Source organism: Dipteris shenzhenensis, chromosome 23, assembly GCF_047967505.1.
Source record: "Dipteris shenzhenensis isolate YYH24624 ecotype China chromosome 23, Dip_SZ_1.0, whole genome shotgun sequence".
NCBI classification, from domain to species: domain Eukaryota; kingdom Viridiplantae; phylum Streptophyta; class Polypodiopsida; order Gleicheniales; family Dipteridaceae; genus Dipteris; species Dipteris shenzhenensis.
In genome coordinates, this window is record NC_141618.1 from 4412645 (window position 1) to 4482134 (window position 69490).

The following is a 69490-nucleotide window of genomic DNA, read 5'->3' on the forward strand; positions in this document are numbered from 1 at the left end:
ATCGCGGGCACCTATTTATGGTAGGTAGCCTAGGGGGGAGTTTTCTCTTTATGAGCCCTCATTAAGCCACGTGTCAGAGTTTGAAACGTTGATCTTCAAAGATCTAAGGGTCTTAATCATGTTTTCCAAGGTCAAAAGCAGGCACGTTTTTCCACTTGCGCATTCATAGGATGGAGGCTTTTTGCTTCAAATTTATCCCATGCTTTGGAAGACTAAATGCTTATTCAAAACATTGGAAGCCAAAAGCTATTAAGATCTCTACTCCTACACCCATGTTTTGAACGGCTTTGCAATGAACGCAGCAAGATTTCAAGGCTCACAATTTTATTTGTTTTATTCGTCTTTTTCTTTGGAGACATTGCTGATGCAGTTGCCATTTTGCAAGGGTGCATCTACCACCACCATGGGGCTTTGGAATGTAGGTGGTCCACAAACAACAGGCAAGTCTGAGAGTTGCACATCTTGGTTGAAAGCGGTGGCACACACGTTGTAGGAGGGTTGGTTGTCGATGCAAGGATTTGCCACAACTTGCGATCAGCTATTGGTGGGTGCCTATCAGCCCTTTCGACCATCTCACCCCAAGTTTCTAGTGGCTTGCTTTGTGATTGGCTAGAATTCCCACCTTTAGAGCCATCTCGTTAAATGCAATCTCTAAACTTGGGCTAACATTACAGCTTTCTTCTAGTGAGATGTAAAGAGCAGCACAGTTAAAAGAAATCCAAATAGCAACTCAATTAAAAGCAACGCCTTTGTACTGTGAGGCAAGAGCTTGATGGATTTTTTTGTTGTGTTGTAGTGGTTAGCCAAGAAGAAGGGGCTCTATACTATCATGCGGGAGCACATATGCCTGATTTTCGATGGAGATTTGACAAAATATATAAGAGGCAAAATTGCACTTGCTAGTAATGTGGCCAGATTCTTTTGCTATTAATGATTGAGAGTGCAAACCAACATGAGGAGCCAAGATGCGTACTCTCTATTTTGATAATACAAATTTGCTCATTCGTATCTACGCAGATGAGAGCATAGAAGTCTTTCATGCCACAGCAGATTGCACTTCTCCGAAGGTAACTACCACATGAGATTGACAAAGATGAGGATTCTAGCTTAGATAATCTTAAAGCATACCCATCCAAGATTGTCTATCCCTCAATCCCATTGCTTGGAGCCCTTGTTTGTGGGCAGAAAGCTTTCACAATCTCGTGCGTCCAAAAAAAGGGCACAAGAAAATCTCATCATCATGCAAAGTAAAATTTTTTGCATATGATCGGATTCTCTGGCATCAACACTACTCACATACTATAACCGTGGAACAGACCTCCAAAAATTTAGCGCCCAAGGATCGATCATCACAAGGGGTGCTAATTGTGGAACTGATGGTGGTGGTGATGATTGCATTCATCCTTCGCGTTTTCAGGTGGTTCTGAAGTAGGCGTACACATTATACTGTCTTAACACAGCAGGTCCATTTGTGGGGTGTATATCCATGTTCTTGTTACTAATATAGGAGAGTACTCTATTAATTCTAAGAGAATGCAATTTCAGAGATTGAGGGATTACTGAAGAAGGTGTCTAGCATCCAATGAAGCACAAAGGCCAAGATGAGTATTGCCTAATATTGCTGGAGACCAAGACAAGAGGCATATTCTTATGAATCAGGGAAAATTGAAAACAACAAATCAAACCAAAATTGAAGTACTAACTACTACCGTAGATAGAGCACATTTCTAAGAGAATTCGATGTAGGTTTAAGCTGCCAGTGCTCCGTCTCTCGATTCAATTCAATGGCAAAGAACACCATCCAACTCTTTGACTCTCCCAACTCCATGTACTCATCAACCATGGCTATTAAGTACATTGAGCTTGGCTTGGCTTGCTGGTTTGCATGCCTCATGGTAGAGAAACATTCCCCCCAATCGCCCTACAGCCTTCGATTTCCCAATTAGCCTTCCTACTGCTTTTTGGCCTTCAAAACTGCATAGCAGTTGATTCCTATGAGGGATTCAAGTGTGCCCTGTATGTTTGGCCCTCTATTAACTTGGTCTGAAATTTGACGAGATGATCGACCAGGCTGCCAATTATGTACATGGACCACATAGACATCTACTTTTTTGGGAGTGTCTTTAAAAACAAAAATTGTGAAGGAGACATTCCACGATCATACAATTTGCCAGAGGAACAAAGTGAACCCAATAGAAGGATTTGGAAGGATTGGCTATGAAGTCTAGATATTTCGTGTAATGGCCGGATTTATCCCTGGGGTCCAATCACACACTAGGTATTGCTTCTCCAGTGATTTTATTATAAGAGTCATCACACTTATCATTGCACTGACAAATTCCTCCTCTGTATATCCACTGATGGGTTTCAGTTCAAACGACCACTCTACCATTGCACCCCCTTCAACATACTCGTACACGTGAAATCGACCTACATCGTCCTCAAACTGATGATTCCCTTCGATAACCGTGTAAGTGACTGAATGGATTGTTGAGGATTCATCTCAACATCATGTTTTATCATTTGTGCATAGCACTAACCCAAAAGAGTGCTAAAAAGGAAAGGGTTGAAAACCCTAACCCTAACCATAAAGGGGTTTCTATATATTCTTTATTTGCAACTAAATCTAGTGTACAGTTAGTCATTCGTGGTGTGCTCTATAGCTGTGCCTTCCCTCCCTCCTCATCTCCACTCTTCTCCTCTCCTCTCTCCATATTTATTCATGGTATCAGAGCTGTCCAAGCTCAACTTGCTGTGAAAATCACTGCGTGAATCAACTACAATTTGAACTATCGATGAAGATGGAACCATTATATATAATTAATCTATTACAAGGCTTGTGGCAAATGATGTCGGGAATAGCCAAGAGGCTTTACAAGGCTCAAAAATTGCATGTGAGCATAGGGTCTGACTCCAAGTATGAACTATTTGGAAATTTTTGGGCATGGCTTCGATTGGTTGCTTTGGAGTTCTCTCCTCTAAGGATAAACTATGCTACTCTGATCTAGATCTTGACCAACCGTTAAGCGATGAAAAAGTAGCAATTCCTTTTCTTTGGTTCGTTATAGGTACTAGGTCAAGTGCGTCGATGTAGAGATTTATGTGCATCCAAGAAGTGGATTTGATGTTGAGGCTAGAAAGTGTGTGATACTTGTGCCAAAATGTGTATCTAATGTGACGAGCGTGTAGAGCAAAAAAAAACGAGCATTTTTCATTTTGGAGCACCCTCAAATTCTTCCTAGATCAAGAGATACAACTTTTTCTAAGTGGAGGGGCCAAAAGAGTGCTAATGATGATGTGGGAGTTGTGTCCACATGAAAAATGTGCTAGCCAAGGGGTGTGCCTGTGGGCCACGATGTGATGTGGCACCTGTGTGCGCATGCAGTATGCAATAAGTGCTTAGCAAGAGGTAACTGTGCTTGTGTGGAGACAATGCCATGTGGCACTGATGAGGTGGCATTGCTGAATGGACCTCTTGATGTGTCAAGGTGACATGGCTAGTAGCCAAGGTAACATGGCACGATGACTAGAATGCTGACTCGACTGTTAACAAGGCAGGCAAGAGGCTGCCACATAGGAGATAAGATGTGATGATATAGTGATTGGCTATGGTTGTTGATGTGTGCCCGAGCATGATGATGTGAAACTTTCAGGTCATTGATGATGTGGACAGAGAAGATTAATTAATGATGTGGCACTGGGGTTGTCTTGCTAACATGGCCGATAAGACATGGGCTAGATAATGTGCCACATGTCACCAAATGTAGCTCAAGGGAAAGGGATTGTCCCTATGAGCGATTTTAATAGTACAAAAGGATTGGTGAAAGATGTACTCTGTGTTTCGAAGCTCAACAAGAACCTTTTGTCAGTTGGGGAAATAACGAAACACAAGTCATCTTTGATAGAAATCAAATACATGAGAGATAGACACATCCATTACTCAGTCACCTACAAAAAAGATTGATGAAGAAGAGCACAAATTGCCAGAGACACCCCTAGAAGAGCAACAACTTAGACAGTCTACTAGGGAAAATAGACCACCCGTAAGATTGACATATGCTTAGAAAGGCAAAGCAATTCACGTTGAAACTCCCAATTATGCTCTTATGACTACCATCATGGCCACACAAGAGCGAGTGTACTTCAAAGATGCAATTGACAAGCCAAAATGGCAAACTGCTATGAATGAAGAAATGAAAGGTTTGTACAAGAACAATACTTGGGAATTATGCAACCTTTCACTAGGAAAGAAGGCCATCGTAAACAAATGGGTTTACAAATTGAAGTACAATCCAGATGGAATCAAGACTATGATGAGACTTATGCTCCAGTAACAAAGATGGATTCCATACGGTTCTTAATATCACTAGTGACACTTAGTAGATGGAATGTGTACCAGTTAGATGTCAAGAATGCCTTTCTCAATGGTTACCTAGACGAGGAAATCTACATGCAGCAACTAGTAGGATATGTTGAACCAAGGAAAGAGCATTAGGTTTGTCATCCCAAGAAGAGTCTCTATGGCTTAAAGCAAGAACCCAAAAGTTGGTACATCAGAATTGACAAGTATTTTGTTAATCTGGGATACATGAAGTCCAATGCAGATCATACTCTCTACTACAAAGTTCAAGGGGAAGACATTACTATTGTACTTTTGTATGCAGATGATTTGATTGTGACAGGAAGCAATGATAGCTTCATCAGCAAGCTAAATCAATACTTATTTGCAAAGTTCAACATGAAAATCTTGGACTTATGCACTATTGTCTTGGAATTGAGTTTTGGAGAGACTCAGACAACACCTTCATGAGGCAACATAAATATGTGGACAATCTCCTGAAGAAGTTTCATATGGCAGATTGCAAGATTGTAGCCACTCCCATGGAATAGAGTTTGAAACTTACTAAAGATTTAAAAAAGCTAGAGTCAATGACATGTACTATTGGCAACTCATTGGATCACTTATATATCTGACTATCACAAGGCTAGATATTTGTTATGCAGTAAGTTCACCCAAGGTTGCATGGATACTATGATAGTGACTATGTAGAAGATCATGATACCAAGAGATCCATACAAGGATATGCATCTTTCCTTGGTAAAGGTGCTATATCATGGTTGCCAAATAAGCAACCAATTGTTTCTTTATCTTCAATAGAAGAAGACTATAGAGCACTCACAACATGTGCATGTGAGGCTATATGGCTCAGAAGACTATTGTCAAAAACAAACTACTTTGATAAATCAAAGCCAACAACAATATATTGTGATAATCAATCGGCTCAAGCATTGGCCAAGAATCTATATATCACTCAAAGACAAAGCATATTGATGTCAGAGAGCACTTCATTAGAGAAAGAGTTACTTGATGACATCACACTGCAACATTGTGATAGCAAAGAAAATGTTGCAGACATCTTTACCAAACCACATGGAAAAGAGCTTTTTGAGAAGCACCGACAAGCTCTTGGTTTGATGCAGAGAAAGGACATTCCCATTAAAGTGGCGAGATGGAATGTAATGCTCATTCCTTCTTCGATTCCCTAGAATCATCATCTTAAGGGAAGGCCTACTTCATGATGTTGACCTTGAGGGAAGGTGTTGAGGATTCATTTCAACATCATGTATTATCATATATGCATAGCACTAACCCAAAAGAGAGCTAAAAAGGAAAGGGTTGGAACCCTAACCCTAAAGGGGTTTGTATATATTCTTTATTTTCAACTAAATCTAGTATACAGTTAGTCATTTGTGGTGTGCTCTCTAGCTGTGCCCTCTCTCTCGATTTCCACTCTTCTCCTCTCCTCTCTCCATATTTACCAATGGTTTACTGAATCAAATGCATCCAACCTCTCCTTCACCCATAATTTCTCTTTGTTGGACTTCTGAACTGCACTACCTTGGCAGTATTAGACACAACCTGGTACGTTCTCTTTCCGTCGACCCAATCGCAAACTTCATTTGTGAATATCCATGTCTTGAGGCCACAAAAGTCTCCTGTTGTATTCCAAATTGCACCAATAGACACTTTGACAAGTACTTCTAGTGATCCATGCCACTTACAGTTCGAGGTTGGTTGTACCATATCACAATCGTCATCTAAAGCTGCTTTAAGTGTGCATAAATCTTTGCAGTCATGAGTTTGATCCACAGTGTACTGCACAATTTGAGAATGTTGGAATCATCCTGCTCAAGGACACACGCAGATTCTCTTAGGCTCACATTGGCAAGTTTTGGGCATATTGTCTCTAAGATCAAATAAATCACCACAAGAGGACGAGAATTTGAATTTTGCCTAGTGCGTTGCTCGTAGTGATTTTATCAGCATTCGACTATGATTACGACTATTGACATTCAGGTAATGCCAGTATCTTATCCATTCGCAAGACTTATCCTCGGCGCTAATATTCTCGACTTCATATTCTTGGCACCTAGGGAAGGGCCCGTTCCCTCGGATTATAACTCTTTGGAAAAGGAAGCGTGCTGCCTCCCTCGCCCATACTATTTGTGGTTATAATAATTATATATTATATATTACCATATATATATCATCCATTCAAAATTGCTTGTTTTAATCTGAATTATTACAACATTTCTCTCTTTTAATGCATGCTATCGATGTGAGGGAGCAAGGAAATCCAGGATGGATGCAAGATCGACACCTTTATTCATGTGGTTGTAGTCCATGTGACAATATTGTATAGACTTCAACAACGAGGATCAATTATTGTATTGCTTCATTCATGTATTTGTTGGACTTAAGCTTCCAAAATATGGACATCACGAAATTAGTAATAAATCACCACCCTTGCCATTTGCAGGGAGGATCGGGTCCTAACGAACCTTGTGTCGCGTCTCATGTCCACCATTTTACTAATTTAGTTATTTTTCTTAAAATTTGATAAAACACTAAGATTCAACTTCAATTTCGAGTTAGTAGTTATGTGCTTTACGATGGAAAGCATGCATGTTATCGATGTGAGGGAGCAAGGAAATCTAGGATGGATGCAAGATCGACACCTTTATTCATGTGGTTGTAGTCCATGTGACAATATTGTATAGACTGCAACAACGAGGATCAATTATTGTATTGCCTTATTCATATATTTGTTGGACTTAAGCTTCCAAAATATGGACATCACGAAATCAGTAATAAATCACCACCCTTGCCATTTGCATGGAGGATCTGGTCCTAATGGACCTTGTGTCGCGTCTCATGTCCACCATTTTACTAATTTAGTTGTTTTTCTTAAAATTTGATAAAACACTAAGATTCAGCTTCAATTTCGAGTTAGTAGTTACGTGCTCCACAGCGGAAAGCCGTCCAATCTATTTTTATTTAGTAAATCAATTATATAAATTTGCACTATGCTTTGTGTAAATGAGATGAGATGTTCATCTATCAACTGCTGTGACACAAAGCCCTCCTAAAACCCAGCCCTTTCCAATGCTTTTTCCTTTAGAAAATCCGAGGCTCTACAAGGTTCTACACCTATTCGTATGATGGACTTCGAGAGATCATGGAATCCCGAATATGCTCATTCTTCTCAAATTTCTGGGGCTGAATGTCAACTTTGGTTTGGATCATTGCATTGCTGATCGAAGGCTCCTTTCTGATCTCTCTCAGTTGGCAGAGTTTGTGAGCAAATGACAGGAGCTTGCAGATGAGGAGTTTTGTTTGGTTTATTTGAATTGGGCAGGAGCCAAAAGATGTTTGCCACTGCTTTGAGGCTGCTGGCAAGGGGAAGCACATCCAAGCTCACTTCCAAATCAGTGCCTAGGAGTAGAAGCAGCCTTGGTAGGACAGAGCCCATCGATCCTAAGGTGCCCCCAGAAGAAGCCTTTCGTCTTGCTGACATCCTACATGGCATCTTTCACAACAATGGTCCTCTCACTGTAGAACAGTGTTGGAGTCATGCTCAGGTGCGCCTTGTCTGACGTTTTTCCATGCTCCCAATTCTTGTCTGCATTTGTACGTCTGCGCGGCACCCCTGTTGTCGAAAGGCATTTTGCAGGGTATCATCATATCGTTGTTTCTTTCGTGTTCATGCGTAATGGTTAAGGGCCTGCATACGCAGTTTGTACCAAGGGCGCCATTGTCTACCCTGATCATTCAATCTACCTCCCTGGATGCTGTAATAAAGAGAAGATCATTCGTAGCACTAAGCTGATTTATAAACTATTCTTTCAAAAGAAAACTTGGCACACTGTCACGATTCTGAGAAGCTCAGGCTAACCAAGTTTTCCCGATACGAAGGTCTGCCCTATAGAACGATGAAAAATTTCAATGAATGTTTCGCCACAATATCCTTAAAGTGAGGTTAACTCATGAAGGTGCAATTAACTTTTGCAAGGTTTGTGTCAGTTCAAGAGGACAGATTGCTGTCTATCCTATTTATTTATAAAACTGACGAACATGCATGACTTGTTGTACTCTACATTTTTCTGGTATAGCTAGCAAACTCACCAATTCGCTTGAGTGTCGTGCGTGGTCCACAATACCTCATAGATGACTTAGGAAACTCATTGGCCTTTATGGTTTTGGAAGACTTTGTTTCTTTTAAATAGAATTCTTCTTTCGTCACACTCAAATTTCCTTCCATGTGGATCCATGTAGCTTTTAGCTCTATCTTGAGCTCTTTTGATATTATGTTAAGTATGTTTCAACATTTAATGCAAGTCTTTGGCAGCATTATCTTTTCCTTCTCAAGCTGCACTTTTTTCTTCTGAAGTCCTATAGACATTGGTGCTTTGGACTGAAATCCATCAACATGAAGGGACTATAGCAACGTGTTGAATGCTTAGAATTGTTATAGGCGAATTCTAGGAAGATACTCTTCCCAACACATACCCCCCACTTAGGGGCCGGGTGGGGGGAGCCTTTAGGGTCAAGTGTCAGGATTGGGGGCTGTTGATGAGGTTGGGGATGGAACAACGTAGGGCATTGGGAATCGGGGGCCATTGATGGGATGGCATGGGGCGTTGGGGTCAAGGACCATTAGTGGGATGGCACGGGGTGTTGGTGGGGTCGGCATCAGGACCAGGGCACGAGACACATGGATCGCGAGGGTGGGGCAAGACGAGGTGTCGGGTGGGGGGCACAGCGCGGGTGGTGCTCTATCAGTGTGGGAGAAAGGCGCTTGCATGAGCATCAAACTCTAGTAGATCCAATGGACTTTTGGCTGCAGACCAGGTTGGGCCAGATCTACTTCAATTATTCGTCGGTCGAGTTCTACTTCAGTTATCTTAGCAGACCCCATTGGTTGACTGGGATCCCTCATCATCATATAATAGGCAGGCGTTTTGGCTACTTTTACTCATGCGAACTGAAGCCTCTGAAGGTCATGCGAACACTGTAGAGTGGCATTTTTTTTTCCTGTAGATCGCAATCTGAGCACCTTTTTCTGGTTCCTTTTCTTTGCGGATTTTGCGATTTGTGGATGAATAATCTGAGTTCTATTCCTTCTCTACATGGCTGTAACATGCAATGGTAATCTAATCATGTAATTCACAGCAAGACCTCCTTCAAACCTTTAGTGAGGACTTAGCGTTGTAAACCATAGAGAGAGAAAGGAGATGAGATAGAGAGAGAGTAGAGTTGACAACTGATTGGGTCCCTGTACCCACTGAGGGCCCCCTCCCCCAATCAGGGGAGAATTTGCTTTATACTTGGAGAACTGAGAAATACAAAAAACACTCTTCGAGAGAGCACGGAAAACGCGTTTTTGAAGAGCCTACTGTGCACACGTAGAGCAGAAGACCTGAGAGGCAACACCGACCAATACCGAGACCTTTATGCTGTCCACACTGATGATGTAGGACGCTTATGCAAGGCAAGGGAGAGGCTTGCGCTGTCCACCGGAATGCAGGGTTACTGCGTGAGTGAGAGAGTGAAAGCTAGGAGTGATAGATCCTATAAGAGAGCTGAGAGATGACTGAAATATAGAGCTGAGAGTGAGCTGTGTAAAGCTGTAAACGATAACTGAAAAGAGCTGCTGAAACAGACCACAAACCTTATTCCGTTCGCTGTCCTAACTCCCCGTCTGATGCGCTGCGTAAACACGTTCCCAGAGGGCTGAACTGATGCCAAAGGCTGAGGCTGGTTAGAGGGCCACTGGGGGTGAGTGTCAGGCTGTTCAGAGGGGGCTGAGGAGGAACTGTAGGAGGCTGAAGTGCTGGGAGAACTGAATGAGGAAAGAGGGCCTGGAGGCCCCCTATTTATAGGGCTTTTGGGGCTGGTTGGCTGGTCCCTTGGCCCCATAAATGGCAGCCCTAGGGAGGGGTGCAGGGTAGCCTATAAAGGCAGCCCTTCCCCTGCCATTCTCTTCACTTGTTCCAGCCCTGAGGGGGCCCAAAAGGGCTCCTATCCTAGGCTGGACCCTACGTTTCTCCAGTGGGTACTAGTGAACAAGGACTGATCTTCCGACTTGACCTAAGACTAAGAGATTGACTTACGTAGCTTGTGTGTGACTGTACCTAGACAAGGGCTCACAAAGGGGTCACAGCATACGACAAAATTTCCTATTAGGGAACTATTACACACTTGTCGATTTAGCCAGTGTGTCACTTTGCACCCAAGTGCAGGGGTGCATGTGACAATGGTGTATTCTCTGTGTGAGTTCAGTGACTGTTTGCTGCTGTGATTGGGGGAGATCAAGTGAGTGTTCTGAGTTTATTCTGCATAGTAAGGGTTGCCCTAAGTCTAACATAGGGGTGGCCATAGTGGGTTACTTTTTGCTCAACCAAGATATGCATCAGCTGCCAAGAAAGAAACAATTTTCACTAGTGGACTTTGACCATCATGGTCACTACCTTGTCTGAATCACTGAATGCATGGAACTGAGAGTCACCCCCTTGGCATAAATAATCCTAGATGTTGGGTGCCCTGCAAATAATTGAAAATGTATTACTGCATACCAATTAGTGGCCTTCAAGCTGTGCACGTATGTTCTCGTGGCACCCCCAACTAAAATATCAAGACGCGTGTTGATTGGTAGATAAGGCATACAATATAGAGTGACATCAAATGGTTTAGTATCATCACTCTTAGAGAGTTTAAGCCCTGGTTCAACAGGAGTTGAAATTGGCTTACAATTTTGCATGTTGGACCTATGTAACAGTCCTTGTATATACTTGGACTGTTTCATGACAATCCCCTCTTGTGACGGCGTAAACTGAATTCCCATATTATACTACAATAGTCCCAAATCTGACTTTTCGAATGGATCTTTAAGATCTTTCTTGAATTCTGCAATTTTCTCTGGATTGATGCATGAGAGTAGTATGTTATCCACATAAAGGATGACTATTAACAAGTACCCTTTGTCCTTCTTGACGTATAGGGAACTTTTTGTTGGACTATTATTTAGACCTTGGTTGGTCAAATAAGTACGAGTCTTCTCATACCAAGCCCGTGGAGCTTGTTTGAGCCCATAAAACGCCTTATGCAGCTTGCATACTTTATTTTCTTGACCAAGCTTGTTGATACAATTGGGTTGACTCACATAGACTTCCTATGCAAGCCCCCATTCAGAAAGGCGGTTTGTCCAACTGATGGCACTTTCCATTTTGATAAGCATACACCTGATGGTGGTCATTTAGGTCATCATATTCTCTACCCTTCCACTCAATCCCATGTTTTGTTGTTGTGGATTGAATCCAACTTTGCCTTCATGGCTCTCATCCAATGCTCCCGATTCTCATCCAATGCTCATTGTCTTGGGCATCCTCAAAGTTCAGGTTCTTCTGCATCACAAAGGGTGCTCATCCAAGCTGAATCAGCATAGTGTGCTCCTTCTGAACCTCATGAATCAGACCTTGTTCTATTGGGGCAAGGACTGACTGCTAGCTGTCGTGCAAAGTTTGCATAAGCCATTGGGGGGCTGATCTGGCTTCCTGTACAGCTGTTCTCTGCTCTGTGACAATTTCTTCCACATCATCATGTGCTGTAGGCTGCTCATAAGGATCTGCCCTCCCAAATCCATAGGCGCCACATTGCTCCGTCCAGAGTTGATAAGACTATGGAGGGGTCAATGCATCAAGTCTTGCCCAAACAGAAATAGTCCGTACTAAATGGCATCTTACTGAATACCAAAATGGAAGAGTCTTACTGTATACCTAAATGGCATCTGGAAGAGTCGTACTATATACCAAAATGGCATCTAAAAAGAAAACAACAAGCTTTCCCAGATCTGAACAGAGGATATCGTTCATCATATGTTGAAAAGTTGGTGATGCATGCATAAGTCCACAGCGTATTACTAAGAACTCATAATGTCCAAATGCATGCAAAAAGAAGTTTTGTAGACATCACTTTCAAATATCCTTATCTAACGGTCGCTCAAATCGACCTTTGGAAAATACTTAGCTTCTCAGAAACAATTAATGTCTCGTCAAGACATGCTCCTCAATTTCTATAACAGATACCCAAAGTAGAATGGGATTATGATCAAATATGCGAGGCTTGTTAAAAGCGCGCGCACACACACACACACACGCACGGTTCTATTAACACAGATGGAAGACTATGTATGAAGCTTTTGCATCAAATCCCTAAAATGCGAGCGCATGAAGCATCACCACCTTTAATATAGCAGCGTGACTATTTGTAATCCTAACATAGAATGGCCATTGTTACATTAGTCTAAGATGGAGAATATTTAGGCTTAGATTTGAATTCCTAGTAAGTGCCTTTTCTTCTCTATTGGCTCTTTAATTGGGGTGAGCTCCTCCGATATCGAAGTCATCATCCCCTTTTATTTGAGTGTGTAAGAATCTTTATCTTTGCTGCCGTGTTTTTGCAAGAATCTAAGATGAGTCAGAAGTGAGTCAACTGGCTCCTTGGCATTGTTGCTCTGTATGAGTCCTCCTGCCAATCTTTACCACACTCAGTAGAGGCTCCTCATCAATGGAGAACCCTTCCCTGTCAACGAAGCCCTAGAGAAGATCCACTTGTAGGACTGCTGCCACTGACCACCAGTGAGAGGAGTGTTCCCAGGAAGCCCTCGTTGGAGTAGGAGCTTCCAAGGTTCCGCTCCTAGGGTGAGGCCTCTCACTGCCAGCTTGCCCAAAAGGGCTCTGCTCTGCATCTCTGGATCAATAATGCCTAGTCTACCTTGTGCCTAGGGCAAAATCAGTGTCTGCCAGGTCACCCTGGCTTTGGTGTTGCGCGTGCCATCTGATCCGGACAAGAGAAATTTTCGTACCAAGCGTCGTAGCTGCCCCATACAGTCTTGGTGGAAACACTAGCAAGAAGCAATGTACGAGGCTGTGGCAAGGAGTACCTGGTTAACCACTAATGCTCGGCCCGCGAGTGTGAGTTTAGCGGAGCTCCAGTACAAGAGCTTCCGCCCACTTTCTAGAACTGGGCTAAATTGCTGCTCCGCCGAAATGTTGATGCCTACCTGGCAGCCCAGATATCTTTGTCGTCTCCCCTCTCGGGATCCACCGAAAGCCAAAATCCGCTCCCCAATCTTGCACCTCCTGGATCTCCTTTGTGCTTGTGAAGAAACCAATAGATTTGGTCCAATTTATGCGAGCTCTTGAGGCCTCACAATAAATGGACAAGGCCCCTCTGACCCCCTTTAGACTAGTTGTGGAGCTGTCCACATAGAGCATTGTATCATTTTCAAACTCAGAGTCTAGGAGCTCCTCCTCCTTCCAGATCGAAAGCCTCATCTCTGTAAGGCCAAGTGCATGAGAATGCAAAAAATAGCCCAAGGCCTCTTCCACAAAGAGGAAAAGATAAGGGGCCAACGGGCAACCTTGCCTCACTAAACAGGAAAGAGGAAGGGTCTCGCCTATGTGGCCCCCAATGATCACCTGGCTTGAGCTGCCTGCATAAAGAGCTGAAACCCCTATGATCCATCTCTCCGAGAAGCTGAGTCTTTGCATAGTCCCCTTCAAGAAGGACCACTCTACACTATCACATGCCTTCTCGAAATCGAGAAGAAGGATGGCGAAAGGTTGCGCCTCCTTCCTGGCCTAGTCAACTACCTCCCAGAAAGTAAAGATATTATCCAGGATGCTACGCTCTTGGACAAATCTGGTCTGTGTCTCGTGAATGATATCTGGAAGGTGGGGTTTGAGAAGCAGACTCAAGACCTTAGCCAAGAGCTTGTAAGCTACATCAAGAAGGGTGATCGGTCTCCACTGGTGAATACATGATCTATCTCCTCCCTTTGGAATCAGGCATATCCAATCTTGCTCAAGGAGTGTGGAAGGGATCTGGAATCAAAGATCTCTTGTCAGGCTAACTGGAGGGAGGTGGAGATGTACTCCCAGAAGCATCGAAAAATGGTCGGGGTCAGCAGGTCGTCCTCCTCTCCCGGGCACTTCTGGCCTGGAAGAGCCTGTAAGGCCTCCCACAACTCCTCATCAGTGAAGGGCTCCTCCAGACGTCTGCTAAGACTTGCGAAACAACTGAGGGGACCTGCTCTCAAACTGCCTCTCTAGCCAGAAGAGTGGTGGACGAGGCCTCTTTGATTTAAAGGGCTGGCGATAGATCGCTGTAGTCATCTCGAGGATCTCATGGGGGTTTGTGTGCATATGCCCCTACGAGTCCTTGAAACGTTGTAGTTGGATCCTTGCAGACCATGGTCATGTGGTGTGGATCACCATGTTGGACCCATTTGGCCCGTGAAGAGTGGTATGAGTCTCTATGAGAACTCTGCTCTGCGGACCTCCAAGTCCTGCAGCTCCAAACGTGCATGCTCCAGACGGTCCCTGGGCCATTGGGACCCCAAGTCCTACTCCTTGAGTCTCTCGATAGACACAAGATCTAGGTGCAACGCTCTCTCCCACTCCTGAAGAGCAGTTCTCCGGCTCAGGGCCTGGCATTGGGGCTCCTGATTGCTCTGTTGAATCCTCTGAGCCACCCATGCCACCCACCCCTCGTCGGGTTTGTCCTGGGGCTGTCTCCAGAGCTCTACTATCAACTGTCGGACGTTGGGTACCTATTCAAAAAATGTGTGGCACACATAATGGATTCCATCCAAAATTTATAAGATAGCTTCTACCCTTTTCATACATGTGGCCATCTCCATCAGGGATCTATTTTCCCTCTCAACAACACCTCTCTCTCTCTCAACAAAGACACTAGGGCCCATGACAATCGTCGGGCTGGACCCCCCCCAAGGTTTTTTTAATTCATCAGAGAGAAATTGAGTACATAAGTTCAGCGTAGGAGCTGTACATACATAATCCAAATTTGTGAATGAATGAATCATTACATGAGCTCTCAGGCTCCCCTTCTTGGCAACAAGCCACTTGTCAATTTCTACACTACTTTCCTAATTACATGCCACTAAGGGCAACTCTGGAGTCTTCGAAGCACTTGGTCATGCGGACCGCCTCCCAGACTCTGATTAGGCTCTCGTAGCGCTTAGGAAAATAACTCTTCCTAGTACTTGCAACAATTAATTAAAGCGCACCACCATGGCACCCATTAATTGTTAGCGCTTTGCATGCAAATAACACATTGTGGACTAGTTCTAGTCACGGTGGGCATCCCCACTAAATACATGTGCACACATAACAAATATAATAAATAAATAAATAAATAAATATATATTTATTCTCTCGTTGACCGAAGTCGACGCTCTTGTCTTTTCTTGCTATTGGCAAAAAGTTGATTTTGAAGTTCTTGAAATACCAAAGCAGGATATCATCAAAGAAAGTACCCGTGAAATGCATGTACTTTCAGAAGATGCGATCCATCATTCTATTGAATGTGGCTGGAGCATTTGTCAACCCAAAAGGCATCACTAAGTATTCATACAACGCGAATGTAGTGCGAAAAGCTGTCTTATGCACATCTTGTGGTTGTATCTTGACTTGATGATAGCCACTCTTCAAGTCTATCCTGTTGAAAACTGTTGCTCCTTTGAGCTGGTCAAGCACATCATCTATGCGTGGTATTGGAAATCTATTTTTGATGGTCATCTTATTCAGTGCACAATAATCAATGCACATTCGAAAAGAACCACCTTTCTTTTGTACTAGAAGTACTGGTGAACAAAAAGGAGACGAGCTAGGCTGAATCAACCCTTTGGACAGCAAGTCCTGTACCTGAGCCATAATCTCCTCTCTCTGAGTTGCACTGACTCTATAAGGTGGTCTGTTTGGTGGCTCACTACCAAGCATTAACTCTATCTGATGATCTTCTGGCCTCTCTGGGGGTAACTCCCCTAGCAAAGCATCAGAAAAGCAATCTTTAAAGTTTACAAGAAACTGAAATTTATCTTTGTCCGCATCATTCATTTCAGCATGCATATCATTTTCTTTTTCTTTTACAAAAACCTTATCCCTAATCTCAGGGCTAAATCTTCAGATATGAAATTGTCTATAGACCCTGGATCAAATAGGATTAATGCTTGCTGATCTCTTATCTTTCCCCATGATAGCAAAAGCTCTTTTGAGTCTGAGGTACTCCGGCACCAGACTAGCTACTGAAGCTGAATGCATAAGTTCTTGAATGTTCTTTGCCCCCAAAGCATTTACTACTACCTGGATTCTTGGATTGAGACCTGCTCTGTACTTTCTCATTTGGGTTCCTTTGGAGATCTTTTTGAAAGGTGCAACCTGCAAATAAGCATCCCAAAACTTTTGGTTGTACACATCCACTGTATCTCCTGCATCCATATGCAAACTGTCCCAATCTTGAAGAACATGATCTCTAAACTGTTTAGGCATAAACTGTTGGTAGAAGGATTTCTTGAAGTCCTTCCACTTCTTTGGGGCTGACCCATCTGTGGTCTGTGCACTCCACCATGCACTAGCTGTTGCTGTCAAGTGCAAACTGACCATTCTTAACTTGGAGGATTCTGAAAACTTTTATGTACCGAATGCAGCATCAAACTACCTGATGAACTGCAATGCTTTGTCTGTATGACCATACTGTCCATTGTAGGTCATAAACTTGACAGATTTACCTCCCTCTTTGAATTCCTTGGTCTCTCTGGAAGACTTACTCTTCCTAGACTTCTTGTGTTTCCTTCTTTTCCTTGATGGTTTATTTGATAAAGAAGAAGATACAGAAGTCGAGCTCGAGGTAGACGATGATGGACTAGGAGATCAGTGATGATGCCTCGATCTCTTCCTGCTATGAGACCGTCCCCTATGAGATCTCTCTTTCTCTGGCTGTACACGAGAGTGTGCCTTTGGCATTGGCACATCATATGCTGCATTAGGCATAGCTTCTGCTTGAAACAAATGCTGAGCCCTTGGATCCTTTTTGAGATTTTCCATCTCTTGTATACGAGTGCGTACCATCTGCTCAAATTCTTGTTGAGTTTGTTGCTCACTTCTCTGTCTTGGATGTACATCCCTCTCTTGTGAATCCCACTGGATAGGTGATTGAGCCATTTTCTTACAACTCGTCTGAGATCTGCAAGTTTCTTACACACACTGTGTATGCAACTGATGCACGCTGTCTTTGCTTTTCAAAGGGAAAAATTACCTCAACAAGAGGTGTCTTGCATTCACAATCTATGCCAGTACCGGGCTGTCAACTCAAGGCATATACCCACAAAGTTGCCAAGTCATCAATAACTATATTGCCCCTTTTCTGGCTGTTGCAAAAAAGCATTCAGAATGCATCTGACTCATCTTTTCCTGAGCACAAAGGCATGCATTTTCTTTTTCTGCAAATCTCTGATTTTACTGTGTTTCTGCTGCTTTTCTGATAGTAAATACTCTCTCAGATAGGTGAAGACTGCTGGCAGAAACAGTCTCTGCAATTGTCTTTTGGGGACAGTAACCAGATGGAGTAACTGGCTGGTTACTCTAACCAGACTGACTGGTTCTGGTCTGATTAGTCTGCAACTGGACTAACTAGACCACGTGTACTCCTAGCTGGCACGTTGGCCACGTCAGCAAAAGCCACGTATGCCTAAGGTTTCAGGGCAGCGTTGCGTGTCGCGCCTGCGCCTTCTAGAGTCCTCCGTCGCGGGGCTTCTGTCAGCGCTCAGCGTCAACGAAAAATGGAACGATGGCTAGACCTACTGCTTTACACCTTTCTAGCAATTGCGAATCAAACGCCCATAGCTTGACGCACAACATCAGAGGCTCCAAACGATGAACAAAGTCTTCTGCTCACGATGAGACCTCCGAATAAAATCCCATGGCTAGTGCTAGTGTCGATCGCTTGTGCTGCTGAAACCAGATTCGCTCAGGATTTCAAGTCCTCGTCTAGCTTTTCTGTTTGCAGACGCTTAATCACCACACTTTGTCTTCGCCATAGGCTATGCGTCGTTGTGGTAATAGGCCTCATCACTTTTGGCGACTCCCTCCTTTGCTCAGGTACACTTGCACCTGCACGTTACGCTCACCTCAACGCTTTACGTGGTCACGGTGGGTCTCTGCTTCTTTCCCTCCTTATCTCTTGGATCGTCACAGCCTGAGAAGGCTATGAGCCTTGGGTCTGATACCAATGAAATACTACCCGTAGAAATAAAACAACCAACAACACTCTCATTTTCTCTCCCCCTCTCTCTCTCTCTCAACAAAGACACTAGGGCCCAAGACAATCGTCGGGCTGCACCCCCCCGAAGGTTTTTTTAATTCATCAGAGAGAAATTGAGTACATCAGTTCGGCGTAGGAGCTGTACATACATAATCCAAAATGTGAATGAATGAATCATTACATGAGCTCTCAGGCTTCCCTTCTTGGCAACAAGCCACTTGTCAATTTCTACACTACTTTCCTAATTACATGCCACTAAGGGCAACTCTGGAGTCTTCGAAGCACTTGGTCACGCGAACCGCCTCCCAGACTCTGATAAGGCTCCCGTAGCGCTTAGGAAAATAACTCTTCCTAGTACCTGCAACAATTAATTAAAGCGCACCACCATGGCACCCATTAATTGTTAGCGCTTTGCATGTAAATAACACATTGTGGACTAGTTCTAGTCACGGTGGGCGTCCCCACTGAATACATGTGCACACATAACACACACACACACACACACACACACATATATATATATATATATTCTCTCGTTGACCGAAGTCAATGCTCTTGATCATAATTAAGGGGCTTTGACCAAGGGTCGAGGCGCCTTAATTATACCCAAGTCTCTCCAATCGAAGTTGGCACATCTTGGTTAACCGTGGTTAACCCTCTTGGCGCATGCCAAGTCTCGTTGACCGAAGTCAACACTCTCTGACCGTAGTCAGCTTTGTAGTTCTCTGGTTAACCGTAGTTAACCCTCTTGGTAAGAAACCAAGTCTCCCCGACCGAAGTCAGGTTTACTTGACCAGAGTCAAGTATCTTTGACCGTAGTCAATTCTTTGACCATAATTAACACATATAAAACTCTTTAATTATGATCAAATAAATGGTCAACTGTACTTTGACTTAGGATATTTACATTGTGGTGACATATTGAGTTGTGTATGGCAGTGTACACTAGTACTTAATATCTTTTTCCTACAAATATTCTATAAAAGCATTTGACAAGTATTCCCTCCTCTATCCTAGGCATCTGCAACTATTACTCTCTCATTTTCAGCCATGGCAACAAAATGCTTAAAGCACATAAATAATAGACCCGTGTAAATCTGAAAAAAACATCAATAAAGACACTTTACTATGTATAAGCTGTAATTTTCTTATAGCTCTAACCGCTGGTCCATTCCTTGGAAAGACATTCCTTTGCATCTTTCCCCAGTAGTGTAAGAGGCTTAAATTTGTCATGTCAAAGGTCTGACGCAAGACGGACTGCACTCCTGCAATTTGCTGCAAATTACTGCCAGTGAGTATGATGTCATCGACATAAAGCACAAGCATGACCAAATCTGATTTTTGTTGCGGAACATATAAATTTGGCTTTGTATGAGTGTTGACAAAGCCCTAGGACAGCAAGAACTTATGTATCTTATGATACCATGCACGAGGCACTTGCTTCAGCCCATACCTTCTCGTTGAGATCCCCATTGAGGAAGGCGGCCTTGACATTCATCTAGTACACAGACCAACCATAAAACGCAGCAAGAGAGATGACATAGCGAATGGTAGTCATCTTGGCCACTGGAGCAAAAGTCTCCTCATAATCTATTCTCTCTTTTGTGCATGCTTCTTGTGTGCATGCCCCTTGGCAACTAAACGGGCTCTGTACTTCTCAACTGTACCATCTGCATGATACTTTATTTTGTAGATGCATTTGGTGCCGACCAATTCTTGTCAATGGGCGCATCAACCAAGTCCCATGTAGCATTCTTTTGAATGGATCTAATCTCAGCTTCCATGGCTTTCTGCCATGCCGGATTGCCCTAAGCATCCTCAAAGCGCTAAGGCTTGGTTTCAGCTTCCATTACTTGGGTCACGAGAGCAAAATTCACCTGCTTCTTAGCATTCAGAGTGTTGGCCCTGGTTCTCCCCAATACAGGCTGATCTTTAGCATCTGCAAGTGTCAACCAAGCCCATCTATGAACTTCAGGATCATCCTCAAATTGAATGATGTCCATACGTGTATCATCATATGGAGGCAACTCCTCACTGATGGGCTGCATGCTATCATGCTCTGCAAACAAAATATCCCTTCTTATGATTACTTTCCTTGTGGCTAGCCTTACACCTCAGCTTTCAGTGCTAAACCACACAAAAATGCATTTGATGCTTTTATCATCTAGCTTGGATCGATTTTCAGCTGGTACCAAAGCATATGCAAGAGACCCCAATACTCTGAAGTGATTGACCTTGGGCTTGTATCCATAAAATGCCTCAAAAGGCGTTCTGTCAACCAATGCTTGTGTAGGGTAGCGATTCTGAATGTATGTGGCTGTAACAATTGCTTCACCCCAAAATGCTTTTGACATTCTCTTAAATTTCAGCATACACCGTGTCATCTCCATGAGAGTCCTATTCTTCCTCTTTGCAATCGGATTATACCCTGAGTGGTTTTTCTCATTGGCAATCCTTTTTTGGCACTCTCCAATGTAATGACTAGGCTTCTTGCAATAATTGCATTTGCATTTCCTGGGCTGATAAGCATGGCTGGTCTTTTTCTGAAATTTACCCTTTCCATGAGTGGCTGGTCTTTTTCTGAAATTTACCCTTTCCATGAGTGGCAAGTGCTTGCTGACTCGAACGGGCTGAATTAGAAGTCTGCATTTCTTCCTGTAAAAGCAAGCCAACTAACTCCTCAAAACTGAGTGGAGCAGCCTTGAGCATAATAGTCAAGGAAGTAACAAACGTATCATATGAGGGTGCCAGACTATTGAGGGTAATAGAGACCAATTTATTGTCTTCTATACCATCATCAATAGCTGCGAGCTCATCCAAAATGTCAGTAATCTTTGCAATATGAGCGAGAATAGTTTGACCTTCCTACATGGACAAGTTATTGAACTTATTATTCAAAGCAATGCTTCTTGCTTCATTCTTCACATTCCATATACTTTTCACTCTATCCCAAGCTGCCTTTGAAGTCTTGCAAGACTTGATATTGGACTTAATGTGTGTCTTCACAGACAATGCAATCAAAGACAATGCTTGGGCATCCCTGCGATCAAACCTCTTCTGATCCTCCGTGGGAGCGGTAGTAGAAGACTGAGTGGTAGTGCTAGAAGTGAAAGATGCACTCGTGCGAGATCTAGCAGGTCTAGCCTCATCATCTTTCACAATGTCCAATAAGCCCTTTCCAACCAAGATATTCTTGAGTGTAAATGACCACAAGCATAGTTGGGTCCATTCAACTTATTTGCTTCAGTCCTTGAACCAAAATTCTCAATGAGAGACACGATTGCAAGCTCAAGAATAAAGGCAAGTGTACTTGCAAGGAAAAGACAGCAAATGGGCAACTCTGTGCAATGCTATATCAACTGGGAGAGGCTGAAAATGAGCTGAAGCAAGGATCTTGAGCTGGAGCTGGAGCAAAAGTCGAACCACCAAGTCGTATCCCAAGATGGAGATGCGAGAGGCGAGCTAGAGAGGCAACAGGCAAGTGGGCAAGGCAAATGTTGAGCTGGAGAGGCGAGGTGGAGAGTCGAAACAAAGGAAAAATGTACGGAAATCAGTAAAAATCAGCAAAACGTAAAATGATATTGCTGGTATCTTCTTATCTGTTGCTCAGAATGAAATTTCTGAGAGCACGAACAGCTTTGAAAGGGGGGTAAAACCTCGGTACATTTGATCAAAACTCATCCGGGTTGCCCGACACAGCTAAATAACTTCCGGTATCCAGAATTGCCTGAAAAAGCAATGCGCGCGGCACAAAACAAAGTCGCCCAGCTGAGGAGTGCTTCTTGGTGCAAAATCTTGTAGCTCAAGATCATGAGAAGTCGACCAGCAAGAACTAACTTCTTCTCTGCGAGAGAAGTGCAATAGAAGCACGTAGGAGAGCAGGGAAGCAAGGGACAGAGCTGGAAGTGATACCACATGTAGGAACAAGAATGGAGAAGAGTTGTGAACACACGAGAACAAGAAGTGAACTTCTGAAATGTTCAACCAAATGAAGTACAAGTACTTCGTATATATAGTCCAAGTACTAGAGCACACAAAAACTCTAAAATAACTAAGTCATAGTCTATTGATACCACACCACCATATCATTGTATATATCTCTACAAGAGCGACATCATACTTCAAGTTTCACACCTCCACACTATCTAGATCTGTTGGAATTGAGGTCTTCCCCATTGATAGGTTTCGGCTCTGTATTCCTGCACTTCCCAGGTTTCCCTTGTTAAGCCAGGCAATCTCCAATTCTAGAGGACAGGATAATCAAAGGTCAAACTGGTGCAAAAGTCCGATCACTTGCAGGTAAAAACACCACAGGTGACTCTCCGTCCGGACAAAATTCCACAACCAAAGCCCTGTCAAAGAGCCCCGGATCGGAGGCAAAATCCACAACCAAAGCCCTGTCAAAGAGCCCCGGTTCGGAGGTCAAAAAATAAAAAAAAATAAAATAAATAAAAACAAAGGCTCCTTGCTGGCCGACCAAATCTGGCCAACCAGATCTGGCCGACCAGATTGACCTGGTCGGTCAATATCTGACCAGGTCGGTCAGTTCTGGGGTCAACCAGCTGGTTGACCGACTTGCCCCTTCCTATTTAAAGGGGGGGGGCCTAAGTATTCTTCATCTCTTCCAGCTCCAGAGGTACCTGCACACCCTGAGCCTCTTCTGCCCCCTGGCTGCCTCCGCTGCTGCCTCCACTTCTGCCTCCTGGCTGCCTCCTCTGCTGCTTCAATTCCTGCCTCCTGGCTGCCTTCTTTTCTGCTTCAGTTCTGCCCTTCTTTCTGCTCCAGATCTGACTTCCTTTCTGCTTCAGATCTGCCCCTCCTTTCTGCTTCAGATCTGCCCCTCCTTTCTGCTCCAGATCTGCCTTCCTTTCTGCTTCAGATCTGTCCCAACTTCTGCTCCAGATCTGCCCTCAACTTCTGCTCCAGATCTGCTCCAACTTCTGCTCCAGATCTGCCTCCAACTTCCACTCCAGATTATGTTCTTTCTATTCCAAATCTGCAGCAACCTTTGCATCAGTTTGCTGTCTCAGATTTGGTTCAGTTCCAACTTGTGGAGCTAGTGCAGAAGTTCACTACGATTGTCTTCCCTAGAGGATTGACGTTTGCTTCCTCCAGAGCTTTTCTCATATCTTCTCCTGTACTGAGTTCTGTTTGTGATATATATTTCTTCTTCAGCCATTATTAGTCTTCAGTATTGTTTTATTTGTCTCCAAGTATTTTCTTTATATGGTATCAGAGCCAGGTGTGCCAATCGACACCTGAGCCTTGATCTGAAAAGCTTGGAAGATAAATCATCACCTGAAGATGTCTTCTCCCTCTTCCCCGAAGCGATCTCAGCCTGAATCGACCTCTATTCAACCACCACCTTCGTCATATGTCGAGAGAGAGTCTGCAAGGATTGAAGGTGATGAATACCTCTCCAAACTCTTTAAAGAATTTGCTGAATTCCAGAAATGGAAGGAACTTGAAGCGAGTACCCGCACACCTCGTGCCTCTACCTCTCCACGGTTCTCTCTGATACGTAAACAAGGACCTCTATTCAACTCAGAAGAAGCTGAGCAACATCTCAAGTTCGGTGCCAACGAAGAACAAGTATACCCTGACGAAAGAGGACAGGCCGGCATGAGAACATTGGGTTATTCGACAGTGCCTATCCCACAAGAATCAGTGCAAGGTATGTTGCCCTATTCCCTTAGTGCAACTCCATCTGTTATGCAAGGCATAGGAACAAGTAATCACGAGGACACAGATCCATACATGCATGTGAACACGCGCAGACGAGAAAGGAGAAATGCGTCTGACAATGAGTTTGCTTTCGGTTCACATTCTACAAGACATGCTGCAGAAACAATTTGGCAATTTGATCTGCTGTAATTTTCTTTCTTACTGGCACAAAGTGGGCTTGTTTGCTAAACCTGCAAATTATTGTCTACAATCCATCATGTCCAGTAGGAGTACGTGGAAGATTAAACACAAAATCCATAGCTATGCTTTGCCATGGTCTATCCGGAATTGGCAAAGGGTGTAACAACCTAGGTGCCTTCTGCCTGTCAAACTTTGCTTTCTGACAAACCATGCATGTTCTCACATATTCTTCCACATCTTTCCTCAAAGATGGCCAATAAAAGTATTGCTCCACTGCTGTAATTGTTGCTGTAATTCCCCTATGTCCTGCATATGGAGGAGCATGACTTTCCATTATGACTTTCTGTCGCATCTGATCAGTGACACAGAGTCGTCTATGCATCAAAATGAAACCCTCTTTCAACATATAGTGATCATGCCTTTGATCATCAGAAAGCTGATCATAAATAGTTGAAAAATCAGCATCATTAACATATTGATCTTTCATCACATCTAACACATTGTTGTAAGCAATGCTCATTGCTGAAACACTGGGTTTCTTGGAGACTACTTCAGGCTGTGGTTTCCTGGAAAGTGCATCAGCCACGACATTTTTGTTACTCGGCACATGTACAATTTGAAAATTTTTAGAGAACACAATGATGTCATCGAAGAAAGTGCCCACAAACTTTCTGTGCGCTCTAAAAATTGTGTCCATCATTCTATTAAAAGTGGCAGGTGCATTAGTCAAACCAAAAGGCATCACAAGGAACTCATATAAGCCAAATGAAGTGCGGAAGGCAGTCTTGTAGACATCTTCAGGCCGTATCCTTATCTGATGGTATCCACTTTTAAGGTCAATACGATTGAACATTGAGGAACCTTCCAACTGATCCAATATATCATCGATGCGTAGAATTGGAAAATGGTTCTTAATTGTGACTTTATTGAAAGCCCTATAATCAATACACATTCTCCAACTGCCATCCTTCTTTTGCACAAGCAACACAGGGAAACGGGAAGGAGAATTACTTGGCTATATTAAACCCTTTTCCAAGAGTTCCTTCACTTGTGACATTATCTCTTCCTGTTGTGCCTTACTGACACGATAGGGAGATATATTAGGCGGTGAGCTTCCTGGAATTATATCAATTTGATGATCCTCGGGCCTCTTGGGAGGTAATTTTTGAGGAAGTGCATCTGAGAAACAATCTTGAAAATCTGAAATAAAAGCAGCCCTTTCTCTATCTAAAGCAGAAAGAGTAGAGCCTTCCTGAATTGGTTGGCTGTCCTCTTTGACAAAACTCAAGTATGCTGAAATATGACGCTTTATTACATTGGAAATACAAGAAGCTGAAACTACAGGGATGGACTCCCCTTTCAACTTTACATCAAGTACATGATTTTTGCCTCTATCAGTTAAAGAACTCTTCTTGTTTCTCATCTGCACATCAGCCCCTACCCTTTACATCCAAGGCATCCCAAGCAAAGCATCACACTCTGGCAAAGGCATAATGTAGAAGTCCTCTGCATCCTGATATCCCTGGATATGCATCCTCAACTTGCCAATGATAGGAGTGACAGGTGTGTTGAGTTTAGGGTTGGCCATATCACACATGCCGGATGGCCCCATTTCCTCAGGCTTGATGCCAAGCCTTCCTACCATATCAGGAGTTATGAAATTCACCTTTGCCCCAGAATCAAAGAAAAACAAACAATTCTGATTTCTGATTTTTCCCCATGCTCTGTACATCTCAGTCTTTTTCGTTTCCTCTTCATCATGTGCATGTGGCAAACTCCCAATCACATTTGGAAGAAGTCCTGCGGAAGGTTTAGGCCTTTTGCCCTTCCGATCAGCTTGTTTATCATCATTCTTATCATCATCTGACCTGTCTCTTTTCTTGTATGGGCAATCAAAAGAGCGGTGTCCCTCTCCTTTGCATATAAAACATTTGTTTTGCTCCATGAGTGACTTTTTCTCTTCATCAGATAACTTGGTACGGGGCTGTTTATTAGGCTGTCGACGCCTTTGACCAGCTTTGAATTGGGCTTTTACTCCCTTTTGAAACGGTCGTCTGCCATAATTTTTATTTTCAGATTTGATGTCCTTCTTATCCTGGTGTTTGGCAGCCCGTTTGCTGTCTTCTTTCTTGTTGTCCGTAAAGCCCAAATTCTTCTCTTGCATCTATGCATATGATGTCCTTGCATTCTCAATTAATTGATTCATAGAACCCACCTTGGTTTTGATGCAATAATCACGTAGCTCACTAGGCAATCCACAACAGTACCTCTCTATTTGCTCTTTCAAAGAAACATGCCTGTAAGAGCTCAATGGCAGCAAAAAACCTCTGGGTGTAATCATCAAGATTCTTGCAAAGTTTGTATGGCAAGTCATGCCAGTGTGAAAGTACTTCAACTTCAAAAGTTGGAGTAAGCCAAGTAGAAGAGAACACAGCCAAATAGCAGGTGCATCTCCATGAAGCATAAGGTTGGTGTACCACTTAAGTGCATTGCCTTTCAAAAATGTGGCAACCTTCCTCATCTTGGATGCTTCTGTAAACAAACCCCCAAGAAATGCAGCATCAAACTGTTGAAGGAGTGTGAGGGCTTTGTACCTGTCCTGTACTCCATTATATGTCTCAAACTTGACATGAGAACCACCATCCTTAAATTCTTTATATACATTTGATGTTGGCTGTCCCAAAGATGGCTATATTTTTGCAGCATTCCCTTCACTAGGGAGAGCCATGCTTGGCTGAACATTAGGCACGGGAGCATGTGCTGTGGCTTGCATGCTTGGCTGCATTCCCATCATACATGGCTTGCTTTCTATGCCCAATTGGCGGTGAAGTCAACATAGCATTAAAGATAGAATCTGTACCAAAATATTCAGGTTGCTGCCTCAAATATGGCTGAGGTGGCTGAGCCACATTTATGGACTGTACATTATTATTTTAAGGAGTAGAAGTACCCAAATCAAGGCCTTGTGTTGGTTGCTCATACTATTGCACTGGCTGTACTTTTTGTACCTCTTTCTCAAGTGCTCTTTTGGGGGATTCTTCTCTCTTGGAAGTCACTTTCTGAGTCATTTTTGATGGCTGTCCCTCATGGGAAATTGATGCATGAGTGTGTTGTTTGCCGTGAGAAGCTGATGCATGTGTGTACTCACTCTTTCCATGCTTGTGCTTTCTTGATTTCTTCTTCTTCTTGGCATTTGTTTGCACAATCTGAGCCAAGTTTTGAGTCAGCTGAGTCAAAGCAGTCACTGCACTTGCAAGTTGTGCATTCAACATAGTAGCATCATCTGACTCACTGCTAGAACTAGTATCACCGTCGAGCTGAGTTGTAGCTTCATGTATGGCCTGCTCAGAAGGCATTTGTTGTGCTCCCTGTAGTTGTACACTAGCTGAATCATTGAAGCTTTCCTGCCTTCTCCTTTGAGGAGTTGTGGAGCTCTCTTACTCATGGGTACTCACCATGTTTATGGCTGTAATATAAAGCTGTCAAAAAGTGCAGCAAAGATATCCTTCCACCAAACGACTGAGGCCCACCTCTTGAGGAAGAGAGTGTGGTGTCCCGACCTCGGAACGAATTAACCATTTAATCACTTCAGCACTTATTTACAGCTCACAAAGCATATATTACAACCATTAACCATTGCATGATCACCATTTGGCATTTGCCTATTTATTCACAAACAAAACCACTGAAAAAGGGATGGAGGCTAGAATGCCCCTGCTTAACAAACATAGACAAGTGCACCCGATTGGCCCCAAACACCGTGGCGTCCCTTTCGGTATTTCTTTATATTTCAGAGTGAAATGATTACAAGTTGCATTTGGGAGACCTTCCCTGCAACTGAGCAGGCAGCCCCAATTCACTGAGCCTTCGCAAGGCTTTCAAGCATAGAACACCATCACATAAGTGCATGTAACCCATAGGCTCAATCCAAAGCCATTCTCTTTTCCGAGTGCAATTCCATTGGCTGTCCAGATGCAACACACTGCACCCCAGCTGCACTCTCTTTGAGTGGTTTCAGATGGCATTCACAAAGCTTTTTAAAGCTCCAAAATAAAATCAACAAAGTACCCAACCAAAGAATGACTCATGTAGACTGCTTGGGCACCTGTGAACCAAGAAAGAGGCGGCACACGAGGCCAACCAATAGCTTATGGCAAAAAGAAATTGCAGCAGCAAAATCACAACTCACCAAGTTCTGAAAACTCGAACCAAGTCCTCAATCGCCAAGAGGACATAGTAGCCAATGCCCAATTGCATTCTCAGCCAAAGAGGAGTGCAAAGGCATGAAGAAAGAGCATTTACAAGAGTCGACCAGCAAGAATTCCACTGAAAAATGCGAAAAGAAGCACTTCTGTCGTGCAGAAGTGGGAGTTCTTGAGAAGGTTTTGGAGAAGTGTCATCGCCGGAAAGTCCTCCAAAATTAAGAAAAACCAGTCAACCAGCACGGGGGACCACTCGAAATTCAACAGAAAGCTGTAGCTTTGCAAGAGGAGAGGCCCAGGAGGCTGTAGAAGCAAAAAGGTCCAGAAAAAGCCACTTTTGCAAATTCAACCAGCAAAAGAAGTGCTCAGCTCTGCTTGTTCTACGAAACGCACGGAGGGAAAATCATATCACTGCGAAGGGGAGGTAGAGGGGAAGGCATCGGGCCAACCGGAAGTCGAGGAATCCAAATAGATGAGGAGTTATGAAGAAAATTGGAATTCAGCTGAAAGAGGCTGAAAAACCAGTCCAAAATCTCATTAAAGGGAGAAGATGAGAGAGAAAACCACACATGTGAAGTTTAGAAGGCCCAGGAAGGTCCAAGAATGGCAAAGGAGCATATAGAAGGCAGTAGGGCCACCTGGAACTCTAGGGGGGCCATTGAAGGTACATGGCCCTCTAGGGGGGCCATTAGAAATGCCATGTCATCATTTCCCAACAACCACTCTTTTAATTCCTTGGAATGCCTTTGGGCCTAGGGATTAATTACGCTTATGTGCCAGGCACCATGCCGTGTTTAATTACACATTATTAAGCCCACGCTTGGACTTTTAAAACCAAAGTTGTCACAGTCTTGTAGTACATTAAAGTACTTAGAATTTCACGCTCCTGTGACAGATCCTCCTGTCATGGGGAAGTGAATTTCTAAGCTTTAGGAATTTACAGTGACTGCTCTAGCCTCAAATTGATTTAAATTGTTAAAAGGCCAATTCAATGCAATCAATTTCATGGGCCTAGGTAAGGAGCTAAAGGGTAAGAGAGGGGTAAAAATCCCACTACTAAAAATAGCTCCATGGGCCACGTTTGGCAAGCTGGCTTGGGAAGCAGGCAAAATAGTCGAGATTTGCTTTTAGGCAGTTTTCTGGACAAGAGGAAGGCAGAGAGAGGCAGGTCACCGGTTGGGAAATTGCCCCAGGGCTGTTCTAACAAATCGCTTCGCTGATTTTTTACTACCTGAGCAATCCATGTAGAGCTTTCAGGGCTGCCAAAAGCTCCAAAAGAAATCGTTTTTGTGCTAGAAGCCTCTAGAAGAATTCGCTTTTGTGACAGGGAGCCCCCAGAAGAAATCGTTTTCAGCCAGGGAGTGTCCAAAAGAAATCATTTTCAGCCAGGAAGCCTCTTGAAGAAATCGTTTTGCAGCCAGGGAGCCTCTAGAAGAAATCGTTTTCAGCCAAAGAGCCTCCATAAGAAATCGTTTTTCAGTCTGGGAGCCTCTAGAATTGCATTGCCTACTGCCGGGGGGACAGAGGAGTGCTAGATGAAAGTTGATTTACTGCTTTTCATCATTCTAGGGCTGCTTCTGCTAATTTCGCTTGCCAGGGTGCCTAAAAGCTGTCAAAAGGGAAGTTGTCTGCTTGTCTAAAGTTGTTTCAGGGATTCCAGAGCTTCCCGAATAATCGCCTTCCTTAGAACCTTCAGAAGCTTTTGTCTTGCTGCAGATAACCTTTCCGTGTGCTAGGAACAGCTAGGGTTGGTTGTTTTGCTAGACCCTGCCCTGCCAGGACTCTTTTAGAGCTGCCAGGATAGACTTGGTTGGTTTCTATCCTGCCATGACTCCTTTGGAGCTGCCAAGTTAGAATTGAACAGCCAGATATTTGATAAGGGTTGCCATGAAATTTTGCATGGGACTAGGATGCCTATCTGAGTAAAGAACTGACTGCACAGCAGGATGGAAGTGCTTGTGAACTGAATATTCAGTTGGCTGGTTATGGACAGTTGCAAAAGTGTGCTTTTGCTGTAATTTGGTTGCCTTCTCAATAAAGATCAAGATATACCGAAAGGGACGCTAAGTTTTATGGCCAATCTGGTGTCTGGTGCAGAAATGGGGTTATCCTCTAAATGGCTGGAATTTAGTTATTTGCTGGTTATTCTCTGTTCACTGCCCTTTCGTGTTCCCACCTCGTGTGCACCTCAGTCTGGCTCTCCAACACGATACAGATCATGTGCAACTGGATGGTCCAAATACTCCTCCGGAATGACTGGTCTGCACCAAGGAAGAGCTGGAGTGCCCAAAGACTGAATTGCAAAATACCCCTGCATTGGGCCCTTTTATAGGGCTGGGAATGCCCTTGATTGGCTGACCTAGGCAGCCAGTCAACCGACCCATACATCAGACTCAACCGACCAGGTCTGCAAATCTGCTGACCTGGCAGCCTGTCTGCATGGCCGCCCTTACCTGTCAGCTGCACTGTGCTGGACATTGCAGCCTGTAAATACGCCCTGCCTTCTGCTGGCTCCTTCCCGCCTGCAGCCCATTTGTACCAGGCTGCTCTGCTGACTTGCCTCACAGGCCTCCTGCGCTTGTTGGGTCTGCTGCAGTACTCCCTGCACCTGCTGTACCTATTGTTGCTGCTGCATCTCCTTTGTACCTGCCCAGTCCTTTTTGCCCTATGGACTCCCTTGAATCTTCTCTATGGTGTTGCCCATGTGGCAAACTGTTTGCTGCTCATATGGCAGTCCTCTCACCCATAGTGCTATGAGTGTCAAGACCCATTGCACTCCTCATGCGGGGGCTAACAGGTGGGGCATTACTTCTAGGAAAGATTTATTCATTGATTTGCAGCCTGCTTTTGTTGGCAAAACATTATCCTCTGCCAACAATTCTTCATATCTTGTGAAAGAAGTTCGAAAATATTATTTTGTCATGAGTAGATGTAGCTGATTTGTGTCTTCCAAATGCTTTATGTTCCACAAATAAAGAACTTGCTTTCTGTTTTCTCTTTTAGTAGACGAGGATATGCTGTTACGTTTGAGGATTATCAGTCCATTAAAGAGATAGAGAAAAAGACTATAAATTAGTCTCTATAAACACTATACATCATGGTTTATATCAGTTGGATACGTCCGTGTCATGTGGAAGCTCCTGCGAATGCTCCCACCCCTCCCCGCTCCCGACTACCTTCCTCGCGCTGCGCGGCCCCCTCCCCCTTCCCCTCCCTCTCCGCCGCCTCTCTGCTTGCAGCCGCCGCGCCTCCCTCCGTCCCCCTCTCCTCCTCCGCCCGCCATCCGCCCCCCCCCCCTTCCTTCTCCACCCCTCCATCCTTCCTCGCCTCCCCCCCCTCGTGTTGCGCTACCACCCCCCCGCCCCCTTTCCTCCCCCTTCCCCACCTTTGCGCCACGCTGCCACCCCCCCGTCCCCTCCCTCCTCTCCTCCTTGCTTCCCCGCCCTCCCTCATGCCGCGCTGCCACACCCTCGCCTCTCCTCCCTCCCCTTCCCCGTCCTGCGCCGTGCTGCCACCCCCCCCCCCCTTTCCTCCTTTCCTCCCCTCCCTCGCCATTCTCTCCCCACTCTACTGCCTCTCCTCCCCCCGCTTCCTCGTACATCTCCATCCCTCCCTCTTTTCTCCCCCGCCTCCGCCCCACTCCTCCCTCCCTCGCCTGTGCCACTTCCTTTCCCCCGCCTTTTGGAGCTTTTGCAGTTTGTCGGTGCGGTATGGCAGCCGTAAGTCCGGAACCGGTGGCCCAGACGGACCCCCCCTTCCTTCAGCCTACCGCATAACACTGACAGAGCATGAGGTCTCCTTGGTGAAGCAGGCCGCCACTGACTTTTCCCAGACGTCCGTTTATGGGAGAGTAATTGGCTATGCCCCTTCATGAGCAGACATCAGGGACTGGTTGCAGTCCACCCTTTACCTTGAGGACATCTACATTGAGGAGGTTGCACTCATGGGACGTGGTATCTTCTGGCTCAATCTCTCCTCAGCACAGGCTGCGAGCGATATGGTTTGACGGTCCCCTACCTCTGTGGGTGGGAAGATCATCCTTATGGTCCCATGGTATAGGGGTTTCAGTGTAGCGGACTTCGATGCCCGCTTCCGCATTCCCCGCCATCCAGTTACCCTCATCTTCCCAGGTCTCGCAACAGAGCTTCGCCCGATCATCAAGGACTTGGGGACGCACTTTGGTTGGCTCATGCAGGACACCTTCGTTGATGCGGTGGCAACCCAAGGGGTGCCACGTGTTAAAGTGGCAGTCCTAGATCTGCAGAGTACTCCTCGGAGTTCGAGATTGAGATGGACATAGGTGTGGTGACGCAGCGCATTATGGTCACTGGTCGCCCAGATTAGTGTCTGAGATGCCACGGCTTCAGGCACCAGGCGCGCTCTTGCCCTCGCTTCACGAGGACAGAACCTCAGATGGCCCCCATCCAGAGGCTACTCAGGATCCCCCCCGCCAGGCATCGATACCCCCTCCCGAAGGGGAAGGCTAGATTGAGGTCAAAAGAAAACGGAAAGGAAACAAAACAGTAACAAAAAAGCCACCCCCTCTCCAGTAAGAGACCCCTGTGGTCACTAGTCAACATCAGCCCGGTAAGGGGAAGGAGAAAGGGAAGGAGAAGGTCAGCCAGCCTCCCCCTCATCCTTCACCCCGCCCCCCTCCTCCTCCCCCCTCCTCCTTGGTTCCCCTACCTCCCCCTCCTACGGGACCCCCCCGGCACCTTTGGTTTCATCCTCCCCCTCTCCCTCGAGCATGATCCCGCGGGAACCCCCCCATCCGCCTGCGCCGCTTGCGGCCCCGAAGCCAGCACAGACCTCCTCCGCGCCTATCCCCCCTGGCCCGGTGGAGGGGAGAGGCCCTTCCTCGCAGATGGCCAGCACCACTCCAGCTCTTTCGACAGCCAGCACCCCTCTTTTTAGTTCGGACTCCTCATCTTCGTTCCCCAACCCAAGGGCAGCTCCTAGAGCTCTACCTTTGGAGTTTTACCGAGTAGGACCTTGGGATTACTTGGATGCAGATGGTATTGGCTCCTTCCCCGCATGCCTAGACATCAGCATCTTCTTCCTCCGAAAGGGGGCGGAGGGTAAGGTGTCCTTCCTTGCCCCCCATGATGGTCCTAGCTATTCCTTCACTATCACCAATGACGGGGATGAGCAATGGACGAATGAAAATGTTTGGGAGACGATTCGTGATCAGAGTCCCAGGAGTAGGTACAGGACTGGATCGGTAGCAAAGTAGCGGAGCTTCTTCAGCAGCAGTGGAAGGAGGGTGACGTTCGTCTGAGATGGCGCCACAGTGCCAAACGATTCCGCCTTTTGGTCATCATTCGACCGCCTCTGGAGTGGATCTACGCGGAAGGGCTCCGCCCTTGGAGGACCTCAGAGGTAGCGGGCTTCTACAGTGTTTCCCTGGCGGAGGCTTCGAGTTGGTTAGAGAGAGCTTACCACCATGGGACGAAGGGCCTTTCCCCTCTGCTGAAGGTTTTAGAGGATGGGTCCGATGATCCGGCCTCTCCTTCGAAACCTTCACAGAAGCGCCTTCGTCTGCACATTGGACATCCTCCGACCACCTCGACATCAACCGCAAGCAGACAGCTGTTTGTGGCCCATCTCTCCTCTTCATGAGTATACGCATTATCTCTTGGAACGTCAACGGGTTCCACTCATCAGGAACCCGCGGCCCCAGGAAGATGGTGCTCAGACAGGAGCTCTAGCTAGCTTTGGTGGGAAGGGTAGATGTGCTCCTATTGTAGGAACACAAGCTTTTGGCTTCTCAGACCAGTAAGTGTGGAAAGGTCCTCACAAGACGCTCTCACACCTACTGGGAACCTTCGATTGGCGAGCAGGGGAGGAGCGGGGGTGTCTGTACCTCCATCGACGCTTCTCTAGTTCATCATGTGTGTGGTTTTGGCACCTTGATCCTAGGACGAGCGCTTTGGGTGGGCTTGAATATTGAAGGATCCCGCATCGGCATCCTCAATATCTATGCCCCGACCGACCTTAGATAGAGAGCCGCTTTCTAGAGCTCTTTGACAGACTTATTGCCAGAGATGGATTCTTGGATTGTAGGAGGGGATTTCAATAACCTTGAGGCTTTAGAGGATCAGCAAGGACGGGGCCCAAAGTTCCTCGGTATAGCTCAGGCGGAGGAGGAATGGGACTCCTTGTTCGCTGTGGGAGGTCAGGACAGTTGGAGGGAGCCTTCCTTTTGCAGATGGACAGGGAACCTGGACTTCTCTTGGGGTTACAGGAGGGAGGGAGGCAAACTTTTGGAGCGGTTGGACCGTTTCTATGTCAGTGATTGGGCGATAGGCAGAGGTGGAGAGTCAAGGGTGGTTCCAGGGATGACCCTCTCTGACCACGCCCCAGTCATCCTAGTCCTGGACTTAGCCTCTCATTCCTTACCTCCCCGCTCGTGCCGGATCCCAAACTCCATCTACTCTAGAGTAGCGGTTCGCAGTAGGATAGTGGACCTGTGGGAGTAGGATTGGGACCCCATGGGGGATATGGCAGCTCAGGTAGCTCTCAAAACGCAAAGCTTGGAGTAAGGTGATCAGGATGTGGAAGGTCATGCATCCCAATTCAATTTACTCATCAATGGCTTTCCAACAGCACAATTTTGCTTCACAGGATGTAGCACTATGAGCTCTGCACATTGCCATCTTCTCTATCAATGGCTTTTCCATAGCTCAATTTTGCTTCACCGGATAGATCCAGACGAGGTCAAGGACTTGGCGACAGATTTCTACAGATCCCTGTTCCAGCAGGAGCCCCCAGACCCTCGTGCCCGCCGATGTAGGGAGGAGGTGTGGAGGTATACCGCTCGTGCAGCCTAGCATGAGTGAAACCCTTCTCGCCCCTTTCACCGTGGCAGAGATGCAGGATGCTGTAAGCGATATTGATGGGCAGAAATGCCCAGGTGAGGATGGGCTCTCTAGAGCTTTCTTCACCACCTTTTGGGAGCAGATCCACCAGCCCTTGCTTGCAGCCTTCCAGCATATCTTCTCCAGCGGACAAATGCCAGAGAGCCTTGCGACAGGCTTGATTTGCCTCATCCCCAAAGGGGGGGACCGTCAAGAGATCAGACAGTGGCGCCCTATCACCCTCCTCCCGACTGCCTATAAAATCCTCGTCAAGATGATGAGTAGCCACATCCGATCCCTGCTACATGACTTGATCCATGACACCCAGACTGGTTTTGTCCAAGATCGCAGCATTTTGGACAACATCTTTACATTCTCAGAGGCGACGGAGTGGGCCCAGCATAGTGGCCAGCACCTTGCCATACTCCTTGACTTTGAGAAGGCGTACGACAGGGTAGGCTGGTCCTTCTTGGAGGGCACACTTTCTCGGTTTGGTTTCCCAGACGAGTGGATTAGAGGTATTGCTAGCCTCTACAGATCGGCCTCCAGCCAGGTTATCATCAGTGGCAAGATGGGGGAGAGATTCACCCTCGAGCGCTCGGTACATCAGGGCTGCCCGCTTGTGCCCTACCTCTTTCTATTTTTTGCGGAGGCCATGACTCACTTCCTACGAGCCCGCACCAGTGGTCTTCGAGGGATGCGCCTCCCTATTCGGGACGATGTAGAACTTCTGGACTACGAGTATGCAGACGACACGGCCCTATATGTGCAAGATGATATCGAGTCACTGGAGCGAGTGAGACTGTCTTTAGAGGTTTTTTGCCTAGCCGCTGGGGCGAAAATCAATTGGCATAAGTCAGTTGGTTTTCTTACGGATCCGGGAGCCAGCTAACAGTGGGGTATTTTCTTGGGGTTTCACTGGATCCCTAGAGGACAGACGACACGTTACCTGGGATTCCAGGTAGGGCTGGATATCACGCCGGCTCAGCAGTTCCTACCGGTCCTAGTTTCCATACGACTGAAGCTAGCCTTCTGGAGCACGACTCGGCTATCTCTAGCAAGCAGGGCCCTTGTGGTCAATCATGTCCTTCTAGCCACCGCTTGGTGCGTGGCATCTTGCTGGTGTTTCTCGAGATCGTGCGTAGCCCAGCTGAGGAGACTGGTGCGGAACTTTCTGTGGTCTGGCTCAGATGGTTCCGACACCACTAGAGCCCGGGTCACCTGGTAGACGGTCATTCTCCCCCAGACAGAGGGCGGTCTTGGCTTCATAGATCCAGAACTGCAGAGTCAGGCATTACTTGGCAAGTTAGTCATCTGCGGTCTGACCTGAGGAGGGCAGACGTGGAAGCTCTTGCTTCAGCATGGTCTCAGCGCGTGTATCCCCCAGAGAGGGGGTGATTGGCAGTCGTCTATCCGGTGGATTTTCACTTCAGCCCCGCTCCCCCTTCCTCCGCGGCCTCGTCTCGGTCTAGAGGAAGTTGCAGTACAGCCTCTTTCAGGTTCCCCCCAGCTGCCGAGAGGAGATAGACAAACAACCCTTGATCTGGAGCAGCCAGGTGACAGATGATACAGGTCGCCAGCCTGGAGAGAGATCCCATATCCCATGGGCGCTCTGGGCGCATGGGCGTGCGCGCTCGCTCCGAGTTTGGAGGGACGTCTATAGCCAGTTGGGCCTAGGCGAGTTGGCAGCAGCAGTAGGTACGGCACGTGGGATCCAGGCTCGGCAAGCAGAGATCGATGCTGCCATTCCTGCAGGTTGGAGGATTCCCATGATCACCAGACGGCTCCTCCTAGGAGTTGAGAGGTGGCTAGGGCAGTTTACTCCCCGCGGCATTCCTTTGGTGGTTGCAAGCCTTTTCTCGGACTCCTCGATTCACTTCTTCTCCGTTGCCGATGGTAGCTGTCTCCAAACCGAGAGGCCGTGATCGACCCTCAGCTTCCCTGGCAGCGCCTTCGCATCATGGGGCTGCAAGGGAAAGCGTGGCATATAGACCCCCTGATTGTTCAGGACCAGGATTGGAGACTCTGGATTTGGGAGGGCCGCTCCTTGACACAGGTGGAGTGGGACCCAGGGGAGTGGCGCTGGCCACCACTGGAGACCTCAGAGAACCCTACCCCCTTCTTCTCATACAGCGCGCGTACTGGTAGGCGTGCTCTTGGGGCTCTCTAGCGCAGGCTACCCACCCAAGCACATAGTTGGTATGCCCAAGGGATATCTTTGGTCTTTCTTCGTACATTCTGGAAGACTCTTTGGGCAAGTTGGCGGCCGAGGAAGATCTCTTACTTTCTTTGGATGGTGGTCCACAAGGGGCTACCAGTTGGGAGATGGCTGAGGCAGATGGGGCAGGAGGGGCATTGCCAGATGTGTTTTCAGGAGAAGTCCCTAAAGCACTGCCTTTGGAGGTGTTCGCATGCTCAGCACCGAGATGGGACATCACTTGGCTTATGAGTTCTCTCGGCAGGATCCAGTTTTCTTCATCACACAGGCCACCTAGGCATACATGGAAAGTTTCCCTTGGCATCTGACAGAGACAGATGCAGGAGCGATGACTCGGCACCCAGTTTGGGAGATCATAGGGAGTATTGTAGGCTGGCATATCTGGACTTCCAGATGCGCGGAGACCTTAGGAGATCAGGCTTCTTCTGCTACCCAGACCCTGGCGGACATCTGGAGCACGATCATTCACACGCTCAAGGGTCAGTGGGACCGGATTCAGGGGGAGTCCCGGGCAGGGAAGGAGAAGCGACAGCGCTTCCTTTGCAACTAGGACCATCAAGAGCTATTCTTCTAGCACTCTGCTCAGAGTCTTCAATGGCATTACTCCCCCCCACCGTGGCTGTTTGTCCACACTCAGATGATTATGCCCTGAGAGACTTGTAATTGTTTTGTTACCACGGGCTGTATCCTTTTTGTGATTACAGCCCGCTGGCAAAGGCCTTCTTGTACTCTCGTTTTCAAGCAATATAACTAGCACTACTTTTCACGCAAAAAAAAATCAGTTGGATACACACGACAGCAGCATGCAAAATGCTTGTGTGGCAACAATAACTTCTACAATGAAAGATGTGAAATTGTGGGATGGCAGATTTGGCCATGTGAACTATGGCAGCTCGCAAGTGTTACAAAGACAAAATATCGTATTGAATATGCCTACAATGGGTCCCCTCCAAAACATGTCTGTGAAGGATGCATTTCTGAAGTGATTAGCAAAAGTTGTAGAAACATGTTTTGCATTTTGCATTTCAAACCTTTCCAATACCTTTTCAATGTACTCACTTTAAGACAATGTCAATTTGTGATTTTTCCTATCTCTTGTTATTCTCATGCCAAGTATTTACTTTGCATTACCCAAATCCCTTATTGCAAATGTATTTTCCAACTTCCTCTTGATTACATTTATATGCTGCATGTTAGAGCTTGCAATAAGCGTGTCATTAACATACAATAACAAGATCATGTATCTACCATTGTCTACTTTTTTAGAATAAACATAGTGGTTTGAATGACATCTACTAAAACCTAAACTTGTCAAAACTTCAAATACCACTTCCTTGGAGCTTGCTTTGAACCATACAGACTTTTCTTCAACATACATACCAAATCCTTCTTTCCTTTTGCCTCGTATACCTATGGCTACGGCATATAAATCTCATCTCCAAACCTCCATGAAGAAAAGTTGTCTTCACACCTAATTGTTCAAGATGCAAGTCCTTTATAGCAACAAGACTTAAAATAAATATGATTGAAGTCATTTTAACATAAGGAGAGAATGTTTTGTCAAAGTCTATACCTTTCTTCTGTGCAAACCCCTTTACAACAAGCCTCACCTTGTACCTTCTTTTTCCTCCATCTTCTTTCTTCACCCTGTATACCCATCTATTCTGCAATGCTATTTTTCCCATAGGCAAGTGATCCAAATCTTAAATCTAGTTCTGTAGGAAAGAGTCAATTTCCTCTTTCATGCCTCACTCCAACTGCTTTTTGGATGATACCTATTCTTCGAGTATTGGTCGCACACCTTATGAAGCGACGTTTGGACAATGGTTTGCGGCACTCATCACCCGGATTGTGTCTCCATCTCTTGAAGCCAACAAAACCATCAAATCAATGGTAGAGATTACGGGATTCGTGAAAAGCCGCATCACGAAAGCTCAAGCATCGTATACGGCCAGGCTAACAAATCCAAACGAGATGTCCAGTATAAAGAGGGACAATGGGTGTATTTACGTATTATCAAGTAAAGATTGAAGCAGGTGGGCAAGCGATGTCCTAAGTTGTCCTTCAAGAGCTCGGACCATTCCCTATTATTCAGAAGATCAAATATGTCTCAATGAAGTTACACCTTCCAGACAGTTGGACTATGCACAATGTGTTTCATGTAGCTTGGTGGAAGCCATATTTTGGACCTCCTCTTTCAGAGATTTTCGATGAGCAACAACCTGAAGTTCTTAATGAAGCCGAAGTTTTGCAGCTAGAACAGATCCTTCTTCATAAATTCAAGCGTGGGTCAGGACTCAAGATCCGGGAGTTTTACACCAAGTTCCGTGATCAAGGTACCCATGAAGCAGTGTGATTGGACGAAGATTTTTTCCAAGAGTTTTCCCAGATATTGGCGGACTACTTGGAAGCAATGAACCTACCGCCTTGAGGCTTTTGGGTTTTCAGGTCTTTTTCAGGGTATCCCATTTGCAATGGCTGGCAACAATCATGATCTATTTGGCATTCTTCGTGAAGATGATAAGTTGGATGGCACCAACTATCCGATGTGGTCTTATCTCATGAAACATATTCTTGTTGCAAGGCATTTTTGGAATATTGTTTCTGGGGTTGATCTGAGGCCAGCCAATGCTACAGTGGTTGCCTCTACTGCTGGTCCCTTTGCAGAGGGTACTCCTCCTGATGCCTTATCTTCTAGCACCCCTGCTGTTGCTCCTCCAACTCAGGAACAATCAAGATGGGATGCCAGAGATGCAAATGCACATTCCTGTATTGCTTTATCATGCAAGAGAATCATTATTCCACACATTCGATCTTGCAGGACAGCAAAGGATGCTTGGGACAAATTGGCTTCTCTTTATCAAATTCGCAATGAGGCACGTGTTGCATATTTAAGAAGGCAATTGCAGGAAGTCAGTATGAATGAAGGTGACTCTATGGATGCATACTTGACTAAGGTCAAGGACCTCATGGAACAACTTGCCAATATTGTTGAGGTGGTGCCAAATTCTCAGCTTGTTAGTACCACATTGAATGGACTGCCAGATACATATCAAGGGTTTGCTACAACCCTTCGATTAGTGGCCATGGGTAATCCAGACCACTACTCTTTTGATCAGCTAGTCACATTGCTTTTGCAGGAAGAGCAAAGTCGAGCTAATAGACAAGCTATTATTCTTGATCATGCATTTGCTTCACAGCAGACAGGAAGAGGCAAGGCTTCCAAGCCTATGGGCAAGCCTAAATGTGCGCATAGCAGTGGCAATTTCTCCAATGCATCTAAAAATACAGCAGATAAGTCAAAGAAGAAAGGATGCAACTATTGTCGCAAGCCTGGACATGACATTTCAGAATGCAGAAAGCGCATTGCTTTGGAGAAAAAGAAAGCAGGATTGACAGTTAATGCCTCACATGCAATTGAATCCCACGAGCCAGAAAATGCTTCACATGCACATGCTCTTTAGGATGATTGGGCATGGGCTGTCCATTGCTCATTTGATCTCTCCAAAGTTGATGCACTCTTTACTGCTAATGATGCTTAGTCTTGGTATTTTGATAGTGGTGCTTCCAAGCACGTCACATCTTGCAGACAGTTGTTTCATTCCTTAGCTGATGCACCTCGAGGAGGGACTGTCACATGTGCTAATAATGCTTCCTATGCTGTTAAAGGAATTGGAGATGTGCAGCTCACATCCATTTCAAGTAATCCTGTCACTTTGACAAATGTTCTTTTTGTGCTTGGAATTGAAGTCAACTTGATTTCAATTTCAGCAATTGCCACTTCAGGATTTAGAGTGATTTTTGATGGATACAGATGCCTAGTATATGATCTTCGTGATGACAATGCTATAGTTCTCACTGGCACTTTACAAAAGGGGCTTTATCACCTTGATCATCACTCAACTGCATTTTCTATTGAAGCATTTGCTATTTCAGATTCACAGCTTGCTGAAACTCATCTTTGGCATGAGAGAATGGGTCATCTCAATTATAGAGCTCTTGCAAAGCTACATTCACAGTAGATGGCAAATGATGTACCTCAAACTCACACAGTTTCCAAACATGTGTGTGAGGGTTGTCTTTTGGGTAAGATGCATCGGTTTCCTTTTCAAAAGAATTGTCGAAAACTCTCACAAAGGAAATTGCAGCTAGTACACAGTGATGTCTGTGGCCCAATGAAGACAACTTCCATTGGAGGGTACAAATATTTCACGACTCTCATTGATGATTTCACAAGATATTGCTGGGTATATGCTTTAAAAGCTAAATCTGAAGTGTTCTCGTGCTTTCAGAGGTGGCTGAATATGGTTGAGAATGAATTAGGATGCAAGCTTGTCACCCTCAACACAGATAGGGGGGGAAAGTATATGTCAAAGGAGTTTGATGCATTGTTCACTGATGCACTACTCCTTATACTCCTCAGCATAATCCTGTTCCTGAAAGGGAAAACAAGTCTACTCTGGAGATGGCCAGATGCATGCTTAAGGCCGAGTCCTTGCCCAATAAATTTTGGCTTGATGCAGTGATGTGTGCCAACTATGTGCTGAATAGATCACCTATAAGGGCATTGAAGACTATTACACCTTATGAAGCATGGAAAGGCAGGAAGCCTTCACTTTCACACATGCGATTTTTTGGGTCTCTTGCATATGTTCATGCACCATCTCAGCTGAGACATAAGCTTGATGACAAGGCAATCAAATGCATATTTATTGGTTACAGCCAGGAGAGCAGAGGGTATAGGTTATACCAACCAAATACTGGGAAGATTATTGTCAGTAGAGATGTAATCTTTGTTGAACATTCGGCTTTTCCTCTTGTGGACTGCAAAGCAAAGTCAGAAGTTGACATGTTTGATGCCTTTGACTCTTGGTTACCTCTGCCTTCCTCAGAAGAGGACTTTGACCAGCAACATGAGCCTCCTGCAGGCCCTCCAACAAGCAATGATCAGCCAGTATCCCATGCTGATTTGCAGGTTTCTCTTCCAGTACAAAATGATCCCACTATTCATGATGCAGTGATTGAAGAAAGAGCTATCAATAGACAACAAAGGCAAGTTCCTAGATGGCTTCTTGATACATTTAGGGACAGCAAACAAGATCAGCCTTTTGCTGCCCGGACAAGATCAGGGAATAGACAGATGCATGGTCACTTTCTTGAGTTTGCACTCCTTGCAACAGCTTGCAATGAAGAGCCTCTGTGCCATAAAGATGCTTTTGACAGCAAAGAGTGGATGGATGCAATGAGAGTTGAGTTACAATCCATTGCCAAAAATGACACATGGGAATTAGTAGATCTCCCTCCCGGCAAGCATGCCATTGGTACGCAGTAGGTCTACAAATTAAAAAGGAAATCTGATGGCAGTATAGATCGACACAAAGGCTGTCTTGTTGCAAAAGGGTATGCCCAACAACAAGGCATTGACTTTGAGGAGACACTTTTCTCCATGGGGATCTGCAGGAAGAAGTCTATGTCACACAATCTCCTGGCTTTGAGGCTGTTAATTCTGAAAACAAGGTATGCCGGCTTAGAAAATCCCTTTATGGTTTGAAGCAGGCACCCAGGGCATGGTATGCCAAAATTCATGCATACTTACTATCCCTTGGTTATCAGAATAGCCCCACAGAACCCACTCTTTATGTCCGTGGGAGTGGATCTGATTTTTTAGTGCTGATTTTATTTGTGGATGATATGCTCATCACAAGCCCAGATACTCAGCATATTGCAGCTTTCAAGGTTGATTTGCAGTAGGTTTTTGAAATGTCAGACATGGGACAGCTTCACTATTATTTGGGCATTCAGTTTGCTCATGTTGAGGGGGGTATCATGATGTCACAGTCCAAGTATATTGGACAACTCCTTGATCGTTTTTAGTTCGCGGATTGCAAGCCAATCTCTACTCCAGTGGACCCTGGCTTCAAATTTTCAGCTCATGATGGGAGCCCACCATGTGATATCACTCTTTACCAGCAGGCTCTTGGATGCCTCATTTACTTATGTCACACTAGACCTGACTTACAGTATGCAATATCTCAGCTCAGCAGATTCATGCACATGCCCAGTTCATAGCATTGGCAGGCAGTGAATAGAGTTTTCAAATATCTCAGAGGCACTCAAGATTTAGCCCTCTTCTATGGTGATCAGGGTTCACTTACCATGCATGCTGACACGGATAGTGACTGGGTAGGATGTTCCAACACCAGAGTGTCACATACCGGCAATTGTTTTTTGCTTGGCAATTCATGTATCTCTTGGCTTAGCAAGAAGCAACCAACAGTTGCCACATCCAGCTGTGACGTTGAGTACAGGGCAGCCTTCACCGCTAGAGTAGAGTGTATCTGGCTTCGACAGTTACTTACAGAGCTTGGTATTCGCCAGACATCCTCCACTATGGTCTACACTGACAGTCAGAGTGCCTTTGCCATTGCGCGTAACCTAATGTTTCATGCGCGTACCAAGCACATTGAAGTTCATTATTATTATGTTCGAGAGCGGTTGTCAGCAGGAGACATAGAGTTGTCCTATCTTCCCACAGAGGACAACATAGCAGATCTGTTTACAAAGGCACTTTCTCGTCCCAAGTTCGAAGTCTTCCAACAGGCTTTACACTTGGTTCCCTTTGTTACGTGATTTGACATACCTTGTACATTCATAGGTGGCTATCTCCTTTTGGATGAACACGTGCCACCATGACTAGAAAATACCAGGTATTCTGAAACGTTTTTAGAATACTTCAGCCCATACCATGTAGGGGGGTTTGTATGCCATCTTCTCCCAGTTCTAGTGATGCCCTATGGGCCCTGGTATGTGCCTTGTAGGCATAGTTATAGACACTTACTTTATTTTGTGCCTTTTATGCCACATAGGACACTTAGTCCTATGTGACACCTAGGACACTTAGTCCTAGGGTCTAGGTACAAGTACTATGTACTTCTCTTTTCTTAACACTCTAGTTGACGTGACGGCGGATATCCTTTGACCCTTGTACCTTGTACTTGCTCTTTCGTTTATCGATCCTACAATTCTGGGAGAGACGAGAGAACTCATCCTCCAAGTTAAGCATATATTGGGGTGCGAGAAAACGGGCTTTGAGGTCGGCCACAAACGTTGCCCAAATGAAATTCGTCCTAAACGTTGTTGGGTCAATATGCTTACTAGCCCAATGTTGCCACCAAGTCACCGCCTCACCCGTAAGATGAGGGGCTGCAAGGTGGACTTTATCTTGCTCATCTTGAATCCGCGCTAACGGAAAATGTGCTACAAATTTATGAATAAATTGCAAAATTGCTGAGTGGGTCACACTTACCATCATACTTAACAAAATTTGGAGTGGACCGAGTGAGTGGTGTTACCTTTGTTGATGACGAGGTTGTGGCGGTGACGGCTGCTGCGCTCAAACTTGCCTACATAGCGGCTAACATCTGTTTGTGTTGTAGAAGCATCGCCTCTCGGTCTAGCTTTTATTGCCTCTCTACTTGGGCAGGCTCTGCGCGTCGCAGTGCCTTCTCATTTTTGCGTTCCTCATGCATCAACAAGAGCAGTTTTTTGAAATATGTGGTTCCTCTTTCTTCTAGCGACTTTTCTGCTTCTTTTTCCTCCAGACGTTGTTTTGTCTGCTCCAGCTGTCTTCTGCTTTCTTCTAGCTGGGATGAATGTTGCTCTAGAAGATTCGCCATCACTTCTTGAGCACTTGGCGGAAGCGTATCTTGTTGGTAGTCTTTCTCCTCCTCAGTCTTCAAGGTAGAGTCCTTTTTCTGACCCTTCCATGGTGCTTGATTGTGTCCCCTTTTCGGACCTCAATACAACCATACACTCGAGGTAGTCAAGCTGGATACAGACCGAAGCTCTGATACCAATGTAACATGCAATGGTAATCTGATCATGTAATTCAAAGCAAGACCTTCTTTAAACCTTTAGCGAGAAATTAGCGTTGTACACCATAGAAAGAGAAAGGAGATGAGGGTAGAGAGAGAGTAGAGTGGACAATCGATTGGGTCTTTGTACCCATTGAGGGCCCCCTCCCCCAATCAGGGGAGAATTTGCTTTATACTTGGAGAACTGAGAAATACAAAGAACACTCTTCGAGAGAGCACGGAAACACACTTTTGAAGAGCTCACTATGCACACATATAGCAGACCCAAAGACCTGAGAGGCAATGCCGACCAATACCGAGACCTTGATGCTGTCCACACTGATGATGTAGGATGCTTTTGCAAGGCAAGGGAGAGGCTTGTGTTGTCCACCGGAATGCAGGGTTACTGCGTGAGTGAGAGAGTGAAAGTTAGGAGTGATAGATCCTATAAGAGAGCTGAGCGATGACTGAAATAAAGAGCTGAGAATGAGCTTTGTAAAACTGTAAAAGATAACTGAAAAGAGCTGCTGAAACAGACCCCAAACCTTACTCCGTTTGCTGTCCCGACTCCCCGTCTGATGCGCTGCGTGAACACCTTCCCAGAGGAATGAACTGATGCCAAAGGCTGAGGCTGATCATAGGGCCACTGGGGGTAAGTGTCAGGCTGTTCAGAGGGGGCTGAGGAGGAGCTGTAGGAGGCTGAAGTGCTGGGAGAACTGAATGAGGAAAGAGGGCTTGAAGGCCCCCTATTGGGGCTGGTTGGCTGGTCCCTTGGCCCCATAAAGGCAGCCCTAGGCCCCATAAATGCCAGCCCTAGGCCCCATAAATGCAGCCCTAGGCCCCATAAATGGCAGCCTAGGGAGGGGTGCAGGGTAGAGGCAGCCCTTTCCCTACTATTCTCTTCACTTGTTTCAGCCCTGAGTGGGCCCAGAAGGGCTCCTATCCTAGGCTGGACCTAAACCTATCCCTAAACCTAAGACGGAAACACTACCCTACGGTTCTCCAATGGGTACTAGTGAACTAGGACTGATCTTCCGACTTGACCTAAGGCTGAGAGACTGACTTACGTAGCTTGTGCACGACTGTCCCTGGACAAGGGCTCACAAAGGGGTCACAACATACGACAAAATCTCATATTAGGGAACTATTACGCACTTGTCAATGTAGCCAGTGTGTCACTTTGCACCCAAGTGCAGGGATGCATGTGACAATCTAGGCCATTATAGATGATAAGATCATGTATCGACTTGAGAAGAGAAAGAAAGAAAGGTATATAAACGTCCGCGGGAGGCCTCATGAGCTTATGGGACTAAGTACACCAAATAGAATGGAAACCCATACAAGCCTCAAAGGGATGAAGCAAAGGGCGCGCTAGGGCCCTTGCTGAGTGCTATGCTAAACTAAGCTATAGAGCTCAAAAAACTTAGACAAAAACTGGAGCTGAGAGACTGAAGCTGAAATCATAAACCACCGTGGTCCTCTCTAGTGGGCTGCAAAGATCTCCCAAATTTGCGTCTGTCGAGCTGTCTCACGCTATGGTGGAGTGCATTGTCTCCTCGACCTCTGTATTTGATGGGCTATGTCAAGAGTGACTCCTTGTCTCGGACAGTTTCCTCTGAGAAGGGCGGAGATAGGTCGGACCTCGATCGTGCATGCTTTGGCTACTCTGTGTTTCGTGTGTATACTCTGCATCCCTTGCTCGGGAGTACAATGTCGTTTCTATCCATTGATCCACAGTGCCCGCAAGTCAGCTCACTCCTCCGTCTCCACCCCATTGTGTCTTGGAGCTGACTCAAATGCATAGAAGTCTATGACATGTCGGTGGATGAGCACAATTTTCGAGCAAAAACCTACAAGCAGAAAATTCCGAGCGATAATGTTTCACAACGATGGTGCTAGTATATTTCTCAAAGGAATATACAATTCTTTCTTAATTTATGATTTATGGAACCATATACTTACTTATTATCATTATAACCCTCATTTTAGAGAACATCAACTATGTATGAACAAATAGTGAACACTTTAGAAACTCCTATAAATCCCTCCCTACCATACTCTCTTTTGAGGATTATGGTAATTCAATCGATTTAAAAGAGTTTTCCTTAGCTTTAGCAATCCCATATTTGGAAGCTCTCATGTAACGCTGTATACCATATTTCTTGGATGAGTAGGAAAAAGATCATAGAATAATCTATAATACATTATCAAATATGGAAAGAAAATGGAGGGATTTTCATTATCTCTTTTATACCTATGAAAATTATGACTTTAAGCCTACCATTGCATAGATCATGAAATTTTGAACATTTTTCCTTTTTACAGCTCCTCAATCAGAGCTAAGGAGCAAAAGTTATGACCCCTTTTTTGTAGGCTCTCCAAGGGTATTCCGCTAGCGGAATAGGGTTGGCGCAAGCTCTTCAAACCATATTCCTCTGTCAGAATACACTTAGAGCGTCTATTAAAAAAGTGTTATATATTTTTCTTAGCTCATCTTGAGGAACTATAAAGAGGATATTTGTTCAAAATTCCATGATTCAGCCAATGGTGAAAGGAAAAGAAAGGATATTTGAAAGTCATAAAATAAGTCACCACTTGGACATTATATATGTTTATTATATAAAGGTATATTTATATCTATCTCTATTCATGAATATTTCATATTTACTTACATATTCCTTGAAATAATTTGGAATTTTGTGCTCCCCAAAAATGACTTGAGCCTATATATTTTGACCCCTCCTACCTTTTGTGTGCTCGTCGCTCGGGGGTTTTCGCTTGGAAAATGGAAACCCCCCATGTCGGCTGTTGCTGTCTGAGAGAGAGAGAGAGAGAGAGAGAGAGAGAGTCAGAGTCCATATTATTGACAAGCTTCGCAGATATAATATTATGTATATAGTATTTTATATACTTAATGTACATTTTACATGTACATATGGAGTGCATTTTTAGGTGAAACTCGTATCAAAATCACAAAACATTTTTGTTTAAACCTACGAAACACGTTTCAGGAAATGTTTCACAAAGAGTTTCATGTAACATTGATTGAGCATTGGATTCAGGATGTTTTGCTGCACTCACATTGGGAGTTGTACCCAAAGCCCAATTTCCAAAATTGTGCAGCAATTTTAAGTATCCCTAGCACTAACAATATCTTTGGACAAATCATAGGATTGAAGACCTCCACAAAGACCTAAACTAGTTTAGAACTCTTGATATTTGACCTTGTAGGACGAAAACTTGCTAACTTGATAAGTTGATCCACGATTAGTCAAAGAGCATTATGGACTTTCCTAGTTATCCTACCAAAAATCGTTTGAAATAATTTCCCATTTACTCTTGGGAATCTTTAAAGGCATAAGCATTTCATCTACTCTATGGTGATTGGCCTTATTGAGTTAGCGCTAGATGCTTGAGGAGTAAACTTTCAATATAAGGTTTCATTCTTGGCTAATAAAACTGCCGTTGAATCTAAAGTCTTGTTTACACATGGACATCCGGCATAGGGGCATCGCGACTTCAAAATAGTGTTCAGTATATGGAATTTTACCAGCTTAATAGCAATCCATTTCATTATGGAGTAGCTTTCACTAAGCTCCACGTATTTGGGTACCCGACATATCCAAACTGCCTAATGAGCTACTTGCACGAACCCCTTGCCAAATCTTACCACATAACCTATCTGTTTGGTAAGACCTTTAAGAGAGAGAGAAATTAACAAGATTTTTGCAAAGAAATTCATCTACTTAACGAATTTCTTGCATAAGCTCAACCCATCTGGCGTTTTGACCCCATTTCAGATGTATTGCTAAGAATGATGATTTGTACATGCAGCAGAGCACTTGTGTGATGTAGCATTGGCTTGACGCCATTTATACGCGAAGTTTGAGATTCGAGTTTAGCACTTGAGGATGATCACATCCAGGAGGACACAATTTGTGGGGGAGGGGTTTTCCTTCTCCGGACTACCACGTGTCTAGCTTCTTGATGACACTCCGGTTCCTAGGTCACCCTAAGGATTATCAAGCCATTCTTCCATCCATCTGAGCTTGCTTTGGTATAGTACTAGAGACTCTGTACTCTAATGCCGGGGTACGAAGGTTGGCCCCTAGACCATTCCTCTAAAGCCACTCTTGAATTCCACCACAGGGCTTGTGATCCCGAGGGGCCCTGTTTGCTTCTCCACAATCTTCATCCTGAGCTGGGCTTGTAGTGAACTGGAATGTGTTTTGCATCCACGATGTAGCTAGTCTGTAGGCAGAAAGGTAAATTTTCTGCTAAGACAGGCTTTTATAGGTAGAGTGGTAGATATCCTGATCCTTCAGGCTTCAGCAGCACATGCTTGACGGCTGAAATGTATACGCCAGATAGTCATCAATAATGATAGTGCTTTCATGTAATAGGATAGTCATGGACTCTGATTCATAAATGAGTGAGGACTTGATGGTGCTGGGATATCTTGAAGACTCTAATGAGTTCTTTTCAGAGTGTTTCTTAGGGTTCAGGCTTTCAGAATCTGGTAAAGTCTTCTGCTTAGGGTTCGGGCTTTCAGAAAGCTAGGCTCACTATTCTAACATGGTGATGCGTACTTGTGTGAGAACATAGGATTACATGATTAAAGACAAACACCATTGATTCTGATATAAATGATGATGTCATAATAGCCGGTTCATGTATATTTTATGTTTGGGTTCTCTTTTCATGTGCTTTCACATGATGAATTTGGAGACGTTGCTGGGTTATATCTTGGCATGCATGTTTCTTTGGAAGTGCTATTTGTGGCCCTGCACGTGAGGATATTCGTCTTCTAAACAATGGCAACAGTTTGTCAGACAAGATGGCAATTATATGTTTGAGGAATGCTACCAATTTGTTTTGTAATTTTCAAGCATGAAGACATATACCAGCTGGGTAAACCGAGACAGGTAGGTTTTAAAGACGTGTCTCTATGAAACGTAATGTTAGCATGTCATACATTCATGTTTGAAGTCATCACATCAGGAGAATCTTGCTATGAATGGAATAGTTCATAATTCGACGCTTTGTGTATGGACACTGGGTGTCATATATACATTCTGAAAGGAATATACACGAGAGTTGGACAAGGTAGTCCTTTACAAACTACATGATATGCTCCAGCAGAAATTACAAGCTGCACGGAGGATCTGGTATATGAAATGAAACTTGTCTGTGACTAGCGAGAGCCTGTTTTTGTGAAGTGTTCTTCTCTCGCTGTATATTTGAGAACAACTGTTATGGTTTTGCAGGCTGTAGGTTTCAAAAGCAAGAAACACATGAAGACAATGCTTAGATGGATGAAAGAGAGGAACCGCCTAAAATTAATTGGAAATTACCAACAGAAGAAGAATCAGGAGGATTCATTTCGCTATGCAACGTTCTATTATAATCCCAACGACCAAAGGGATGGTGCCTAGTGGTTCAAGGCTTCACAGAAGTGTGGAGTCGTAGGTTCAAGTCTCGCAGCTGCTATGGCGGTAGCAAGTGCCCACATGTTCTGGGCTTGGGCTAGACTGAGCATCCATTGTGGATCATGAGCCGTCTGTGTTTCTGGAGGTGCAACATGGTGCACACTGGAGAGATTCTGGGGGGCCCTTTAATTACTCTGCCAACCGCAGGAGATCCCTTGATCCCGATAAAAACTGAAATTGTGGAATTATTTCATACATATTTTTTTTTGCTGAAGTGACTTTTCTCTGCGTGGGAGTGCGCCAGTGCTTGCTAAGTTTACCTCTTGTATTGGTTGAAAAGACTTCAGCTGCAGTGCACATGCTTTAATCAAATATAAACTGTGTTTTTTACTTGCGAAGTTCCAGCAATATCTCGTATTCTATTTCAGAACAAATTACACACTAGGAAGGAATATTATGATGCATATTATGTCAGCCTTTTGTTTTTATTTGATCTAACATCCTTTGCTCCAGTAATAGTGCATGCAAAAAACTAGTAATAAAAAAGTCATCAATTTCGTTGTCTCTGTTTGCAGATGCCTTGTAAAATAGTTATAACAATTTTGAGATGAACATCTAACAAGAAGTCTCCTAGCTTGTAGCTTGTTTTCTAGTGCAGTTAGATTATGGAGGATTATCTGATGCCAAAAGTTAAGACTTCCGGATATAACTAAGGCCTCCGTTTCCTTTTGAAAGATCAAAATTTAATTACTGAAGCCATACAAAGGGAACCCAAATATTTTGAAGGCCAAAAAACGTTGCTAACTTGAGGAAAGAAAACATTTTAGATGAAATTTTTTACTGGCTGAAACGTGGATCACCAGCTCACTCGGTGTATCAAAAGCAGGTAACCAAACTTACATGCGCAAGTTGCAAAAACTATCACAAAAACTAACCATGCTTACTTTTTGAGACTTTTGTCCGATTGTTATAAAGACGTATGAGCACCATTTTCAAGCTCCTCTATATTTGCTTTCTTGAGCCTACGCTTGTTATCAAATACATGGGCCTTTCTCTTTAGCCTGAAAGTGTGAAATATTGATGACCAAAAGTTGGCAACATGTTGAAAACTTGTCTTGAGAACGACGTTTTATGTATGCCATAACTTTGATATACATACCTAGACTTGTAATTGTAATCTTTTGAAAGCTAAAGAGTTACTTGTGCTTCACTTACCACTAGTAGAGCATGCACTAGAATTTATGTCAAACATTTTGTTATTGTTTGGATAAGGTGCTATTGCAATTTAAAATGGCTTGGCCATGAGTCAATAATGACCAAATGGGTAATCTAGCAAGCACGTTTGGGGTGAGTTTGCATATGGGCTTCCCCTTGGGAGACATAGAGGCCATATTCCTCATTTGTAGCGTTGACAAATTTCTCTCCATTTCCATGCAGTCTTCCGGAAACTTATTGATTTCAAAGGATTGTATTGAATGCAGTCGTGAAGGCCTAAAGATAGTTGAGATAGAAACCTTCTAGGTGGTGGAAGTTTGGATGTTATTGAAGAGGCATCGACCGACCATTAGATGATGGTTGAATAACCATGGCCATGACGTTTGGAAGGTGAAGGTCGATGATATGTGACATGCAAGTCTAGAGTACAAAATTGCATAGGAGTGTAGATCTTGCAGTTTATGAGTTGAAAGGGTTGACGAACTTGTTAACGTAAGGAGGAATTGCCTACATAACGTGACGTCTTGAAGGTTAATTATAAGGTATTTATGAGTACAAGAGTTGCCATACATAGCAATGAAGGGTGACCAGGTTCTATACTTACACACAAAGGAGGAAAAAACCACCAACAAGTGTAAATACAACTTGCACATGATATGATAATACAAATGCAGCGTAACAAGTCACCTACAATAGTGCACAACTTTTAAAAAAATGAAGTGTGAACGTTAATGTATCATCTAGTAGAAGAAATGAACATGCTTGTTTAGAAGCATGCTATGCTCATTCCTTCTTGTACAAGAGAAGAAACATCAACAATTGCTATATGTAATGCTACACCCACTAAAATAGTCCACAAATGAACTTTGGCACTTGCTAAATTGAATGCTTTTCAAAACAATGCACTCCACTTGCAAATTTAAAGGGAGTCATGCAAATGCTTGGACATAGTTCAATTGATAGACTAAGGTGAAGTAGCCATGTAAATGCTAGGCACGTAAGAATAAGTGTTGAAATTGAAAGCATGTTTGGACGACGAACAGTAGCCCAATCCATTAAATGACATTAGGCAAGTGACAAGGTGCACGAAGGCCACTAGGTGTTTTGAGTGAGCTAAGATTTCAAAGTCACTCAAATCCATATGGTGTGTGATGCTCTAGTCAAGGTAAGACTCATGAATTTGTTTGTGAAATCCCAAAACTTGGTTAGATTGGTGACCTTGTAGAGTTAAGTTGCGATGCATGGTCGAAAATACCAAAACATGAAAGATGATAGCCTAAATGTCATTAGAAAAGACTCAAGGTTGCTCATTTAGATGATATCCAGTCATTATGGGCTTGAAGATTACCCAATCATAAACTCATTGAAGGTAAGTTTTACTTTTGGATGATGCTTATCCAAACAAGGCCATAGTAGGCTACCACACATAAGATCGGATGTCATTGGAGCAAACTAAATCCCTTATTTAAAAAATGGCCAAGTTAATAGATGTTGTATAGAATAGGTCATCAACAAAATATTCTTTGGCATGGGTAAATGCATTGTAAGAACATATATTTATCATCCATGAAAGGATAGTTATCATTCGAACTATATTGAGACATCTATAACTTTTTCAAATAAATACATAACAATGGATCTACCACTTTCTCATTATTTAACACTAGTTGGACATGGATCATTATGATTGATGGAAGATGAAAGCTAAATTTGGTGCTTCCCAACAACAAGGTTTCTTAAACATCGTTACATCATGGACTAAGTTCCTACCAAGACATGGCCGAATCGGACACTACATACTCACTCTACATTCTTACCCTATGAAAAAAGTGCTAGTTAGTGTGCAAACCTTACAGTAGACCAAAGGGTAAAATTTAAAGATGGAAAATGGCAACCATATGCTATTGCTGGGACAATTGTGGAAGCCTCAAAGGTTGGTGCCTCCAAACTTCTTTGAGGATTTTTTTTTGCATTTTCAGAACATTGAAACCTTTATTAATGCTAGATGTTTTAAAGAATAGAGGAGACTCCAATACATGGAGATTATGTACAACACGTACAATCTCCATGAAATCTACCAGAGCCTTCTCCCTAGTCACAAGGTACCAAGGCTTTCTCAATTCCCTATTATCATTGGAATACATTTGCCCCCTTTATTGAATTCCACATTAAATTGACCCTTTTCCATTGGTAAATGTTTAGAGGGTGTTAATGGGATCCCATTGGTCCATGGATTTATAGGAGACTAGTCAATGAAGGGATGGATAGAGCTTGGTGAAAGGAAAAATTGCCATCGGAAACCAGTTTGTCTTTAAAACCTTATCCTACGATCTTGGGAAGCGTTGCAATAGGTTTACCATTTTCCAAAGGATAAGCATTTAGAGTGAGCTAACTAATCAAATTGAGTCATGGCTTGGTAAGACCTTAGTTTATAATGGTTCAAAGATTTTTTATCCCTATCGAAACCCATTTTCCCTCTTTAAAACCTTACCCTACATTCTAGTGTTACATTTGCACATTAAACATGCCGTTTTCTCATAAGGTACACTTTTAGATTGGATTAAGGAGTCTATTGGGCATGGATCAACAGGGTCCTAGTCCATGATGGGACCAAGATTTGTGCAAAGCTCCATCACTATTGGAACCCAACTACTCCCTTTAAAATTTCGCCGTATGATTTAGTGTAAAATTCACCTTAAATTGGCCATTTTTTCATAGAATAAGTACTTAAAGTGGGTTAATAAGGTCTAGTTAGGCCGTGGATTTGTAATATCTTAGTCAACAATAATACTAAGGTCCATGCAAAGTATAAATTTGCTAATTTTCAATTATATAATTATTTAGAGTGTGTTAATAGAGTCTAGTACAATGGCTAGTAGGATCTTGATAAAAGTCTCCATAACCAATGGAACCCATTTACTAGCATTACAAGCTTACCCCATGGTCCAACCAAACCAATTGTTTCTCCATAGGGTTAGTTTTTAGTGTGGATTAATAAAATCTAGCTAAGCCATGGCTTGGTACAACCATATTCCATGATGGACTCTCTCTCTCTCTCTCTCTCTCTCTCTCTCTCTCTCTCTCTCTCTCTCTCTCTAGTTGTCCTATGTTCCCACCGAGGACAACTTGATAGATCTTTTCACAAAAGCTTTACCGCGGCCCAAGTTTGAGGCATTTCGACATGCTTTACACTTGGCTCCTTTTGTTATGTGAGGGATCACTCTGTACATATCATAGGTTGCTATATCCCTTCAGGACAAATATGTGCAACCATGATGTAATTTCTAGGTATTCCTGAGATATTTTGTAAACTGAAAGAAACAAGTTGGCAAATCAAAGTGATCATGTTTCTACTTTGGTCCTCAAGACCTAGATCAACACAACATTTCATATAAGGATGTACAATTGTAATTTTCTATCCCATATTGGAAAATTTCAAAAGACAATCCAATTAAGAGCTTGAAGATCTAAAATCTCAAAGAACGATAATGGGTAAAATGCGGAAATATAAGCGAGAGAATAAGTTTAGGAAGAAACACATATTTGAGTCCTCGAAAGTTTCAAAAAGCAAGACTCAACATGCCAATAGGTGCAAGAGCAAGCAAGAAAGTAGTTTAAGAGGGAGCGAGAGAGAGAGAGAGAGAGAGAGAGAGAGAGAGAGAGAGAGAGAGTGGATGTCTCCACCAGATAGTCGCTCTCGAACATAGTGATAGTGGACTTCAATATGCTTTATGCGCACATGAAACACTGGGTTTCTAGCAACCGCCAAAGCACTCTGGCTATCGATGTAGATCATAGTAGAGTCGGGCTAAATGATATCAAGATCTGCAACAAGTAACTTGCAAAGCCAAACACACTCTATTGTAGCTGAGAAAGTTGCTTTGTACTCAACGGATGTGGCAACTGTAGGCTGCTTCTTGCTTAACTAAGAGATGCATGAAGCTCCAAGAATAAAACAGTTACCGCTGTGACACCCTAGTGTCGTAACATCCTGCCCAATCTCGGTATCTGTGAATGCATGCAAAACAAGTGGGGCCTCTGAACCATAGAGTAAACCCAAATGCTGTGTGGCCTTCAAGACCTGCTTCATTGCTTGCCAATGCTGCATACTAGGCTTGTGCATGTACCTGCTGAGCTAGGAAATGACATACTAAATATCAAGTGGAGTATGACAAAGGTATATGAGGCAACCAACAGCCTGTTGCTGCTGATAAAGGGATGCATCAAATGGCAGACTTCCATCCTCAGAGGAGAAACAAAAGCCAAGCTCCAATGGAGTAGAAACTGGCTTGGAATCCTCGAACTAGAAGCGATCAAGGAGTTGTCCAATATACTTCGACTAACTCATCATTATACCCCCCTCAACATATGCAAACTGTACGCCCAAATAATAGTGCAATTAGCCCATATCTATCATGGCAAAAGACTGTTGTAAATCATCCTTGAAATCTACAATTTGTTCCATATCTAGCCCAATGATAAGCATGTCATCCACATATAAAAGCACAATTAAAAAATCTGATGCACTCTTTTGGACATAAAGAGTGGCCTTGGTTGGGCTATTCTGAAAGCAATGGGCTGTCAAAAATGCATGTATCTTTGCATACCATGCCCAGGGTGCCTACTTCAAGCCATAGAGGGCTTTTCTAAGATGGCAAACCATAGTTTCAGAACATAATTGTTCAAAACCAGGTGGCTAAGTGATAGAGACCTCTTCCTGAAGATCACCACGAAGGAAAGCTATTCCTCGTCTTCGTGCAGGCTCTCGCTAATTTCTTTGTTGTCTTCTTCCTCATATGGACCTCGATGTTCGAGAATAGAATGGGCTTTAAGGATTTTATACCAGGTGGTAGTGCCCATATCTTCAAGACCCTCCATACTAAGAGACTATTGTTGCATTGTGCTATGAGTGTGGGTGGTTATGTCATGTGGTGAGGTGGTGTGCTATGAAGTAGATGGCTGAGAAGGGTTGGTGGCAGTAGTAATAATGGAAGTGGGATCATGGAAAGGCGCATTGTTGGGATTAGAGGGAGGAGGAAGGGGACGAGTGGAATTGAATATGATCTAGGAGGAATTGGCATCTACTTCTCGTAGACCCATGGGATATGCTACATGTGAATCATCAAATTGGCTAATGGTTGTTTGAATCATATTCTATAGGGCTTCATGGATATAATTATACAAAGTGATTATTCCTATGGGGTGATGGCATTGGCTATTATGTATAGTAAGTCACTGAAAAATGAACTCAACGTCATTACGGCCATACATTTGCATCCACCCTAGGCTTGCAACCAACATTTGTGGGTTGCAAGGCATGTCCAACAATTCATTAGGTTTCAGAACTTCAAGCATAGGGGTGTCGTTAGAGAAGATGGAGGAATCTTGAATAACTCAAATCTACGCCATAAAGTTATAGACTCTAAAGTGGTATTCAAGTATAAAAATATGGATGATGTCCTCATGAAAATAGGCTATGGCTACTACTAGTATAGCACTACTATAAGAGGTATGTGCCATATATAGCAGTGCTAAGTGATTGTATAGCATTGCTTATGTGCTATACATAGTAGTGCTAAGTGATAGTATAGCATTGCTATAACTAATATGTACTATACATAGACGTGCTAAGTGATAGTGTAACACCACAATATAGTAATGGCTATGTGCGCTATTTCCTTTTCATTGTCCCTTCAATACTCTACCATATCTGTATACATCTTAGCTAAATCAATATCTATCTCAAGAATGAATTAACACCTACAAGAACTTGCCAAATCATAGTGGCATATCATTGTGGTGGAGGAGTGATGCTACTTGGCCAAATGTATTAAAACATTGAAACTTTTTTACCACTTGCACAATGCAAGTCCCACCTTGTTGCTAGAACATCTTGGAAATCTTTCTTATCCCCTTGTAGCCCCTTCTCTGGTCTCCTCTTCTTCTACTAGCTCCTCCTTGATCACTTTAGCCCTTATTGGGTATTTTTTGGGAATTTTGTTTATTAGTAAGCATCTTGATATGTAGGATTTCCATTATTGAATGCCAATCTACTTTGCAATTTTCCCACTTTTAAGACTCCAATGATACATACACTTATGTTAGATCCACATATCATATGTGGCTCCATTTTTACCATCTCCTCCAAAAAAAATGTATTGAAAATATACTTATATTTAAAACTATTCAAAACACTTCTTTTAATTTACAAAACATTTCCAAAAATATATTTCAATTTGTAGAACACTTCCTAATACATCCTTAAAACAAAATTGAATTGAAAAAGTAATCCATAATTTTGGATCTTAATACAACAATTGAGTTATAGTTATAAAATGATTGTGCTTGCTCATGTATGTGTAAGTTCCAAGACAATTGCATGTCATTGTGTGATTGCATGGTAGATTGAACAATTCAACGTGTGGATAACCAAATATTCTCAGTCCATCTCCTTTAAGAGTGTTTGCAAATATGGATTTTTCCTCATGTGGTCATGATCATGGTCTTCATAATGCCATAGGATCAAAGAGATACAGTGCATGCACATAGAATCAACACATCTTATCCAACTAGTGTATACATGTATGCCTCTTTCTTTACATAGATATTGGCCTTGAGATCAAGTAGCTTGAGCACTAACCATCTCGTCTTACTCATTCTTCCTTCTCATGTACTTGTACATTGAACTGCACATTGTCTTTGTTGTCCATGTACTTCAACTTCTACAAAGAACTCTTGTCTTGGAAAAATTGAGAGCCCAAGAAAAAATAATTATATAGATATTGGCCTTGAATCAAGCAGCTTGAGTACTAACCATATCTTCTTACTCATTCTTCCTTCTCATGTACTTGTACATTGAAATGCACATTGTCTTTGTCCATGTGCTTCAACTTCTACAAAGAACTCTTGTCTTGGCAAACTTGAGAGCTCAAGAAAAATTGATTATATCTATATGGCACACCCCACATGAAGTGAAGTCAAGCATAAGATTGGTTGGATCAAGGTTAGTGTGCATCCAATGACGAACACATAATGTATGGTAGCCTTGCACTAGAAAATGGGTCATGACATTGTTCCTATCAAGAAATGGTATATTCTCAACTATGTATTCATTAGTAAGATTGTCCTCTTTTCTTGCAACATAGTGAACTATAAATCTCATTGTGATGCCTTTTCCCTTCCCCAAATTTTCCTTGTAATACATCACATCACATCTAGAATTCGATCACCAAATGCAATTGTTTTCTTATATTATGATATGCATGAGCACAAGGTCACAAAGAGCTAAGATTTCTCATCTAGCATCCATTACTTTCATGCTCTTCTCTTCTTTGTGATGCTTGTTGTAATACATGATGTGTTGGAGAATATTAGGGATGGCTACAAACTACACCTTGTGCACCTCTCTAAAACCACCTCTATATATGAAATCTTTGGTAACCGTGTCTTATTTGTGGAGGTATCCAAGCATATGGACATTGCTCCTATGGGTTCTTCAATGTTGCTCCTTCCCATTGATGTGTATTTAACTAAAACTTTCAAAGATATGTTGCCAACACCCAATCTTGCTTCAATAGCATCACCTAACCTTGCTTGAGGAGATTGATGAGCGGAGTAGTGAGAAGGCATACTTTACTCCTCCTAATCACTCCTCCTCACTTTTCATTCAATTAATTACTCATGCCTCCCCCTTTTAGCCTTAATACACAAAATTAACCTAAGCTTGCAACTCAACCATGCACCATCTTTCCCCTTTACCTCCTTCGCTCCACCTCACTTTGCTGCCTCACTTCCCTCTGCCCTAATCTCCCTCTGCCCTCTCTCTCTCAGCATGTCCCCTCCACCCACCTCCAACTCCATCCACCCTCTTTGCCAGAAGCAATGCTTACTCCCTCGGTCCAACTCCCTCCACCCTCTGCATGGCTTCACAATATTTATAGAATAGCTGTTTTGTTGAGCTCCTTTTCCGCTACCTCACACAGCAAGCTGCCTTTGTGTAGCTTGCAATTCAATCACCTAGTACTCGCCATGCGCTCTACGCTGCCATGGAGCCTCTCCCCCGCTTGTTGCAAAACCTTATCTACTTCTTTGCCTATTTCTACCATCACTGCACTTGTTAGCGCCTCTACCTCCTTGCTGCAGTCCTCCATTGTCCTCTCTCTGCCGATCCTATCCACCTCCTTGCCAATATCCTTGGCCAGCTTCTGTAGAACATAGAAGGCAACAACGGTAGTTCCAACACCCTTTAGGATCTCGTCTCTTCCTATCCCCATTGCTTGTATGCTTGCCTTATATCCTCTCTTTGATTCACTCAAATTTTCCACAGCAAACGGCCATTCTCCATAATGGGTTTTCACCATGTATTGTGTCGGTTGCTCTCTCACCCCCTTAACGTAGTTTTGCCCATCTCTAGAGAAGAACGAATCAAGAGGTTTCAAAGATCGAATGCGAGGATCTTGAATTGAACTTGAGCATCTAGCATATCAACAACGTGGCAGATCTCCAACTCCCTCTACCCTCTGCTCTTTGCCTACCACGATGCCTTCTCCTCCCTCTACCTACCACAATGCCTCTTCTTCCTCTTCCTCCAATCCTTGGCTGCTTCCCCCTTTCATGGTGGCTAACTTCGTTGCGCTCACGCTTTTAGCAAACTGCTCTTCACCTCTATCCTTGGCTCTCCCCTTTGTCTCTACCCTCTGCCTCTAAGATTCTCGATCTTGCCACTACCATGATTAATTTACTCATCTAGATTCTGGCACCCACAATTAATCCCCCCTTACGCTTACGTTAATCACACATTTTCCTGCGCCCCTCCAAACAAATTAATTAATATGCCCCAAATTCAATCTAGGGGCACCTATTTTGTACTTGGCATAGGACAACCTAACCTTCTTTTTTGTGATGTAGATGAATTTGTAAACAATTGTAGATTTGTTGTATCATGACTATGCATGTCCAATCTTACTTTCTGCACTAACCTACATGGCAACATTGCTAAGTTGTACTATTTCTCTTCTTAGCATATTCCAAGGATTTTGTCACCTATAAGTATTATATGAGCTCAAGATAGTGGATATGCTCACTACGTAGAATAGGACCTTGGCCCTTATTCCATAGAGATTGTAGGCTAAAGCATGGAAAATAGTTTTGCGTTAACTCATAAGTAGAAGACTTCTTGTTGGAATTGATGAAGGTTTGCACCTCCATTAGGGTTTCAAGTTTAAAATTTTTTGTAGGGTGTTCAAAAAAGGAATAGGGTTAAGGAAGTGTACAAATAGTCTTCTTAAGGGGGATAGCTCTAATACCCAAAGTATGTGGAATGCTTTGCATTATCGGGTATTTATACATCAGCCCTCATATGCTTTCTCTATATCTAGCATTCCACATTGTGTCTTTGATGTCTTTCATTATCCTAACAGAGACCAAAGCTTGTTTAATATGCCAACATAGCTAAAAAGAGCTAACTTCCAATAATGGGGAAGAATATAGTGTCAAGTAATTGAATTCAATTGAGCAAGCATATCTAGATAAAGCCTTTTCAATTTTCTAGCAGCTATCATGATGGTTGTTCATTTTGATTCATCATAACGAGCACGTGGCAAGAAAATCCTCCATTATAATGTGGGTTTTTGTGGATCCTCCAACTAGGTAGCCAATCATTCCGAATTGGGTTGGCTAAGTATGTTGAACTATTTACCCAATTAATGTGCAACCATATCCAGTCCTTGCTAATGATGTAATCTAAGATGTTCTGACATTACAACTTACAAATTATCTGGCCTGTTTGCACAAGTAGGCTCCAATCCATAGAAACCTAAGGGATAAAACCGAATCAAGAAATGGCAATGTTGCAATTGGAAACGGCATGCATAGTGGACCCAATGATGGATCCACATCATTACCTCGCTTCTAGAATTTGAGGCTTTCTATAGCCTCATGCAAGCATAAGATTGTGGAGGTAAGAGTATCAAGGTTCATCCAAGAACCCTTTGTAAGGAATATGGCTCTTTCTACCAATAATATACAAGCCATGGGCCTCATAGTGCCTCTAGTCTTCATGTTCAATGAGGTATATTTTGTAATGGGCTAGTAATACTCAAGAATCAAATATAAGGGAAGAGAAGGCAAGATGGAAGACAAATGATCAGAGATGAGTGGTTGATAGTAGACCTTTAAAAATTTAACATTGAAGCTGAAGTGAAGAAAGAATCCAAGGTGCAAATCAAGGTGATTGGCATTTGCATGGACTTGTTTGAGAAGTGTAAAAGGCCATTATCTAAGTGGATGGACATTTACATAAGGAATATCCCTCAATATTTCTTGGAGTTGCAAATATACCATATCTCCTTCTTCAACGGTGACAAGATGCTTATGCTTATTAGCTTGGTGTTTGTACTTTGTCTAAGTTTGTTCCAAAGTATGATGCACAAGTTGATGGAAAGATCTTGGAGATGCTTAGAAAAAGTTTGTACTTCGTCAATTTCTTTGTCTTCCTTGAAGAAGAGGCTTTGAATTGAGGTGATTGCAAAGACAAATCGAAAGGTAAAGCTGGTGGGAAGTCATAAGAATTTTACTAGTGGAAGAATGAGGGACTTCGTTGTAGGCATGCTACATGTATGGAAGCTAGCTATCCCAAGTGTCAAGCTTATGTTGACAACAAAGCATAAAGAGCTGAACCAAAAATCTATTAATTTCCTCTATTTGACCATGAATGAGCAAATGCCAAGCTATAGAATGCTTAAGCTCAACGTGCATAAAGTTTTGCCACAAGGTGGTCTAAAAAATAGAGAGAGATTTTGAGTCTATATTAGAGACAATGGAGGTAGGTAGATCAATAAGTACCCAAGCATGCTTAAAGAATAGTTGGTCTACTTGCATTGAATCACAATGCTTGATGGTAGGCATAAGGATTGCCATCTTGGAGAATATTTCAAAAACCACATAAATGCAAGTATATCACTCCTTTACTGTAGAAAATACCTCATTGAAATGTGTTTTTAGAGCATAAAAGGGATGTGAAGAGGAGAATATAACCATTGGGTAAGCTTCATATCCTTGTTCTATTGGCAAGGTCCTACCAAGATTTGATGAACCTTGCAACATCATGTCTCACAAGGGGCACAATAAAAATACCTCTATAAATGCATGCTAGCCTTTAGTACTCCAAAGTGGCATGCTATGAGGGAAAATGGTGTTCTTTCACTAAATCTTCAAGAGCCGACATGCATAATTTTTCCAACTTGTAGAGATATTATTGTTTAATCATGTAGTCTAGGAAGGCCTACATGTTGCCTTCCATAGGATTTTACACCATCTAGTAAAAATGGGCAAATTTTTGTTACCAAAATAGAGAGCTAGCCACTTTGAAAAGGTTAGAATTCGTAGCTCAAACATAAAATGCATTGTATGCACTAGTTCCTTAGCTAAATAGTTTGCTTGCATATCCAAGGTCCAATAATTCCTAGAGCATCCTCTTAATTTCCTCATTCTGTAGGGAGTACTCTTGTATAAAGTCTTATTAGGGAGGGAAGACACTCTGTTCCATAGTTCCACATACGTTCCACATGAGGCAAGTCTCCCAATCTAAATATCCAAACAAGCTTCCTTTTACTTGAATAAGAATAACATCTTGTAGTGCCTTGCCCGCCAACCTGATTTGGCCACCTCCTTAGTTCTTTGAGAGAGGAGCAATGTTTCAATTACCATCAACATATTTTTATAAAGTTTGCATGATTATGGAAATTCACTTCTCTTTGTTTTAGATCTCTACAATGATTTTAATTATTGTCATATGTAGACCACCCCATTTGCTTATTGATGTAGACCACCACATTTGATTATTGATCTAGAGGGAAAGAGAGGAAGAATAGGCAAGAGTGTGAGAATGGATCAAATGAGGCAAGTACGAGAGTCAAAATTACATGCTCAACCTCATTATGTCACTATTTTGTAGGCTTCATTTTTTGGTAAGTTCTAATGGAAGTTCTAATAGAAGCTTGGGAGACATGTCAAAGAGTCATTTTTTGGGAAGTTCTAATGGAAGATTGGGAGTCATGTCAAAGAGATGGATTGGGAGTAATGCTTGTGTAAGTGAGATTTCTTTGACCAATCCCTTTATACATTGTTTTGCAAGCCCTCATAAAGCCCTCATAGAATCTATATATAATCTTTTTTGGCTGAATTTCAAACACGTCACCACCTTACTCCAAGATTTTATTTCATAAGCCATTCTAATTCCCATCCCAAATAAGAATGACCTAAGAAATAAAAGGTTATGATGTGTTCCAATCTCATGCAATAGACCACCGGCAATCTCTAACCTTTTATTTCTTAGGAAGTTCTTATTGGGAAGGTAATAAGGATGATTTACTAAATAAAGTTTGGAGTAGGTTGGTAATGTGTTCAAACTTTAGCTAAAATTGCTTGTGTAGATTCTATGAGGAACTATTTGTGTGAGGACTTGCAAAACAATGTGTATAAGGTGCTACCCAAAGATGATTACACCTCAATCTCTCTTTTAAAGGCATATCACCCAAGTGGTCTCTTTGAGTCAAGGGAGTCCAAAGTTCTACATGAGATAGGGCTCTAGTGTTTCCTAGACTAGCTTATCTTTGCTTTACTTTATGATGAATATCTCATAGTGCCTTGCCCACCATACTTGATCTAGCCTCCTTCTTGGTTCTCTGTGAGTTGAGAAATGTTTGAGTTGCCACTTAGCATGAATTTGTTGTTCCCAAAATTTGATTAACCCCCTAATGTTCCTCCAAAGGCTTAAAGGATCATGGCTAAGATTTTGACAATATCTTTTTTTCCATGAGAAACTCCTATACCTTAACACAAACTTTAATTTTATGCAACCTCGTAGATTATAGGTAAGTTTCTAAATATGTACTTTTTCTCTCCTAAATGTATAGAAAATTGAGGATAATGTTCACATACAACAATCTTGGAGAGTAGCATTGTGAGGGGTGATGGTCGTGATAAGTCAAAGGAGGATCCTTACTTTGTTTTATGTAAGGAAGAGAATTTCATTTCAAAATAATGCCTTTGAGCACTCCTAGGTAATTAAAAGTTTTGGGATAGTGCCTTTGAGAATTCGTATATGTTCCTTTAAGGGCCCCTTAAAAACACATAGATATATATACATTTTGGGAATATTGGGGAATTTTAAGCCCCAATCTACCCTTTAAATATTTTTTGATGTTGTAGGCATCTATATAACTATCAAAAGAATTCAAGTGTCCCAACTGTGACAACAACAATATAACCATCAATACATACTATGTCAATCAATACATCGTATGCCAATGGTAATACTAATTGTTATATTGATGCTTCCTTAGAGATAGTAATTATACATTTATATTGATGCTTTTGATTTTTCTATTAAAGTTTTTCTTTGTATTTTTTGTCAAAAGAACCCATTGCAAATGGTAGTATTTCCCCACATAGACTTAGCTCCCTCCCCTTCTCTCTATCTCTCTCTCTCTCTCTCTCTCTCTCTCTCACACACACACACACACACACATAGAGAATAAAGCCCTAAATTGCACTTCCTAAGTATACATGTCCTATGTGCACAAGTGGACTAATCCTTATCCACTCTTTGTATAAATACTATGTTTCATCATAGCAATGTATAGCTATCTACTCACGTTTGTGCACTCCTATCTCTCCCTCTCTATCTTCGAACATGGTATCAAACTTGATTTAATGCCCTCCTCTAAGACTTTTCTTGTGTCAAATAAGGCAAGAATCCTCCCTCTAATGCATGCACCTAGTTGTTAGTTTGTCTTTCTAGAGTAGGTTACTTCTCTCCAAACTACTTTAAAAGCTTAACCTTTGGATGCCTATATCTTCAATTATCTCCCTCCAAAGCCTATGCATTTTTGGTCTTCTCTTATCAATATTTTAAGAAATTTCTCTATGGGAAGAGAAATACTGAAAGACCACATGAGAGAGAGAGATAGAAGAGAGAGAGAGAGTTAGAAGAGGAAAATAACTTCCATTATTTTCTATATTTCTATCATAGGGGACGAGAAGGACTATAAGTACGTATTTGAGTCACAAAATCTTTCTATGTGGCCTCTCATAGATTTTATGAGGTAATACACTTACTAGTTGCAAATAGTCTTCACTCACAAGGCTTCAAACCTTCAAGTCTCAATATGTCCAACACATAGTTTTCAATCCTGCATAATCTGATACCAATTAACTTTCCTAGCCCTCATGACTTCTAGCTTGTCACATCTTAAATATGATCACAAATATACAAAAACAAGGCTGTATGCCTCAACTTAAAAAATTATTGATCACAAAACTTTTGAGTCAATAATCTTGATTTTTTTGTAGCCTCCGAGATCTACCTTATAAGTACCAAGGCTATTAAAGCCTCAAATTACTAGTTTTAAGACACATAAATGGTCATGAGCCTTCTTCATGGTAGCATGCTAACATTGGTAGCATCTTGTATTATTTTAATAATTGATTTAACATGATGACTCAAATTACAATAGAGCCATTTAGGAATTGTGTAAGGGAATAGAACTAGCACATATGTGAATAGAAAAATAACATGATGTTTGAAGAGCATATGTAGGGGATGATGACCTGGAAATCATCAATAACACTTGACATCATAAAATCCATTGTCTTATCTACAAACCCCTTCAAAATACACGAAAAGTGTCCTTCTCAATCCTTGTTCAATTTCCCTAAGAGAAATAAGGCTTCAATTTGAACCATGTTTGAGCTCATTAAAGCTAATTTCTAGCCCTATTTTAAAGATTCACGACCAACGTCTCTCAACGCTTATTTCTCAAGCATTAAAAATGATTTTTCAAAGCAAAGTAAGCCATGCTTAATCGTTTTAAGATTCTTTGAAGGGCATGTTTTAAACCTGACTGAACCAACACATTAGCTTAAGCCTAATCTTAAACGCTTATAATAGCCTCAAATTATGACAATTTTTATTGTGGTTTCTCAAGCAAAAGGTTGTTCTCTCTATTCAAACAATGTTTTAATACACTCAACATCAACTTACAATACAATCTTCATCAACTTATCTCTTCCATCAAAGTAATCATGTTTTTGTATTGCATTTGCACAAAGCCTTGTGTTCATCTCAGCACATTCATGATGGCAAGATGATGTGATGATCTAGCAAATTGCATGACTATAATTGCAAAAACTTAAACTTGTCAATATCTTTTAAACAAGAAAAGACTCATGTGGCATATCCAAAGATCTCACACCATGCCTAGAGAGAGTTCTTTATAGAGATCTTGAATGATAAAGTGAGCTTAAATTTTTAGAAGGTTTACATTCATGATGCAACCATTATAACTCGAGGAATATAATGCTTACAGTATTTGCATAATTACTTGATTGAATGGTGCTTTGTGATTATTATGGTTGAATTTTCCTTGAGGCTGACAAATCATTTTGCATTTTAGTAGTGTAACCATTTATGGGCTTTTTATTAAATTTATGTTCGTGAATTAATGTATTAAGTTTCTGTTTGACTAATGCTTTGGTTTCCCTCCAAGAAATCTACTAAGTTTATAGAGTTTAATTGGGCTAATTCTTCTCAGGGCCAATGGGTCTAACTGTAGGATCACATCTTTAAAGAATTTAGATCAATGATCCACAAGGAAATTAGGATCATCCACCATGCAAGAAAATGAAAGAAGGATATAGATGTTATTTTTCACTAGGCAACCTCAAAGTCCAATGAGAGACTTATTGTAAGTTGTTCTCATTAAACAAGTGATGATTGCTCAAAAGAGCATGTGATAAATAGCACTTTTTGCTCTAAATCCACGTACATTATGAGTAATGATGTATTAAAATATCCCCGCATCTAAAATTTTACAATTTTGTACACGTTCATATGTTCAAGTCAAAACTCTTCTCTTTATATAAATAAAAATTAGCTACATTAACAACGTATGTTTAAAATCCCCTCGTGTATGTATTTTTAAATAATTCCTCTTAGTTAACTAAGTGCTATTTATCTATTACCAAGGTGACCCCTAGGACTAAGAGGTGCAAAAAAACTTTAGTGTAAGCATCTAATTTTAACTACTTCAATCTGGCCTTAGCATAACTTTTCTCAACAAAACCTGGACACCACATTTAAAATGTGTGAACATGAAACCTTAGCATAACTTTTCTCAATGAAACCTGGACACCACATTTAGAAGGTGTGAACATGGGCTCCATGTGTCTAGTCAAAATTGATGTGTCCTTGTTTTCTCTCCTTACCAAGATGGACCAAGAGAATAAGAAACTAGAAACTCATAAATGGTGTAGAGTGTTATCTATGGGATGTTAGGTTTTATAAATGGGAGGATATATTGCAAAAGTTCAATGAAAAATCTCATGATGATGAGGGAGTGATTCATAAAGCAATTACTATAGTTTGAAGTAGTTGGCCAATGAGAATTGTATTGAAGATAACAAATCCCTTTTGAGAATCTAGTTTGGCCACTATAGATGCAAAGAAAATTGGGATGGATATACGAAGTGATAAATTTTGGAGAGGACCATGGTAGCCAGGCTAAATGAAATACGGGGAAGATGGACCAATGGTGTGTTGATGTCTCCAAAGAGTATAAGAAGGAAGTAGAATATCTAAGTTCTCAATATCTTTCTAGTAAAAGTGATTAACTAACAACTCGTTGTAATATTTGTATCATGATATGTAGGGTAATGCATTTGGGCCAAGGTTTTTGGTTGGTCAAGTTGGCCTTCTAAGTTTGGCCTTGTGATAAATGCACTAATTCAATAGTGATTTCTCTTAAGATCCTTACTCATGACATATGGGATATGGTGGTTTAGTTAGCTACTTTGATAGTGGAATATCAAGGACCGATTGTAAGACACGTGCTCATATTTTGGGTAGCTTTGTGGTGCGCTAATGTTTTTTCATGGTCTTAAAGTTAAAAAATACACTAAACTCTATGAAGTGTAGATCGCGACCATGCACTATCAAAGACAAAAAAGCCTCTAGCCACAACATTCACTATGTTCTAGCTATCGAGGGATTCTCCTTGTTAAATGGATCCTTTCAAATAGGACTATCTATTGACTACAAGCCACATGAATTTTGTTCTCTACCCAATATGTGATGGATGCAAAAGAATCAAGTCTACATGCTTTAAGCTCTCCAAAAGTAGAATTACTATGGTTCTCATAGTAAAAGAATTTAAGTCTTTGAGAACATGTCTTATATAACCTGGATAATGGAGGTGTATGCTCCCTCTTAGATAAAGCTAATACCAACTATTTAAAAAATAAAAAATAAGGTAAGTCATAGTGGATACAAAACAAATTTAAGCTTAAAGATAGAACATACCTTTAAGTGATATTAGTGCCTTGAGCTAA

General features: G+C 42.9%; 1 protein-coding gene and 1 pseudogene across 1 annotated transcript; one reads left to right on the top strand and one right to left on the bottom strand.

Annotated features, from left to right (window-relative positions):
• Window positions 1-2224: 2224 nt before the first annotated feature.
• Window positions 2225-6085, bottom strand: LOC147886889 (lachrymatory-factor synthase-like; annotated as a pseudogene).
• Window positions 6086-7407: 1322 nt separating this feature from the next.
• On the top strand, window positions 7408-51277 carry LOC147886890 (uncharacterized). The gene is made up of 2 exons (XM_087394829.1): window positions 7408-7923; window positions 50726-51277. The coding sequence occupies exons 1-2, from the start codon at window positions 7711-7713 to the stop codon at window positions 50891-50893; spliced, it is 381 nt and encodes a 126-aa protein (XP_087250955.1). The 5' UTR covers window positions 7408-7710; the 3' UTR covers window positions 50894-51277.
• Window positions 51278-69490: the final 18213 nt, after the last annotated feature.

Excerpts from the sequence above, each read along its gene's own strand:
- LOC147886890 (XM_087394829.1), top strand. The coding sequence starts at position 7,711 with ATGTTTGCCACTGCTTTGAGGCTGCTGGCAAGGGGAAGCACATCCAAG. Across the intron at positions 7,924-50,725 it reads AGTGTTGGAGTCATGCTCAG|GCTGTAGGTTTCAAAAGCAA; the intron begins GTGCGCCTTGTC and ends ATGGTTTTGCAG.